The sequence below is a fragment of the Lonchura striata genome, chromosome W (assembly GCF_050655825.1).
Source record: "Lonchura striata isolate lonStrDom1 chromosome W, ASM5065582v1, whole genome shotgun sequence".
Lineage (NCBI taxonomy): Eukaryota > Metazoa > Chordata > Aves > Passeriformes > Estrildidae > Lonchura > Lonchura striata.
The window spans coordinates 24,061,293-24,130,087 of record NC_140743.1 but is presented as its reverse complement, the minus strand read 5'-3'; positions in this window follow the sequence as shown (position 1 = coordinate 24,130,087).

The following is a 68,795-nucleotide window of genomic DNA, read 5'->3' as shown; positions in this document are numbered from 1 at the left end:
GTGTAAGGCTTGGCAGGACATTCGACCTTACCTCGGCAGTGAGACCAAGCTTCATAAGCCTCGTAGGAGTGTCAGGGGAAGGGACTCGGCCGGAGTTCGAGTGTGAGGCTCGGCAGGATGTTCGATGTTACCTCGGCAGGGAGACAAATCTTCCTAAGCCTAGGAGGAGAGTTAGGAGAGGGGACTTGGCCGGAGTTCGAGTGTAAGGCTCGGCAGGACGTTCGACCTTACCTCGGCAGGGAGACCAAGCTTCCTAAGCTTAGTAGGTGTCATGCAAAGGGACTTGGCCGGAGTTCGAGTGTAAGGCTCGGCAGGACGTTTGACCTTTCCTCGGCAGGGAGACCAAGCTTCCTAAGCCTTGTAGGACAGTTAGGCGAGGGGACTTGGCCGGAGTTTGATTGTAAGGCTTGGCAGGACATTCGACCTTACCTCGGCAGTGAGACCAAGCTTCCTAAGCCTCGTAGGAGTGTCAGGGGAAGGGACTCGGCCGGAGTTCGAGTGTGAGGCTCGGCAGGACGTTCGATGTTACCTCGGCAGGGAGACAAATCTTCCTAAGCCTAGGAGGAGACTTAGGAGAGGGGACTTGGCCGGAGTTCGAGTGTAAGGCTCGGCAGGACGTTTGACCTTTCCTCGGCAGGGAGACCAAGCTTCCTAAGCCTACTAGGAGAGTCAGGCGAAGAGACTTGGCCGGAGATCGAGTGTAAGGCTCGGCAGGACGTTCGACCTTACCTCGGCAGGGAGACCAAGCTTCCTAAGCTTAGTAGGTGTCATGCAAAGGGACTTGGCCGGAGTTCGAGCGTAAGGCTCGGCAGGACGTCTGACCCTACCTCGGCAGGGAGACCATACTTCCTAAGCCTTGTAGGAGACAGGCAAAGGGACTTGGCCGGTGTTCGAGTGTAAGGCTCGGCAGGATGTTCAACCTTACCTCGGCAAGGAGACAAAGCTTCCTAAGCCTAGTTGGAGTCAGGCGAAAAAACTTGGCCGAAGCTTGAGACTAAGGCTCGGCAGGACGTTGGACGTTACCTCGGCAGGGAGACCAAGCTATCTAAGCTTAGTAGGAGTCATGCAAAATGACTTGGCCGGAGTTCGAGTGTAAGGCTCGGCAGGACGTTCGACTTTCCTCGGCAGGGAGACCAAGCTTCCTAAGCCTAGTAGGAGACAGGCAAATGGACTGGCCGGTGTTTGAGTTCAAGGCTCGGCAGGACGTTCGACCTTACCTCGGCAGGGAGTCCAAGCTTCCTAAGCCTAGTAGGAGTGTCAAGGGAAGGGACTTGGCCGGAGTTCGAGTGTGAGGCTCGGCAGGACGTTCGATGTTACCCGGGCAGGGAGACAAATCTTCCTAAGCCGAGTAGGAGAGTCAGGCGAGGGGACTTGGCCGGAGTTCAAGTCTAAGGCTCAGCAGGACGTTCGACCCTACCTCGGCTGGGAGACAAAGCTTCCTAAGCCTAGTTGGAGTCAGGCGAGGGGACTTGGCCAGAGTTCGAGTGTAAGTCTCGGCAGGACGTTCGACCTTAACTCGGCAGGGAGACCAAGCTATCTAAGCTTAGTAGGAGTCATGCAAAAGGACTTGGCCGGAGTTCGAGTGTAAGGCTCGGCAGGACGTTCGACCTTACCTCGGCAGGGAGACCAAGCTTTCTAAGCCTAGTAGGAGACAGGCAAAGGGACTGGCCGGTGTTTGAGTGTAAGGCTAGGCAGGACGTTTGACCTTACCTCGGCAGGGAGTCCAAGCTTCCTAAGCCTAGTAGGAGACAGGCAAAATGAACTTGGCTGGAGTTCGATTGTAAGGCTCGGCAGAAGTTTCGACCTTACCTCGTCAGGGGGACCAAGCTTCCTAAGCCTAGAAGGAGTCAAACAAGGGGACTTGACCGGAGTTCGAGTCTAAGGCTCGGAAGGACGTTCTACCTTACCTCGGCCGGGAGACCAAGCTTCCTAAGCCTCGTAGGAGTGTCCGGGGAAGGGACTCGGCCGGAGTTCGAGTGTGAGGCTCGGCAGGACGTTCGATGTTACCTCGGCAGGGAGACAAATCTTCCTAAGCCTAGGAGGAGACTTAGGAGAGGGGACGTGGCCGGAGTTCGAGTGTAAGGCTAGGCAGGACGTTTGACCTTAACTCGGCAGGGAGACCAAGCTTCCTAAGCCTACTAGGAGAGTCAGGGGAAGGGACTTGGCCGGAGTTCGAGCGTAAGGCTCGGCAGGACGTTCGATGTTACCTCGGCAGGGAGACAAATCTTCCTAAGCCTAGGAGGAGAGTTAGGAGAGGGGACTTGGCCGGAGTTCGAGTGTAAGGCTCGGCAGGACGTTCGACCTTACCTCGGCAGGGAGACCAAGCATCCTAAGCTTAGTAGGTGTCATGCAAAGGGACTTGGCCGGAGTTCGAGTGTAAGGCTCGGCAGGACGTTTGACCTTTCCTCGGCAGGGAGACCAAGCTTCCTAAGCCTAGTAGGAGACAGGAAAAGGGACTGGCCGGTGTTTGAGTTCAAGGCTCGGCAGGACGTTCGACCTTACCTCGGCAGGGAGTCCATGCTTCCTAAGCCTAGTAGGAGAGTCAGGCGAGAGGACTTGGCCGGAGTTCAAGTCTAAGGCTCAGCAGGACGTTCGACCTTACCTCGGCTGGGAGACAAAGCTTCCTAAGCCTAGTTGGAGTAAGGCGAAGGAACTTGGCCGAAGTTTGAGACTAAGGCTCGGCAGGATGTTCGACGTTACCTCGGCAGGGAGACCATGCTTCCTAAGCCTAGTAGGAGTCAGACACGGGGACTTGGCCAGAGTTCTAGTGTAAGTCTCGGCAGGACGTTCGACCTTAACTCGGCAGGGAGACCAAGCTTCCTAAGCCTAGTAGGAGTCATGCAAAATGACTTGGCCGGAGTTCGAGTGTAAGGCTCGGAAGGATGCTCGACCTTACATCGGTAGGGAGACCAAGCTTCCTAAGCCTAGTAGGAGTGTCAGGGGAAGGGACTTGACCGGACTTCGAGTGCAAGGCTCGGAAGGACGTTCTACCTTACCTCGGCAGGGAGACCAAGCTTCCTAAGCCTTGTAGGACAGTTACGCGAGGGGACTTGGCCGAAGTTTGAGTGTAAGGCTTGGCAGGACATTCGACCTTACCTCGGCAGTGAGACCAAGCTTCATAAGCCTCGTAGGAGTGTCAGGGGAAGGGACTCGGCCGGAGTTCGAGTGTGAGGCTCGGCAGGATGTTCGATGTTACCTCGGCAGGGAGACAAATCTTCCTAAGCCTAGGAGGAGAGTTAGGAGAGGGGACTTGGCCGGAGTTCGAGTGTAAGGCTCGGCAGGACGTTCGACCTTACCTCGGCAGGGAGACCAAGCTTCCTAAGCTTAGTAGGTGTCATGCAAAGGGACTTGGCCGGAGTTCGAGTGTAAGGCTCGGCAGGACGTTTGACCTTTCCTCGGCAGGGAGACCAAGCTTCCTAAGCCTTGTAGGACAGTTAGGCGAGGGGACTTGGCCGGAGTTTGATTGTAAGGCTTGGCAGGACATTCGACCTTACCTCGGCAGGGAGACCAAGCTTCCTAAGCTTAGTAGGTGTCATGCAAAGGGACTTGGCCGGAGTTCGAGCGTAAGGCTCGGCAGGACGTCTGACCCTACCTCGGCAGGGAGACCATACTTCCTAAGCCTTGTAGGAGACAGGCAAAGGGACTTGGCCGGTGTTCGAGTGTAAGGCTCGGCAGGATGTTCAACCTTACCTCGGCAAGGAGACAAAGCTTCCTAAGCCTAGTTGGAGTCAGGCGAAAAAACTTGGCCGAAGCTTGAGACTAAGGCTCGGCAGGACGTTGGACGTTACCTCGGCAGGGAGACCAAGCTATCTAAGCTTAGTAGGAGTCATGCAAAATGACTTGGCCGGAGTTCGAGTGTAAGGCTCGGCAGGACGTTCGACTTTCCTCGGCAGGGAGACCAAGCTTCCTAAGCCTAGTAGGAGACAGGCAAATGGACTGGCCGGTGTTTGAGTTCAAGGCTCGGCAGGACGTTCGACCTTACCTCGGCAGGGAGTCCAAGCTTCCTAAGCCTAGTAGGAGTGTCAAGGGAAGGGACTTGGCCGGAGTTCGAGTGTGAGGCTCGGCAGGACGTTCGATGTTACCCGGGCAGGGAGACAAATCTTCCTAAGCCGAGTAGGAGAGTCAGGCGAGGGGACTTGGCCGGAGTTCAAGTCTAAGGCTCAGCAGGACGTTCGACCCTACCTCGGCTGGGAGACAAAGCTTCCTAAGCCTAGTTGGAGTCAGGCGAGGGGACTTGGCCAGAGTTCGAGTGTAAGTCTCGGCAGGACGTTCGACCTTAACTCGGCAGGGAGACCAAGCTATCTAAGCTTAGTAGGAGTCATGCAAAAGGACTTGGCCGGAGTTCGAGTGTAAGGCTCGGCAGGACGTTCGACCTTACCTCGGCAGGGAGACCAAGCTTTCTAAGCCTAGTAGGAGACAGGCAAAGGGACTGGCCGGTGTTTGAGTGTAAGGCTAGGCAGGACGTTTGACCTTACCTCGGCAGGGAGTCCAAGCTTCCTAAGCCTAGTAGGAGACAGGCAAAATGAACTTGGCTGGAGTTCGATTGTAAGGCTCGGCAGAAGTTTCGACCTTACCTCGTCAGGGGGACCAAGCTTCCTAAGCCTAGAAGGAGTCAAACAAGGGGACTTGACCGGAGTTCAAGTCTAAGGCTCGGAAGGACGTTCTACCTTACCTCGGCCGGGAGACCAAGCTTCCTAAGCCTCGTAGGAGTGTCCGGGGAAGGGACTCGGCCGGAGTTCGAGTGTGAGGCTCGGCAGGACGTTCGATGTTACCTCGGCAGGGAGACAAATCTTCCTAAGCCTAGGAGGAGACTTAGGAGAGGGGACTTGGCCGGAGTTCGAGTGTAAGGCTAGGCAGGACGTTTGACCTTAACTCGGCAGGGAGACCAAGCTTCCTAAGCCTACTAGGAGAGTCAGGGGAAGGGACTTGGCCGGAGTTCGAGCGTAAGGCTCGGCAGGACGTTCGATGTTACCTCGGCAGGGAGACAAATCTTCCTAAGCCTAGGAGGAGAGTTAGGAGAGGGGACTTGGCCGGAGTTCGAGTGTAAGGCTCGGCAGGACGTTCGACCTTACCTCGGCAGGGAGACCAAGCATCCTAAGCTTAGTAGGTGTCATGCAAAGGGACTTGGCCGGAGTTCGAGTGTAAGGCTCGGCAGGACGTTTGACCTTTCCTCGGCAGGGAGACCAAGCTTCCTAAGCCTAGTAGGAGACAGGAAAAGGGACTGGCCGGTGTTTGAGTTCAAGGCTCGGCAGGACGTTCGACCTTACCTCGGCAGGGAGTCCATGCTTCCTAAGCCTAGTAGGAGAGTCAGGCGAGAGGACTTGGCCGGAGTTCAAGTCTAAGGCTCAGCAGGACGTTCGACCTTACCTCGGCTGGGAGACAAAGCTTCCTAAGCCTAGTTGGAGTAAGGCGAAGGAACTTGGCCGAAGTTTGAGACTAAGGCTCGGCAGGACGTTCGACGTTACCTCGGCAGGGAGACCATGCTTCCTAAGCCTAGTAGGAGTCAGACACGGGGACTTGGCCAGAGTTCTAGTGTAAGTCTCGGCAGGACGTTCGACCTTAACTCGGCAGGGAGACCAAGCTTCCTAAGCCTAGTAGGAGTCATGCAAAATGACTTGGCCGGAGTTCGAGTGTAAGGCTCGGAAGGACGCTCGACCTTACATCGGTAGGGAGACCAAGCTTCCTAAGCCTAGTAGGAGTGTCAGGGGAAGGGACTTGACCGGACTTCGAGTGCAAGGCTCGGAAGGACGTTCTACCTTACCTCGGCAGGGAGACCAAGCTTCCTAAGCCTTGTAGGACAGTTACGCGAGGGGACTTGGCCGAAGTTTGAGTGTAAGGCTTGGCAGGACATTCGACCTTACCTCGGCAGTGAGACCAAGCTTCATAAGCCTCGTAGGAGTGTCAGGGGAAGGGACTCGGCCGGAGTTCCAGTGTGAGGCTCGGAGGGATGTTCGATGTTACCTCGGCAGGGAGACAAATCTTCCTAAGCCTAGGAGGAGAGTTAGGAGAGGGGACTTGGCCGGAGTTCGAGTGTAAGGCTCGGCAGGATGTTCGACCTTACCTCGGCAGGGAGACCAAGCTTCCTAAGCTTAGTAGGTGTCATGCAAAGGGACTTGGCAGGTGTTCGAGTGTAAGGCTCGGCAGGATGTTCGACCTTACCTCGGCAGGGAGACAAAGCTTCCTAAGCCTAGTTGGAGTCAGGCGAAGGGACTTGGCCGAAGTTTGAGATTAAGGCTCGGCAGGACGTTCGACGTTACTTCGGCAGGGAGACCAAGCTATCTAAGCTTAGTAGGAGTCATGCAAAATGACTTGGCCAGAGTTCGAGTGTAAGGCTCGGCACGATGTTCGACCTTACCTCGGCAGGGAGACCAAGCTTCCTAAGCCTAGTAGGAGACAGGAAAAGGGACTGGCCGGTGTTTGAGTTCAAGGCTCGGCAGGACGTTCGACCTTACCTCGGCAGGGAGTCCAAGCTTCCTAAGCCTAGTAGGAGAGTCAGGCGAGAGGACTTGGCCGGAGTTCAAGTCTAAGGCTCAGCAGGACGTTCGACCTTACCTCGGCTGGGAGACAAAGCTTCCTAAGCCTAGTTGGAGTAAGGCGAAGGAACTTGGCCGAAGTTTGAGACTAAGGCTCGGCAGGACGTTCGACGTTACCTCGGCAGGGAGACCATGCTTCCTAAGCCTAGTAGGAGTCAGACACGGGGACTTGGCCGGAGTTCGAGTGTAAGTCTCGGCAGGACGTTCGACCTTAACTCGGCAGGGAGACCAAGCTATCTAAGCTTAGTAGGAGTCATGCAAAATGACTTGGCCGGAGTTCGAGTGTAAGTCTCGGCAGGACGTTCGACCTTACCTCGGCAGGGAGACCAAGCTTCCTAAGCCTAGTAGGAGACAGGAAAAGGGACTGGCCGGTGTTTGAGTTCAAGGCTCGGAAGGACGCTCGACCTTACATCGGTAGGGAGACCAAGCTTCCTAAGCCTAGTAGGAGTGTCAGGGGAAGGGACTTGACCGGACTTCGAGTACAAGGCTCGGAAGGACGTTCTACCTTACCTCGGCAGGGAGACCAAGCTTCCTAAGCCTTGTAGGACAGTTACGCGAGGGGACTTGGCCGAAGTTTGAGTGTAAGGCTTGGCAGGACATTCGACCTTACCTCGGCAGTGAGACCAAGCTTCATAAGCCTCGTAGGAGTGTCAGGGGAAGGGACTCGGCCGGAGTTCGAGTGTGAGGCTCGGCAGGATGTTCGATGTTACCTCAGCAGGGAGACAAATCTTCCTAAGCCTAGGAGGAGAGTTAGGAGAGGGGACTTGGCCGGAGTTCGAGTGTAAGGCTCGGCAGGACGTTCGACCTTACCTCGGCAGGGAGACCAAGCTTCCTAAGCTTAGTAGGTGTCATGCAAAAGGACTTGGCCGGAGTTCGAGTGTAAGTCTCGGCAGGACGTTCGACCTTACCTCGGCAGGGAGACCAAGCTTCCTAAGCCTCGTAGGAGTGTCAGGGGAAGGGACTCGACCGGAGTTCGAGTGTGAGGCTCGGCAGGATGTTCAATGTTACCTCGGCAGGGAGACAAATCTTCCTAAGCCTAGGAGGAGATTTAGGAGAGGGGACTTGGCCGAAGTTCGAGTGTAAGGCTCGGAAGGACGTTCTACCTTACCTCGGCAGGGAGACCAAACTTCCTAAGCCTTGTAGGAGAGTTAGGCGAGGGGACTTGGCCGGAGTTTTAGTGTAAGGCTTCGCAGGACGTTCGACCTTACTTCGGCAGGGAGACCAAGCTTCCTAAGCCTAGTAGGAGTGTCAGGGGAAGGGACTTGGCCGGAGTTCGAGCGTAAGGCTCGGCAGGACGTTCGATGTTACCTCGGCAGGGAGACAAATCTTCCTAAGCCTAGGAGGAGAGTTAGGAGAGGGGACTTGGCCGGAGTTCGAGTGTAAGGCTCGGCAGGACGTTCGACCTTACCTCGGCAGGGAGACCAAGCATCCTAAGCTTAGTAGGTGTCATGCAAAGGGACTTGGCCGGAGTTCGAGTGTAAGGCTCGGCAGGACGTTTGACCTTTCCTCGGCAGGGAGACCAAGCTTCCTAAGCCTAGTAGGAGACAGGAAAAGGGACTGGCCGGTGTTTGAGTTCAAGGCTCGGCAGGACGTTCGACCTTACCTCGGCAGGGAGTCCATGCTTCCTAAGCCTAGTAGGAGAGTCAGGCGAGAGGACTTGGCCGGAGTTCAAGTCTAAGGCTCAGCAGGACGTTCGACCTTACCTCGGCTGGGAGACAAAGCTTCCTAAGCCTAGTTGGAGTAAGGCGAAGGAACTTGGCCGAAGTTTGAGACTAAGGCTCGGCAGGATGTTCGACGTTACCTCGGCAGGGAGACCATGCTTCCTAAGCCTAGTAGGAGTCAGACACGGGGACTTGGCCAGAGTTCTAGTGTAAGTCTCGGCAGGACGTTCGACCTTAACTCGGCAGAGAGACCAAGCTTCCTAAGCCTAGTAGGAGTCATGCAAAATGACTTGGCCGGAGTTCGAGTGTAAGGCTCGGAAGGACGCTCGACCTTACATCGGTAGGGAGACCAAGCTTCCTAAGCCTAGTAGGAGTGTCAGGGGAAGGGACTTGACCGGACTTCGAGTGCAAGGCTCGGAAGGACGTTCTACCTTACCTCGGCAGGGAGACCATGCTTCCTAAGCCTAGTAGGAGTCAGACACGGGGACTTGGCCAGAGTTCTAGTGTAAGTCTCGGCAGGACGTTCGACCTTAACTCGGCAGGGAGACCAAGCTTCCTAAGCCTAGTAGGAGTCATGCAAAATGACTTGGCCGGAGTTCGAGTGTAAGGCTCGGAAGGATGCTCGACCTTACATCGGTAGGGAGACCAAGCTTCCTAAGCCTAGTAGGAGTGTCAGGGGAAGGGACTTGACCGGACTTCGAGTGCAAGGCTCGGAAGGACGTTCTACCTTACCTCGGCAGGGAGACCAAGCTTCCTAAGCCTTGTAGGACAGTTACGCGAGGGGACTTGGCCGAAGTTTGAGTGTAAGGCTTGGCAGGACATTCGACCTTACCTCGGCAGTGAGACCAAGCTTCATAAGCCTCGTAGAAGTGTCAGGGAAAGGGACTCGGCCGGAGTTCGAGTGTGAGGCTCGGCAGGATGTTCGATGTTACCTCGGCAGGGAGACAAATCTTCCTAAGCCTAGGAGGAGAGTTAGGAGAGGGGACTTGGCCGGAGTTCGAGTGTAAGGCTCGGCAGGACGTTCGACCTTACCTCGGCAGGGAGACCAAGCTTCCTAAGCTTAGTAGGTGTCATGCAAAGGGACTTGGCCGGAGTTCGAGTGTAAGGCTCGGCAGGACGTTTGACCTTTCCTCGGCAGGGAGACCAAGCTTCCTAAGCCTTGTAGGACAGTTAGGCGAGGGGACTTGGCCGGAGTTTGATTGTAAGGCTTGGCAGGACATTCGACCTTACCTCGGCAGGGAGACCAAGCTTCCTAAGCTTAGTAGGTGTCATGCAAAGGGACTTGGCCGGAGTTCGAGCGTAAGGCTCGGCAGGACGTCTGACCCTACCTCGGCAGGGAGACCATACTTCCTAAGCCTTGTAGGAGACAGGCAAAGGGACTTGGCCGGTGTTCGAGTGTAAGGCTCGGCAGGATGTTCAACCTTACCTCGGCAAGGAGACAAAGCTTCCTAAGCCTAGTTGGAGTCAGGCGAAAAAACTTGGCCGAAGCTTGAGACTAAGGCTCGGCAGGACGTTGGACGTTACCTCGGCAGGGAGACCAAGCTATCTAAGCTTAGTAGGAGTCATGCAAAATGACTTGGCCGGAGTTCGAGTGTAAGGCTCGGCAGGACGTTCGACTTTCCTCGGCAGGGAGACCAAGCTTCCTAAGCCTAGTAGGAGACAGGCAAATGGACTGGCCGGTGTTTGAGTTCAAGGCTCGGCAGGACGTTCGACCTTACCTCGGCAGGGAGTCCAAGCTTCCTAAGCCTAGTAGGAGTGTCAAGGGAAGGGACTTGGCCGGAGTTCGAGTGTGAGGCTCGGCAGGACGTTCGATGTTACCCGGGCAGGGAGACAAATCTTCCTAAGCCGAGTAGGAGAGTCAGGCGAGGGGACTTGGCCGGAGTTCAAGTCTAAGGCTCAGCAGGACGTTCGACCCTACCTCGGCTGGGAGACAAAGCTTCCTAAGCCTAGTTGGAGTCAGGCGAGGGGACTTGGCCAGAGTTCGAGTGTAAGTCTCGGCAGGACGTTCGACCTTAACTCGGCAGGGAGACCAAGCTATCTAAGCTTAGTAGGAGTCATGCAAAAGGACTTGGCCGGAGTTCGAGTGTAAGGCTCGGCAGGACGTTCGACCTTACCTCGGCAGGGAGACCAAGCTTTCTAAGCCTAGTAGGAGACAGGCAAAGGGACTGGCCGGTGTTTGAGTGTAAGGCTAGGCAGGACGTTTGACCTTACCTCGGCAGGGAGTCCAAGCTTCCTAAGCCTAGTAGGAGACAGGCAAAATGAACTTGGCTGGAGTTCGATTGTAAGGCTCGGCAGAAGTTTCGACCTTACCTCGTCAGGGGGACCAAGCTTCCTAAGCCTAGAAGGAGTCAAACAAGGGGACTTGACCGGAGTTCGAGTCTAAGGCTCGGAAGGACGTTCTACCTTACCTCGGCCGGGAGACCAAGCTTCCTAAGCCTCGTAGGAGTGTCCGGGGAAGGGACTCGGCCGGAGTTCGAGTGTGAGGCTCGGCAGGACGTTCGATGTTACCTCGGCAGGGAGACAAATCTTCCTAAGCCTAGGAGGAGACTTAGGAGAGGGGACTTGGCCGGAGTTCGAGTGTAAGGCTAGGCAGGACGTTTGACCTTAACTCGGCAGGGAGACCAAGCTTCCTAAGCCTACTAGGAGAGTCAGGGGAAGGGGACTTGGCCGGAGTTCGAGCGTAAGGCTCGGCAGGACGTTCGATGTTACCTCGGCAGGGAGACAAATCTTCCTAAGCCTAGGAGGAGAGTTAGGAGAGGGGACTTGGCCGGAGTTCGAGTGTAAGGCTCGGCAGGACGTTCGACCTTACCTCGGCAGGGAGACCAAGCATCCTAAGCTTAGTAGGTGTCATGCAAAGGGACTTGGCCGGAGTTCGAGTGTAAGGCTCGGCAGGACGTTTGACCTTTCCTCGGCAGGGAGACCAAGCTTCCTAAGCCTAGTAGGAGACAGGAAAAGGGACTGGCCGGTGTTTGAGTTCAAGGCTCGGCAGGACGTTCGACCTTACCTCGGCAGGGAGTCCATGCTTCCTAAGCCTAGTAGGAGAGTCAGGCGAGAGGACTTGGCCGGAGTTCAAGTCTAAGGCTCAGCAGGACGTTCGACCTTACCTCGGCTGGGAGACAAAGCTTCCTAAGCCTAGTTGGAGTAAGGCGAAGGAACTTGGCCGAAGTTTGAGACTAAGGCTCGGCAGGACGTTCGACGTTACCTCGGCAGGGAGACCATGCTTCCTAAGCCTAGTAGGAGTCAGACACGGGGACTTGGCCAGAGTTCTAGTGTAAGTCTCGGCAGGACGTTCGACCTTAACTCGGCAGGGAGACCAAGCTCTCTAGGCTTAGTAGGAGTCATGCAAAATGACTTGGCCGGAGTTCGAGTGTAAGGCTCGGAAGGACGCTCGACCTTACATCGGTAGGGAGACCAAGCTTCCTAAGCCTAGTAGGAGTGTCAGGGGAAGGGACTTGACCGGAGTTCGAGTGCAAGGCTCGGAAGGACGTTCTACCTTACCTCGGCAGGGAGACCAAGCTTCCTAAGCCTTGTAGGACAGTTACGCGAGGGGACTTGGCCGAAGTTTGAGTGTAAGGCTTGGCAGGACATTCGACCTTACCTCGGCAGTGAGACCAAGCTTCATAAGCCTCGTAGGAGTGTCAGGGGAAGGGACTCGGCCGGAGTTCCAGTGTGAGGCTCGGAGGGATGTTCGATGTTACCTCGGCAGGGAGACAAATCTTCCTAAGCCTAGGAGGAGAGTTAGGAGAGGGGACTTGGCCGGAGTTCGAGTGTAAGGCTCGGCAGGATGTTCGACCTTACCTCGGCAGGGAGACCAAGCTTCCTAAGCTTAGTAGGTGTCATGCAAAGGGACTTGGCAGGTGTTCGAGTGTAAGGCTCGGCAGGATGTTCGACCTTACCTCGGCAGGGAGACAAAGCTTCCTAAGCCTAGTTGGAGTCAGGCGAAGGGACTTGGCCGAAGTTTGAGATTAAGGCTCGGCAGGACGTTCGACGTTACTTCGGCAGGGAGACCAAGCTATCTAAGCTTAGTAGGAGTCATGCAAAATGACTTGGCCGGAGTTCGAGTGTAAGGCTCGGCAGGATGTTCGACCTTACCTCGGCAGGGAGACCAAGCTTCCTAAGCCTAGTAGGAGACAGGAAAAGGGACTGGCCGGTGTTTGAGTTCAAGGCTCGGCAGGACGTTCGACCTTACCTCGGCAGGGAGTCCAAGCTTCCTAAGCCTAGTAGGAGAGTCAGGCGAGAGGACTTGGCCGGAGTTCAATTCTAAGGCTCAGCAGGACGTTCGACCTTACCTCGGCTGGGAGACAAAGCTTCCTAAGCCTAGTTGGAGTAAGGCGAAGGAACTTGGCCGAAGTTTGAGACTAAGGCTCGGCAGGACGTTCGACGTTACCTCGGCAGGGAGACCATGCTTCCTAAGCCTAGTAGGAGTCAGACACGGGGACTTGGCCGGAGTTCGAGTGTAAGTCTCGGCAGGACGTTCGACCTTAACTCGGCAGGGAGACCAAGCTATCTAAGCTTAGTAGGAGTCATGCAAAATGACTTGGCCGGAGTTCGAGTGTAAGTCTCGGCAGGACGTTCGACCTTACCTCGGCAGGGAGACCAAGCTTCCTAAGCCTAGTAGGAGACAGGAAAAGGGACTGGCCGGTGTTTGAGTTCAAGGCTCGGAAGGACGCTCGACCTTACATCGGTAGGGAGACCAAGCTTCCTAAGCCTAGTAGGAGTGTCAGGGGAAGGGACTTGACCGGACTTCGAGTACAAGGCTCGGAAGGACGTTCTACCTTACCTCGGCAGGGAGACCAAGCTTCCTAAGCCTTGTAGGACAGTTACGCGAGGGGACTTGGCCGAAGTTTGAGTGTAAGGCTTGGCAGGACATTCGACCTTACCTCGGCAGTGAGACCAAGCTTCATAAGCCTCGTAGGAGTGTCAGGGAAAGGGACTCGACCGGAGTTCGAGTGTGAGGCTCGGCAGGATGTTCGATGTTACCTCGGCAGGGAGACAAATCTTCCTAAGCCTAGGAGGAGAGGTAGGAGAGGGGACTTGGCCGGAGTTCGAGTGTAAGGCTCGGCAGGACGTTCGACCTTACCTCGGGAGGGAGACCAAGCTTCCTAAGCTTAGTAGGTGTCATGCAAAGGGACTGGGCCGGAGTTCGAGTGTAAGGCTCGGCAGGACGTTTGACCTTTCCTCGGCAGGGAGACCAAGCTTCCTAAGCCTTGTAGGACAGTTAGGCGAGGGGACTTGGCCGGAGTTTGAGTGTAAGGCTTGGCAGGACATTCGACCTTACCTCGGCAGTGAGACCAAGCTTCCTAAGCCTCGTAGGAGTGTCAGGGGAAGGGACTCGGCCGGAGTTCGAGTGTGAGGCTCGGCAGGATGTTCGATGTTACCTCAGCAGGGAGACAAATCTTCCTAAGCCTAGGAGGAGAGTTAGGAGAGGGGACTTGGCCGGAGTTCGAGTGTAAGGCTCGGCAGGACGTTCGACCTTACCTCGGCAGGGAGACCAAGCTTCCTAAGCTTAGTAGGTGTCATGCAAAAGGACTTGGCCGGAGTTCGAGTGTAAGTCTCGGCAGGACGTTCGACCTTACCTCGGCAGGGAGACCAAGCTTCCTAAGCCTCGTAGGAGTGTCAGGGGAAGGGACTCGACCGGAGTTCGAGTGTGAGGCTCGGCAGGATGTTCAATGTTACCTCGGCAGGGAGACAAATCTTCCTAAGCCTAGGAGGAGATTTAGGAGAGGGGACTTGGCCGAAGTTCGAGTGTAAGGCTCGGAAGGACGTTCTACCTTACCTCGGCAGGGAGACCAAACTTCCTAAGCCTTGTAGGAGAGTTAGGCGAGGGGACTTGGCCGGAGTTTTAGTGTAAGGCTTCGCAGGACGTTCGACCTTACTTCGGCAGGGAGACCAAGCTTCCTAAGCCTAGTAGGAGTGTCAGGGGAAGGGACTTGGCCGGAGTTCGAGCGTAAGGCTCGGCAGGACGTTCGATGTTACCTCGGCAGGGAGACAAATCTTCCTAAGCCTAGGAGGAGAGTTAGGAGAGGGGACTTGGCCGGAGTTCGAGTGTAAGGCTCGGCAGGACGTTCGACCTTACCTCGGCAGGGAGACCAAGCATCCTAAGCTTAGTAGGTGTCATGCAAAGGGACTTGGCCGGAGTTCGAGTGTAAGGCTCGGCAGGACGTTTGACCTTTCCTCGGCAGGGAGACCAAGCTTCCTAAGCCTAGTAGGAGACAGGAAAAGGGACTGGCCGGTGTTTGAGTTCAAGGCTCGGCAGGACGTTCGACCTTACCTCGGCAGGGAGTCCATGCTTCCTAAGCCTAGTAGGAGAGTCAGGCGAGAGGACTTGGCCGGAGTTCAAGTCTAAGGCTCAGCAGGACGTTCGACCTTACCTCGGCTGGGAGACAAAGCTTCCTAAGCCTAGTTGGAGTAAGGCGAAGGAACTTGGCCGAAGTTTGAGACTAAGGCTCGGCAGGATGTTCGACGTTACCTCGGCAGGGAGACCATGCTTCCTAAGCCTAGTAGGAGTCAGACACGGGGACTTGGCCAGAGTTCTAGTGTAAGTCTCGGCAGGACGTTCGACCTTAACTCGGCAGGGAGACCAAGCTTCCTAAGCCTAGTAGGAGTCATGCAAAATGACTTGGCCGGAGTTCGAGTGTAAGGCTCGGAAGGACGCTCGACCTTACATCGGTAGGGAGACCAAGCTTCCTAAGCCTAGTAGGAGTGTCAGGGGAAGGGACTTGACCGGACTTCGAGTGCAAGGCTCGGAAGGACGTTCTACCTTACCTCGGCAGGGAGACCAAGCTTCCTAAGCCTTGTAGGACAGTTACGCGAGGGGACTTGGCCGAAGTTTGAGTGTAAGGCTTGGCAGGACATTCGACCTTACCTCGGCAGTGAGACCAAGCTTCATAAGCCTCGTAGGAGTGTCAGGGGAAGGGACTCGGCCGGAGTTCGAGTGTGAGGCTCGGCAGGATGTTCGATGTTACCTCGGCAGGGAGACAAATCTTCCTAAGCCTAGGAGGAGAGTTAGGAGAGGGGACTTGGCCGGAGTTCGAGTGTAAGGCTCAGCAGGACGTTCGACCTTACCTCGGCAGGGAGACCAAGCTTCCTAAGCTTAGTAGGTGTCATGCAAAGGGACTTGGCCGGAGTTCGAGTGTAAGGCTCGGCAGGACGTTTGACCTTTCCTCGGCAGGGAGACCAAGCTTCCTAAGCCTTGTAGGACAGTTAGGTGAGGGGACTTGGCCGGAGTTTGATTGTAAGGCTTGGCAGGACATTCGACCTTACCTCGGCAGGGAGACCAAGCTTCCTAAGCTTAGTAGGTGTCATGCAAAGGGACTTGGCCGGAGTTCGAGCGTAAGGCTCGGCAGGACGTCTGACCCTACCTCGGCAGGGAGACCATACTTCCTAAGCCTTGTAGGAGACAGGCAAAGGGACTTGGCCGGTGTTCGAGTGTAAGGCTCGGCAGGATGTTCAACCTTACCTCGGCAAGGAGACAAAGCTTCCTAAGCCTAGTTGGAGTCAGGCGAAAAAACTTGGCCGAAGCTTGAGACTAAGGCTCGGCAGGACGTTGGACGTTACCTCGGCAGGGAGACCAAGCTATCTAAGCTTAGTAGGAGTCATGCAAAATGACTTGGCCGGAGTTCGAGTGTAAGGCTCGGCAGGACGTTCGACTTTCCTCGGCAGGGAGACCAAGCTTCCTAAGCCTAGTAGGAGACAGGCAAATGGACTGGCCGGTGTTTGAGTTCAAGGCTCGGCAGGATGTTCGACCTTACCTCTGCAGGGAGTCCAAGCTTCCTAAGCCTAGTAGGAGTGTCAAGGGAAGGGACTTGGCCGGAGTTCGAGTGTGAGGCTCGGCAGGACGTTCGATGTTACCCGGGCAGGGAGACAAATCTTCCTAAGCCTAGTAGGAGAGTCAGGCGAGGGGACTTGGCCGGAGTTCAAGTCTAAGGCTCAGCAGGACGTTCGACCCTACCTCGGCTGGGAGACAAAGCTTCCTAAGCCTAGTTGGAGTCAGGCGAGGGGACTTGGCCAGAGTTCGAGTGTAAGTCTCGGCAGGACGTTCGACCTTAACTCGGCAGGGAGACCAAGCTATCTAAGCTTAGTAGGAGTCATGCAAAAGGACTTGGCCGGAGTTCGAGTGTAAGGCTCGGCAGGACGTTCGACCTTACCTCGGCAGGGAGACCAAGCTTTCTAAGCCTAGTAGGAGACAGGCAAAGGGACTGGCCGGTGTTTGAGTGTAAGGCTAGGCAGGACATTTGACCTTACCTCGGCAGGGAGTCCAAGCTTCCTAAGCCTAGTAGGAGACAGGCAAAATGAACTTGGCTGGAGTTCGATTGTAAGGCTCGGCAGAAGTTTCGACCTTACCTCGTCAGGGGGACCAAGCTTCCTAAGCCTAGAAGGAGTCAAACAAGGGGACTTGACCGGAGTTCGAGTCTAAGGCTCGGAAGGACGTTCTACCTTACCTCGGCCGGGAGACCAAGCTTCCTAAGCCTCGTAGGAGTGTCCGAGGAAGGGACTCGGCCGGAGTTCGAGTGTGAGGCTCGGCAGGACGTTCGATGTTACCTCGGCAGGGAGACAAATCTTCCTAAGCCTAGGAGGAGACTTAGGAGAGGGGACTTGGCCGGAGTTCGAGTGTAAGGCTAGGCAGGACGTTTGACCTTAACTCGGCAGGGAGACCAAGCTTCCTAAGCCTACTAGGAGAGTCAGGGGAAGGGACTTGGCCGGAGTTCGAGCGTAAGGCTCGGCAGGACGTTCGATGTTACCTCGGCAGGGAGACAAATCTTCCTAAGCCTAGGAGGAGAGTTAGGAGAGGGGACTTGGACAGAGTTCGAGTGTAAGGCTCGGCAGGACGTTCGACCTTACCTCGGCAGGGAGACCAAGCATCCTAAGCTTAGTAGGTGTCATGCAAAGGGACTTGGCCGGAGTTCGAGTGTAAGGCTCGGCAGGACGTTTGACCTTTCCTCGGCAGGGAGACCAAGCTTCCTAAGCCTAGTAGGAGACAGGAAAAGGGACTGGCCGGTGTTTGAGTTCAAGGCTCGGCAGGACGTTCGACCTTACCTCGGCAGGGAGTCCATGCTTCCTAAGCCTAGTAGGAGAGTCAGGCGAGAGGACTTGGCCGGATTTCAAGTCTAAGGCTCAGCAGGACGTTCGACCTTACCTCGGCTGGGAGACAAAGCTTCCTAAGCCTAGTTGGAGTAAGGCGAAGGAACTTGGCCGAAGTTTGAGACTAAGGCTCGGCAGGACGTTCGACGTTACCTCGGCAGGGAGACCATGCTTCCTAAGCCTAGTAGGAGTCAGACACGGGGACTTGGCCAGAGTTCTAGTGTAAGTCTCGGCAGGACGTTCGACCTTAACTCGGCAGGGAGACCAAGCTCTCTAGGCTTAGTAGGAGTCATGCAAAATGACTTGGCCGGAGTTCGAGTGTAAGGCTCGGAAGGACGCTCGACCTTACATCGGTAGGGAGACCAAGCTTCCTAAGCCTAGTAGGAGTGTCAGGGGAAGGGACTTGACCGGACTTCGAGTGCAAGGCTCGGAAGGACGTTCTACCTTACCTCGGCAGGGAGACCAAGCTTCCTAAGCCTTGTAGGACAGTTACGCGAGGGGACTTGGCCGAAGTTTGAGTGTAAGGCTTGGCAGGACATTCGACCTTACCTCGGCAGTGAGACCAAGCTTCATAAGCCTCGTAGGAGTGTCAGGGAAAGGGACTCGGCCGGAGTTCCAGTGTGAGGCTCGGAGGGATGATCGATGTTACCTCGGCAGGGAGACAAATCTTCCTAAGCCTAGGAGGAGAGTTAGGAGAGGGGACTTGGCCGGAGTTCGAGTGTAAGGCTCGGCAGGATGTTCGACCTTACCTCGGCAGGGAGACCAAGCTTCCTAAGCTTAGTAGGTGTCATGCAAAGGGACTTGGCAGGTGTTCGAGTGTAAGGCTCGGCAGGATGTTCGACCTTACCTCGGCAGGGAGACAAAGCTTCCTAAGCCTAGTTGGAGTCAGGCGAAGGGACTTGGCCGAAGTTTGAGATTAAGGCTCGGCAGGACGTTCGACGTTACTTCGGCAGGGAGACCAAGCTATCTAAGCTTAGTAGGAGTCATGCAAAATGACTTGGCCGGAGTTCGAGTGTAAGGCTCGGCAGGATGTTCGACCTTACCTCGGCAGGGAGACCAAGCTTCCTAAGCCTAGTAGGAGACAGGAAAAGGGACTGGCCGGTGTTTGAGTTCAAGGCTCGGCAGGACGTTCGACCTTACCTCGGCAGGGAGTCCAAGCTTCCTAAGCCTAGTAGGAGAGTCAGGCGAGAGGACTTGGCCGGAGTTCAAGTCTAAGGCTCAGCAGGACGTTCGACCTTACCTCGGCTGGGAGACAAAGCTTCCTAAGCCTAGTTGGAGTAAGGCGAAGGAACTTGGCCGAAGTTTGAGACTAAGGCTCGGCAGGACGTTCGACGTTACCTCGGCAGGGAGACCATGCTTCCTAAGCCTAGTAGGAGTCAGACACGGGGACTTGGCCGGAGTTCGAGTGTAAGTCTCGGCAGGACGTTCGACCTTAACTCGGCAGGGAGACCAAGCTATCTAAGCTTAGTAGGAGTCATGCAAAATGACTTGGCCGGAGTTCGAGTGTAAGTCTCGGCAGGACGTTCGACCTTACCTCGGCAGGGAGACCAAGCTTCCTAAGCCTAGTAGGAGACAGGAAAAGGGACTGGCCGGTGTTTGAGTTCAAGGCTCGGAAGGACGCTCGACCTTACATCGGTAGGGAGACCAAGCTTCCTAAGCCTAGTAGGAGTGTCAGGGGAAGGGACTTGACCGGACTTCGAGTACAAGGCTCGGAAGGACGTTCTACCTTACCTCGGCAGGGAGACCAAGCTTCCTAAGCCTTGTAGGACAGTTACGCGAGGGGACTTGGCCGAAGTTTGAGTGTAAGGCTTGGCAGGACATTCGACCTTACCTCGGCAGTGAGACCAAGCTTCATAAGCCTCGTAGGAGTGTCAGGGAAAGGGACTCGACCGGAGTTCGAGTGTGAGGCTCGGCAGGATGTTCGATGTTACCTCGGCAGGGAGACAAATCTTCCTAAGCCTAGGAGGAGAGGTAGGAGAGGGGACTTGGCCGGAGTTCGAGTGTAAGGCTCGGCAGGACGTTCGACCTTACCTCGGGAGGGAGACCAAGCTTCCTAAGCTTAGTAGGTGTCATGCAAAGGGACTTGGCCGGAGTTCGAGTGTAAGGCTCGGCAGGACGTTTGACCTTTCCTCGGCAGGGAGACCAAGCTTCCTAAGCCTTGTAGGACAGTTAGGCGAGGGGACTTGGCCGGAGTTTGAGTGTAAGGCTTGGCAGGACATTCGACCTTACCTCGGCAGTGAGACCAAGCTTCCTAAGCCTCGTAGGAGTGTCAGGGGAAGGGACTCGGCCGGAGTTCGAGTGTGAGGCTCGGCAGGATGTTCGATGTTACCTCAGCAGGGAGACAAATCTTAATAAGCCTAGGAGGAGAGTTAGGAGAGGGGACTTGGCCGGAGTTCGAGTGTAAGGCTCGGCAGGACGTTCGACCTTACCTCGGCAGGGAGACCAAGCTTCCTAAGCTTAGTAGGTGTCATGCAAAAGGACTTGGCCGGAGTTCGAGTGTAAGTCTCGGCAGGACGTTCGACCTTACCTCGGCAGGGAGACCAAGCTTCCTAAGCCTCGTAGGAGTGTCAGGGGAAGGGACTCGACCGGAGTTCGAGTGTGAGGCTCGGCAGGATGTTCAATGTTACCTCGGCAGGGAGACAAATCTTCCTAAGCCTAGGAGGAGATTTAGGAGAGGGGACTTGGCCGAAGTTCGAGTGTAAGGCTCGGAAGGACGTTCTACCTTACCTCGTCAGGGAGACCAAACTTCCTAAGCCTTGTAGGAGAGTTAGGCGAGGGGACTTGGCCGGAGTTTTAGTGTAAGGCTTCGCAGGACGTTCGACCTTACTTCGGCAGGGAGACCAAGCTTCCTAAGCCTAGTAGGAGTGTCAGGGGAAGGGACTTGGCCGGAGTTCGAGCGTAAGGCTCGGCAGGACGTTCGATGTTACCTCGGCAGGGAGACAAATCTTCCTAAGCCTAGGAGGAGAGTTAGGAGAGGGGACTTGGCCGGAGTTCGAGTGTAAGGCTCGGCAGGACGTTCGACCTTACCTCGGCAGGGAGACCAAGCATCCTAAGCTTAGTAGGTGTCATGCAAAGGGACTTGGCCGGAGTTCGAGTGTAAGGCTCGGCAGGACGTTTGACCTTTCCTCGGCAGGGAGACCAAGCTTCCTAAGCCTAGTAGGAGACAGGAAAAGGGACTGGCCGGTGTTTGAGTTCAAGGCTCGGCAGGACGTTCGACCTTACCTCGGCAGGGAGTCCATGCTTCCTAAGCCTAGTAGGAGAGTCAGGCGAGAGGACTTGGCCGGAGTTCAAGTCTAAGGCTCAGCAGGACGTTCGACCTTACCTCGGCTGGGAGACAAAGCTTCCTAAGCCTAGTTGGAGTAAGGCGAAGGAACTTGGCCGAAGTTTGAGACTAAGGCTCGGCAGGATGTTCGACGTTACCTCGGCAGGGAGACCATGCTTCCTAAGCCTAGTAGGAGTCAGACACGGGGACTTGGCCAGAGTTCTAGTGTGAGTCTCGGCAGGACGTTCGACCTTAACTCGGCAGGGAGACCAAGCTTCCTAAGCCTAGTAGGAGTCATGCAAAATGACCTGGCCGGAGTTCGAGTGTAAGGCTCGGAAGGACGCTCGACCTTACATCGGTAGGGAGACCAAGCTTCCTAAGCCTAGTAGGAGTGTCAGGCGAAGGGACTTGACCGGACTTCGAGTGCAAGGCTCGGAAGGACGTTCTACCTTACCTCGGCAGGGAGACCAAGCTTCCTAAGCCTTGTAGGACAGTTACGCGAGGGGACTTGGCCGAAGTTTGAGTGTAAGGCTTGGCAGGACATTCGACCTTACCTCGGCAGTGAGACCAAGCTTCATAAGCCTCGTAGGAGTGTCAGGGGAAGGGACTCGGCCGGAGTTCGAGTGTGAGGCTCGGCAGGATGTTCGATGTTACCTCGGCAGGGAGACAAATCTTCCTAAGCCTAGGAGGAGAGTTAGGAGAGGGGACTTGGCCGGAGTTCGAGTGTAAGGCTCGGCAGGACGTTCGACCTTACCTCGGCAGGGAGACCAAGCTTCCTAAGCTTAGTAGGTGTCATGCAAAGGGACTTGGCCGGAGTTCGAGTGTAAGGCTCGGCAGGACGTTTGACCTTTCCTCGGCAGGGAGACCAAGCTTCCTAAGCCTTGTAGGACAGTTAGGCGAGGGGACTTGGCCGGAGTTTGATTGTAAGGCTTGGCAGGACATTCGACCTTACCTCGGCAGTGAGACCAAGCTTCCTAAGCCTCGTAGGAGTGTCAGGGGAAGGGACTCGGCCGGAGTTCGAGTGTGAGGCTCGGCAGGACGTTCGATGTTACCTCGGCAGGGAGACAAATCTTCCTAAGCCTAGGAGGAGACTTAGGAGAGGGGACTTGGCCGGAGTTCGAGTGTAAGGCTCGGCAGGACGTTTGACCTTACCTCGGCAGGGAGACCAAGCTTCCTAAGCCTACTAGGAGAGTCAGGCGAAGAGACTTGGCCGGAGATCGAGTGTAAGGCTCGGCAGGACGTTCGACCTTACCTCGGCAGGGAGACCAAGCTTCCTAAGCTTAGTAGGTGTCATGCAAAGGGACTTGGCCGGAGTTCGAGCGTAAGGCTCGGCAGGACGTCTGACCCTACCTCGGCAGGGAGACCATACTTCCTAAGCCTTGTAGGAGACAGGCAAAGGGACTTGGCCGGTGTTCGAGTGTAAGGCTCGGCAGGATGTTCAACCTTACCTCGGCAAGGAGACAAAGCTTCCTAAGCCTAGTTGGAGTCAGGCGAAAAAACTTGGCCGAAGCTTGAGACTAAGGCTCGGCAGGACGTTGGACGTTACCTCGGCAGGGAGACCAAGCTATCTAAGCTTAGTAGGAGTCATGCAAAATGACTTGGCCGGAGTTCGAGTGTAAGGCTCGGCAGGACGTTCGACTTTCCTCGGCAGGGAGACCAAGCTTCCTAAGCCTAGTAGGAGACAGGCAAATGGACTGGCCGGTGTTTGAGTTCAAGGCTCGGCAGGACGTTCGACCTTACCTCGGCAGGGAGTCCAAGCTTCCTAAGCCTAGTAGGAGTGTCAAGGGAAGGGACTTGGCCGGAGTTCGAGTGTGAGGCTCGGCAGGACGTTCGATGTTACCCGGGCAGGGAGACAAATCTTCCTAAGCCGAGTAGGAGAGTCAGGCGAGGGGACTTGGCCGGAGTTCAAGTCTAAGGCTCAGCAGGACGTTCGACCCTACCTCGGCTAGGAGACAAAGCTTCCTAAGCCTAGTTGGAGTCAGGCGAGGGGACTTGGCCAGAGTTCGAGTGTAAGTCTCGGCAGGACGTTCGACCTTAACTCGGCAGGGAGACCAAGCTATCTAAGCTTAGTAGGAGTCATGCAAAAGGACTTGGCCGGAGTTCGAGTGTAAGGCTCGGCAGGACGTTCGACCTTACCTCGGCAGGGAGACCAAGCTTTCTAAGCCTAGTAGGAGACAGGCAAAGGGACTGGCCGGTGTTTGAGTGTAAGGCTAGGCAGGACGTTTGACCTTACCTCGGCAGGGAGTCCAAGCTTCCTAAGCCTAGTAGGAGACAGGCAAAATGAACTTGGCTGGAGTTCGATTGTAAGGCTCGGCAGAAGTTTCGACCTTACCTCGTCAGGGGGACCAAGCTTCCTAAGCCTAGAAGGAGTCAAACAAGGGGACTTGACCGGAGTTCGAGTCTAAGGCTCGGAAGGACGTTCTACCTTACCTCGGCCGGGAGACCAAGCTTCCTAAGCCTCGTAGGAGTGTCCGGGGAAGGGACTCGGCCGGAGTTCGAGTGTGAGGCTCGGCAAGACGTTCGATGTTACCTCGGCAGGGAGACAAATCTTCCTAAGCCTAGGAGGAGACTTAGGAGAGGGGACTTGGCCGGAGTTCGAGTGTAAGGCTAGGCAGGACGTTTGACCTTAACTCGGCAGGGAGACCAAGCTTCCTAAGCCTACTAGGAGAGTCAGGCGAAGGGACTTGGACTGAGATCGAGTGTAAGGCTCGGCAGGACGTTGGACGTTACCTCGGCAGGGAGACCATGCTTCCTAAGCCTAGTTAGAGTAAGGCGAAGGAACTTGGCCGAAGTTTGAGACTAAGGTTCTGCAGGACGTTCGACGTTACCTCGGCAAAGAGACCAAGCTATCTAAGCTTAGTAGGAGTCATGCAAAATGACTTGGCCGGAGTTCGAGTGTAAGGCTCGGCAGGACGTTCGACTTTCCTCGGCAGGGACACCAAGCTTCCTAAGCCTAGTAGGAGACAGGCAAAGGGACTGGCCGGTGTTTGAGTTCAAGGCTCGGCAGGACGTTCGACCTTACCTCGGCAGGGAGTCCAAGCTTCCTAAGCCTAGTAGAAGAGTCAGGCGAGAGGACTTGGCCGGAGTTCAAGTCTAAGGCTCAGCAGGACGTTCGACCTTACCTCGGCTGGGAGACAAAGCTTCCTGAGCCTAGTTGGAGTCAGTCGAAGGAACTTGGCCGAAGTTTGAGACTAAGGCTCGGCAGGACGTTCGACGTTACCTCGGCAGGGAGACCATGCTTCCGAAGCCTAGTAGGAGTCCGGCGAAGGGACTTGGCCGGAGTTCGAGCGTAAGGCTCGGCAGGACGTTCGACCTTACCTCGGCAGGGAGACCAAGCTTCCTAAGCCTAGTATCAGTCAGGCGAGGGGACTTGGCCAGAGTTCGAGTGTAAGTCTTGGCAAGACGTTCGACCTTACCTCGGTAGGGAGACCAAGCTTCCTAAGCCTAGTAGGAGTGTCAGGGGAAGGGGCTTGACCGGACTTCGAGAGCAAGGCTCAGAAGGACGTTCGACCTTACCTCGGCAGGGAGACCAAGCTTCCTAAGCCTTGTAGGACAGTTACGCGAGGGGACTTGGCCGGAGTTTGAGTGTGAGGCTCGGCAGGATGTTCGATGTTACCTCGTCAGGGAGACAAATCTTCCTAAGCCTAGGAGGAGAGTTAGGAGAGGGGACTTGGCCGGAGTTCGAGTGTAAGGCTCGGCAGGACGTTCAACCTTACCTCGGCAGGGAGACCAAGCATCCTAAGCTTAGTAGGTGTCATGCAAAGGGACTTGGCCGGAGTTCGAGTGTAAGGCTCGGCAGGACGTTTGACCTTTCCTCGGCAGGGAGACCAAGCTTCCTAAGCCTAGTAGGAGACAGGAAAAGGGACTGGCCGGTGTTTGAGTTCAAGGCTCGGCAGGACGTTCGACCTTACCTCGGCAGGGAGTCCAAGCTTCCTAAGCCTAGTAGGAGAGTCAGGCGACAGGATTTGGCCGGAGTTCAAGTCTACGGCTCAGCAGGACGTTCGACCTTACCTCGGCTGGGAGACAAAGCTTCCTAAGCCTAGTTGGAGTAAGGCGAAGGAACTTGGCTGAAGTTTGAGACTAAGGCTCGGCAGGACGTTCGACGTTACCTCGGCAGGGAGACCATGCTTCCTAAGCCTAGTAGGAGTCAGACACGGGGACTTGGCCGGAGTTCGAGTGTAAGGCTCGGAAGGACGCTCGACCTTACATCAGTAGGGAGACCAAGCTTCCTAAGCCTTGTAGTACAGTTACGCGAGGGGACTTGGCCGAAGTTTGAGTGTAAGGCTTGGCAGGAGATTCGACCTTACCTCGGCAGTGAGACCAAGCTTCATAAGCCTCGTAGGAGTGTCAGGGGAAGGGACTCGGCCGGAGTTCGAGTGTGAGGCTCGGCAGGATGTTCGATGTTACCTCGGCAGGGAGACAAATCTTCCTAAGCCTAGGAGGAGAGTTAGGAGAGGGGACTTGGCCGGAGTTCGAGTGTAAGGCTCGTCAGGACGTTCGACCTTACCTCGGCAGGGAGACCAAGCTTCCTAAGCTTAGTAGGTGTCATGCAAAGGGACTTGGCCGGAGTTCGAGTGTAAGTCTCGGCAGGACGTTTGACCTTTCCTCGGCAGGGAGATCAAGCTTCCTAAGCCTTGTAGGACAGTTAGGCGAGGGGACTTGGCCGGAGTTTGAGTGTAAGGCTTGGCAGGACATTCGACCTTACCTCGGCAGTGAGACCAAGCTTCCTAAGCCTCGTAGGAGTGTCAGGGAAAGGGACTCGGCCGGAGTTCGAGTGTGAGGCTCGGCAGGACGTTCGATGTTACCTCGGCAGGGAGACAAATCTTCCTAAGCCTAGGAGGAGACTTAGGAGAGGGGACTTGGCCGGAGTTCGAGTGTAAGGCTAGGCAGGACGTTTGACCTTAACTCGGCAGGGAGACCAAGCTTCCTAAGCCTAGTTGGAGTCAGGCGAAGGAACTTGGCCGAAGTTTGAGACTAAGGCTCGGCAGGACGTTGGACGTTACCTCGGCAGGGAGACCATGCTTCCTAAGCCTAGTAGGAGAGTCAGGCGAAGGGACTTGGCCGGAGATCGAGTGTAAGGCTCGGCAGGACGTTCGACTTTCCTCGGCAGGGAGACCAAGCTTCCTAAGCCTAGTAGGAGACAGGCAAATGGACTGGCCGGTGTTTGAGTTCAAGGCTCGGCAGGACGTTCGACCTTACCTCGGCAGGGAGTCCAAGCTTCTTAACCCTAGTAGGAGAGTCAGGCGCGAGGACTTGGCCGGAGTTCAAGTCTAAGCCTCAGCCGGACGTTCGACCTTACCTCGGCTGGGAGACAAAGCTTCCTAAGCCTAGTTGGAGTCAATCGAAGGAACTTGGCCGAAGTTTGAGACTAAGGCTCGGCAGGACGTTCGACGTTACCTCGGCAGGGAGACCATGCTTCCTAAGCCTATTTGGAGTAAGGCGAAGGAACTTGGCCGACGTTTGAGACTAAGGTTCTGCAGGACGTTCGACGTTACCTCGGCAGGGAGACCATGCTTCCTAAGCCTAGTAGGAGTCAGGTGAAGGGACTTGGCCGAAGTTTGAGACTAAGGTTCTGCAGGACGTTCGACGTTACCTCGGCAGGGAGACCAAGCTATCTAAGCTTAGTAGGAGTCATGCAAAATGACTTGGCCGGAGTTCGAGTGTAAGTCTCGGCAGGACGTTCGACTTTCCTCGGCAGGGAGACCAAGCTTCCTAAGCCTAGTAGGAGACAGGCAAAGGGACTGGCCGGTGTTTGAGTTCAAGGCTCGGCAGGACGTTCGACCTTACCTCGGCAGGGAGTCCAAGCTTCCTAAGCCTAGTAGGAGAGTCAGGCGAGAGGACTTGGCCGGAGTTCAAGTCTACGGCTCAGCAGGACGTTCGACCTTACCTCGGCTGGGAGACAAAGCTTCCTAAGCCTAGTTGGAGTCAATCGAAGGAACTTGGCCGAAGTTTGAGACTAAGGCTCGGCAGGACGTTCGACGTTACCTCGGCAGGGAGACCATGCTTCCTAAGCTTTTTTGGAGTAAGGCGAAGGAACTTGGCCGAAGTTTGAGACTAAGGTTCTGCAGGACGTTCGACGTTACCTCGGCAGGGAGACCATGCTTCCTAAGCCTAGTAGGAGTCAGGTGAAGGGACTTGGCCGGAGTTCGAGCGAAAGGCTCGGCAGGACGTTCGACCTTACCTCGGCAGGGAGACCAAGCTTCCTAAGCCAAGTAGGAGTCAGGCGAGGGGACTTGGCCGAAGTTTGAGACTAAGGTTCTGCAGGACGTTCGAAGTTACCTCGGCAGGGAGACCAAGCTATCTAAGCTTAGTAGGTGTCATGCAAAGGGACTTGGCCGGAGTTCGAGTGTAAGGCTCGGCAGGACGTTTGACCTTTCCTCGGCAGGGAGACCAAGCTTCCTAAGCCTTGTAGGACAGTTAGGCGAGGGGACTTGGCCGGAGTTTGATTGTAAGGCTTGGCAGGACATTCGACCTTACCTCGGCAGTGAGACCAAGCTTCCTAAGCCTCGTAGGAGTGTCAGGGGAAGGGACTCGGCCGGAGTTCGAGTGTGAGGCTCGGCAGGACGTTCGATGTTACCTCGGCAGGGAGACCATGCTTCCGAAGCCTAGTAGGAGTCCGGCGAAGGGACTTGGCCGGAGTTCGAGCGTAAGGCTCGGCAGGACGTTCGACCTTACCTCGGCAGGGAGACCAAGCTTCCTAAGCCTAGTATCAGTCAGGCGAGGGGACTTGGCCAGAGTTCGAGTGTAAGTCTTGGCAAGACGTTCGACCTTACCTCGGTAGGGAGACCAAGCTTCCTAAGCCTAGTAGGAGTGTCAGGGGAAGGGACTTGACCGGACTTCGAGAGTAAGGCTCAGAAGGACGTTCGACCTTACCTCGGCAGGGAGACCAAGCTTCCTAAGCCTTGTAGGACAGTTACGCGAGGGGACTTGGCCGGAGTTTGAGTGTGAGGCTCGGCAGGATGTTCGATGTTACCTCGGCAGGGAGACAAATCTTCCTAAGCCTAGGAGGAGAGTTAGGAGAGGGGACTTGGCCGGAGTTCGAGTGTAAGGCTCGGCAGGACGTTCAACCTTACCTCGGCAGGGAGACCAAGCATCCTAAGCTTAGTAGGTGTCATGCAAAGGGACTTGGCCGGAGTTCGAGTGTAAGGCTCGGCAGGATGTTCGATGTTACCTCGGCAGGGAGACCAAGCTTCCTAAGCCTAGTAGGAGACAGGAAAAGGGACTGGCCGGTGTTTGAGTTCAAGGCTCGGCAGGACGTTCGACCTTACCTCGGCAGGGAGTCCAAGCTTCTTAAGCCTAGTAGGAGAGTCAGGCGCGAGGACTTGGCCGGAGTTCAAGTCTAAGCCTCAGCCGGACGTTCGACCTTACCTCGGCTGGGAGACAAAGCTTCCTAAGCCTAGTTGGAGTCAATCGAAGGAACTTGGCCGAAGTTTGAGACTAAGGCTCGGCAGGACGTTCGACGTTACCTCGGCAGGGAGACCATGCTTCCTAAGCCTATTTGGAGTAAGGCGAAGGAACTTGGCCGACGTTTGAGACTAAGGTTCTGCAGGACGTTCGACGTTACCTCGGCAGGGAGACCATGCTTCCTAAGCCTAGTAGGAGTCAGGTGAAGGGACTTGGCCGAAGTTTGAGACTAAGGTTCTGCAGGACGTTCGACGTTACCTCGGCAGGGAGACCAAGCTATCTAAGCTTAGTAGGAGTCATGCAAAATGACTTGGCCGGAGTTCGAGTGTAAGTCTCGGCAGGACGTTCGACTTTCCTCGGCAGGGAGACCAAGCTTCCTAAGCCTAGTAGGAGACAGGCAAAGGGACTGGCCGGTGTTTGAGTTCAAGGCTCGGCAGGACGTTCGACCTTACCTCGGCAGGGAGTCCAAGCTTCCTAAGCCTAGTAGGAGAGTCAGGCGAGAGGACTTGGCCGGAGTTCAAGTCTACGGCTCAGCAGGACGTTCGACCTTACCTCGGCTGGGAGACAAAGCTTCCTAAGCCTAGTTGGAGTCAATCGAAGGAACTTGGCCGAAGTTTGAGACTAAGGCTCGGCAGGACGTTCGACGTTACCTCGGCAGGGAGACCATGCTTCCTAAGCTTTTTTGGAGTAAGGCGAAGGAACTTGGCCGAAGTTTGAGACTAAGGTTCTGCAGGACGTTCGACGTTACCTCGGCAGGGAGACCATGCTTCCTAAGCCTAGTAGGAGTCAGGTGAAGGGACTTGGCCGGAGTTCGAGCGAAAGGCTCGGCAGGACGTTCGACCTTACCTCGGCAGGGAGACCAAGCTTCCTAAGCCAAGTAGGAGTCAGGCGAGGGGACTTGGCCGAAGTTTGAGACTAAGGTTCTGCAGGACGTTCGAAGTTACCTCGGCAGGGAGACCAAGCTATCTAAGCTTAGTAGGAGTCATGCAAAATGACTTGGCCGGAGTTCGAGTGTAAGTCTCGGCAGGACGTTCGACTTTCCTCGGCAGGGAGACCAAGCTTCCTAAGCCTAGTAGGAGACAGGCAAAGGGACTGGCCGGTGTTTGAGTTCAAGGCTCGGCAGGACGTTCGACCTTACCTCGGCAGGGAGTCCGAGCTTCCTAAGCCTAGTAGAAGAGTCAGGCGAGAGGACTTGGCCGGAGTTCAAGTCTAAGGCTCAGCAGGACGTTCGACCTTACCTCGGCTGGGAGACAAAGCTTCCTAAGCCTAGTTGGAGTCAGTCGAAGGAACTTGGCCAAAGTTTGAGACTAAGGCTCGGCAGGACGTTCGACGTTACCTCGGCAGGGAGACCATGCTTCCGAAGCCTAGTAGGAGTCCGGCGAAGGGACTTGGCCGGAGTTCGAGCGTAAGGCTCGGCAGGACGTTCGACCTTACCTCGGCAGGGAGACCAAGCTTCCTAAGCCTAGTATCAGTCAGGCGAGGGGACTTGGCCAGAGTTCGAGTGTAAGTCTTGGCAAGACGTTCGACCTTACCTCGGCAAGGAGACCAAGCTTCCTAAGCCTAGTAGGAGTCATGCAAAATGGCTTGGCCAGAGTTTGATTGTAAGGCTCGGCAGGACGCTCGACCTTACCTCGGCAGGGAGACCAAGCTTCCTAAGCCTAGTAGGAGTCATGCAAAATGGCTTGGCCAGAGTTTGATTGTAAGGCTCGGAAGGACGTTCGACCTTACCTCGGCAGGGAGACCAAGCTTCCTAAGCCTTGTAGGACAGTTACGCGAGGGGACTTGGCCGGAGTTTGAGTGTAAGGCTTGGCAGGACATTCGACCTTACCTCGGCAGTGAGACCAAGCTTCCTAAGCCTCGTAGGAGTGTCAGGGGAAGGGACTCGGCCGGAGTTCGAGTGTGAGGCTCGGCAGGATGTTCGATGTTACCTCGGCAGGGAGACAAATCTTCCTAAGCCTAGGAGGAGAGTTAGGAGAGGGGACTTGGCCGGAGTTCGAGTGTAAGGCTCGGCAGGACGTTCGACCTTACCTCGGCAGGGAGACCAAGCATCCTAAGCTTAGTAGGTGTCATGCAAAGGGACTTGGCCGGAGTTCGAGTGTAAGGCTCGGCAGGACGTTTGACCTTTCCTCGGCAGGGAGACCAAGCTTCCTAAGCCTAGTAGGAGACAGGAAAAGGGACTGGCCGGTGTTTGAGTTCAAGGCTCGGCAGGACGTTCGACCTTACCTCGGCAGGGAGTCCAAGCTTCCTAAGCCTAGTAGGAGAGTCAGGCGAGAGGACTTGGCCGGAGTTCAAGTCTAAGGCTCAGCAGGACGTTCGACCTTACCTCGGCTGGGAGACAAAGCTTCCTAAGCCTAGTTGGAGTCAGTCGAAGGAACTTGGCTGAAGTTTGAGACTAAGGCTCAGCAGGACGTTCGACGTTACCTCGGCAGGAAGACCATGCTTCCTAAGCCTAGAAGGAGTCAGACACCGGGACTTGGCCGGAGTTCGAGTGTAAGGCTCGGAAGGACGCTCGACCTTACATCAGTAGGGAGACCAAGCTTCCTAAGCCTAGTAGGAGTGTCAGGGGAAGGGACTTGACCGGACTTCGAGTGCAAGGCTCGGAAGGACGTTCTACCTTACCTCGGCAGGGAGACCAAGCTTCCTAAGCCTTGTAGTACAGTTACGCGAGGGGACTTGGCCGAAGTTTGAGTGTAAGGCTTGGCAGGAGATTCGACCTTACCTCGGCAGTGAGACCAAGCTTCATAAGACTCATAGGAGTGTCAGGGGAAGGGACTCGGCCGGAGTTCGAGTGTGAGGCTCAGCAGGATGTTCGATGTTACCTCGGCAGGGAGACAAATCTTCCTAAGCCTAGGAGGAGAGTTAGGAGAGGGGACTTGGCCGGAGTTCGAGTGTAAGGCTCGGCAGGACGTTCGACCTTACCTCGGCAGGGAGACCAAGCTTCCTAAGCTTAGTAGGTGTCATGCAAAGGGACTTGGCCGGAGTTCGAGTGTAAGTCTCGGCAGGACGTTCGACCTTACCTCGGCAGGGAGTCCAAGCTTCCTAAGCCTAGTAGGAGAGTCAGGCGAGAGGACTTGGCCGGAGTTCAAGTCTAAGGCTCAGCAGGACGTTCGACCTTACCTCGGCTGGGAGACAAAGCTTCCTAAGCCTAGTTGGAGTAAGGCGAAGGAACTTGGCTGAAGTTTGAGACTAAGGCTCGGCAGGACGTTCGACGTTACCTCGGCAGGGAGACCATGCTTCCTAAGCCTAGTAGGAGTCAGACACGGGGACTTGGCCGGAGTTCGAGTGTAAGGCTCGGAAGGACGCTCGACCTTACATCAGTAGGGAGACCAAGCTTCCTAAGCCTAGTAGGAGTGTCAGGGGAAGGGACTTGACCGGACTTCGAGTGCAAGGCTCGGAAGGACGTTCTACCTTACCTCGGCAGGGAGACCAAGCTTCCTAAGCCTTGTAGTACAGTTACGCGAGGGGACTTGGCCGAAGTTTGAGTGTAAGGCTTGGCAGGAGATTCGACCTTACCTCGGCAGTGAGACCAAGCTTCATAAGCCTCGTAGGAGTGTCAGGGGAAGGGACTCGGCCGGAGTTCGAGTGTGAGGCTCGGCAGGATGTTCGATGTTACCTCGGCAGGGAGACAAATCTTCCTAAGCCTAGGAGGAGAGTTAGGAGAGGGGACTTGGCCGGAGTTCGAGTGTAAGGCTCGGCAGGACGTTCGACCTTACCTCGGCAGGGAGACCAAGCTTCCTAAGCTTAGTAGGTGTCATGCAAAGGGACTTGGCCGGAGTTCGAGTGTAAGTCTCGGCAGGACGTTTGACCTTTCCTCGGCAGGGAGACCAAGCTTCCTAAGCCTTGTAGGACAGTTAGGCGAGGGGACTTGGCCGGAGTTTGAGTGTAAGGCTTGGCAGGACATTCGACCTTACCTCGGCAGTGAGACCAAGCTTCCTAAGCCTCGTAGGAGTGTCAGGGAAAGGGACTCGGCCGGAGTTCGAGTGTGAGGCTCGGCAGGACGTTCGATGTTACCTCGGCAGGGAGACAAATCTTCCTAAGCCTAGGATAAGACTTAGGAGAGGGGACTTGGCCGGAGTTCGAGTGTAAGGCTAGGCAGGACGTTTGACCTTAACTCGGCAGGGAGACCAAGCTTCCTAAGCCTAGTAGAAGAGTCAGGCGAGAGGACTTGGCCGGAGTTCAAGTCTAAGGCTCAGCAGGACGTTCGACCTTACCTCGGCTGGGAGACAAAGCTTCCTAAGCCTAGTTGGAGTCAGTCGAAGGAACTTGGCCGAAGTTTGAGACTAAGGCTCGGCAGGACGTTCGACGTTACCTCGGCAGGGAGACCATGCTTCCGAAGCCTAGTAGGAGTCCGGCGAAGGGACTTGGCCGGAGTTCGAGCGTAAGGCTCGGCAGGACGTTCGACCTTACCTCGGCAGGGAGACCAAGCTTCCTAAGCCTAGTATCAGTCAGGCGAGGGGACTTGGCCAGAGTTCGAGTGTAAGTCTTGGCAAGACGTTCGACCTTACCTCGGCAGGGAGACCAAGCTTCCTAAGCCTAGTAGGAGTCATGCAAAATGGCTTGGCCAGAGTTTGATTGTAAGGCTCGGCAGGACGCTCGACCTTACCTCGGCAGGGAGACCAAGCTTCCTAAGCCTAGTAGGAGTCATGCAAAATGGCTTGGCCAGAATTTGATTGTAAGGCTCGGAAGGACGTTCGACCTTACCTCAGCAGGGAGACCAAGCTTCCAAAGCCTTGTAGGACAGTTACGCGAGGGGACTTGGCCGGAGTTTGAGTGTAAGGCTTGGCAGGACACTCGACCTTACCTCGGCAGTGAGACCAAGCTTCCTAAGCCTCGTAGGAGTGTCAGGGGAAGGGACTCGGCCGGAGTTCGAGTGTGAGGCTCGGCAGGATGTTCGATGTTACCTCGGCAGGGAGACAAATCTTCCTAAGCCTAGGAGGAGAGTTAGGAGAGGGGACTTGGCCGGAGTTCGAGTGTAAGGCTCGGCAGGACGTTCGACCTTACCTCGGCAGGGAGACCAAGCATCCTAAGCTTAGTAGGTGTCATGCAAAGGGACTTGGCCGGAGTTCGAGTGTAAGGCTCGGCAGGACGTTTGACCTTTCCTCGGCAGGGAGACCAAGCTTCCTAAGCCTAGTAGGAGACAGGAAAAGGGACTGGCCGGTGTTTGAGTTCAAGGCTCGGCAGGACGTTCGACCTTACCTCGGCAGGGAGTCCAAGCTTCCTAAGCCTAGTAGGAGAGTCAGGCGAGAGGACTTGGCCGGAGTTCAAGTCTAAGGCTCAGCAGGACGTTCGACGTTACCTCGGCTGGGAGACAAAGCTTCCTAAGCCTAGTTGGAGTAAGGCGAAGGAACTTGGCCGAAGTTTGAGACTAAGGCTCGGCAGGACGTTCGACGTTACCTCGGCAGGGAGACCATGCTTCCTAAGCCTAGTAGGAGTCAGACACGGGGACTTGGCCGGAGTTCGAGTGTAAGGCTCGGAAGGACGCTCGACCTTACATCGGTAGGGAGACCAAGCTTCCTAAGCCTAGTAGGAGTGTCAGGGGAAGGGACTTGACCGGACTTCGAGTGCAAGGCTCGGAAGGACGTTCTACCTTACCTCGGTAGGGAGACCAAGCTTCCTAAGCCTACTAGGAGAGTCAGGCGAAGGGACTTGGCCGGAGATCGAGTGTAAGGCTCGGCAGGACGTTCGACCTTACCTCGGCAGGGAGACCATGCTTCCTAAGCCTAGTAGGAGTCAGGCGAAGGGACTTGGCCGGAGTTCGAGGGTAAGGCTCGGCAGGACGTTCGACCTTACCTCGGCAGGGAGACCAAGCTATCTAAGCTTAGTAGGAGTCATGCAAAATGACTTGGCCGGAGTTCGAGTGTAAGGCTCGGAAGGACGCTCGACCTTACCTCGGCAGGGAGACCAAGCTTCCTAAGCCTCGTAGGAGTGTCAGGGGAAGGGACTCGGCCGGAGTTCGAGTGTGAGGCTCGGCAGGATGTTCAATGTTACCTCGGCAGTGAGACAAATCTTCCTAAGCCTAGGAGGAGAGTTAAGAGAGGGGACTTGGCCGAAGTTCGAGTGTAAGGCTCGGAAGGACGTTCTACCTTACCTCGGCAGGGAGACCAAACTTCCTAAGCCTTGTAGGAGAGTTAGGCGAGGGGACTTGGCCGGAGTTTTAGTGTAAGGCTTCGCAGGACGTTCGACCTTACTTCGGCAGGGAGACCACGCTTCCTAAGCCTAGTAGGAGTGTCAGGGGAAGGGACTTGGCCGGAGTTCGAGCGTAAGGCTCGGCAGGACGTTCGATGTTACCTCGGCAGGGAGACAAAGCTTCCTAAGCCTAGGAGGAGAGTTAGGAGAGGGGACTTGGCCGGAGTTCGAGTGTAAGGCTCGGCAGGACGTTCGACCTTACCTCGGCAGGGAGACCAAGCTTCGTAATCTTAGTAGGTGTCATGCAAAGGGACTTGGCCGGAGTTCGAGTGTAAGGCTCAGCAGGACGTCTGACCTTACCTCGGCAGGGAGACCATACTTCCTAAGCCTAGTAAGAGACAGGCAAAGGGACTTGGCCGGTGTTCGAGTGTAAGGCTCGGCAGGACGTTCGACCTTTCCTCGGCAGGGAGACCAAGCTTCCTAAGCTTAGTAGGTGTCATGCAAAGGGACTTGGCCGGAGTTCGAGTGTAAGGCTCGGCAGGACGTTTGACCTTTCCTCGGCAGGGAGACCAAGCTTCCTAAGCCTAGTAGGAGACAGGAAAAGGGACTGGCCGGTGTTTGAGTTCAAGGCTCGGCAGGACGTTCGATGTTACCGCGGCAGGGAGTTCAAGCTTCCTAAGCCTAGTAGGAGAGTCAGGCGAGAGGACTTGGCCGGAGTTCAAGTCTAAGGCTCAGCAGGACGTTCGACCTTACCTCGGCTGGGAGACAAAGGTTCCTAAGCCTAGTTGGAGTAAGGCGAAGGAACTTGGCCGAAGTTTGAGACTAAGGCTCAGCAGGACGTTCGACGTTACCTCGGCAGGGAGACCAAGCTTCCTAAGCCTAGTAGGAGTCCGGCGAGGGGACTTGGCCAGAGTTCGAGTGTAAGTCTCGGCAGGACGTTCGACCTTACCTCGGCAGGGAGTCCAAGCTTCCTAAGCCTAGTAGGAGAGTCAGGCGAGAGGACTTGGCCGGAGTTCAAGTCTAAGGCTCAGCAGGACGTTCGACCTTACCTCGGCTGGGAGACAAAGCTTCCTAAGCCTAGTAGGAGTCAGGCGAAGGAACTTGGCCGAAGTTCGAGACTAAGGCTTGGCAGGACGTTCGACGTTACCTCGGCAGGGAGACCATGCTTCCTAAGCCTAGTAGGAGTCAGGCGAAGGGACTTGGCCGGAGTTCAAGCGTAAGGCTCGGCAGGACGTTCGACCTTACCTCGGCAGGGAGACCAAGCTTCCTAAGCCTAGTAGAAGTCAGGCGAGGGGACTTGGCCAGAGTTCGAGTGTAAGTCTCGGCAGGACGTTCGACCTTACCTCGGCAGGGAGACCAAGCTATCTAAGCTTAGTAGGAGTCATGCAAAATGACTTGGCCGGAGTTCGAGTGCAAGGCTCGGAAGGACGTTCTACCTTACCTCGGCAGGGAGACCAAGCTTCCTAAGCCTTGTAGGACAGTTAGGCGAGGGGACTTGGCCGGAGTTTGAGTGTAAGGCTTGGCAGGACATTCGACCTTACCTCGGCAGTGAGACCAAGCTTCCTAAGCCTCGTAGGAGTGTCAGGGGAAGGGACTCGGCCGGAGTTCGAGTGTGAGGCTCGGCAGGATGTTCGATATTACCTCGGCAGGGGGACAAATCTTCCTAAGCCTAGGAGGAGAGTTAGGAGAGGGGACTTGGCCGGAGTTCGAGTGTAAGGCTCGGCAGGACGTTCGACCTTACCTCGGCAGGGAGACCATACTTCCTAAGCCTAGTAGGAGAGAGGCAAAGGAACTTGGCTGGTGCTCGAGTGTAAGGCTCGGCAGGACATTCGACCGTACCTCGGCAGGGACACCAAGCCTCCTAAGCCTAGTAGGAGTCAGGCAAAGGTACTTGGCCGGAGTTCGAGTGTAAAACTCGGCAGGTCGTTCGACCTTAACTCGGCAGGGAGACCAAGATTCCTAAGCCTTGTAGGACAGTTAGGCGAGGGGACTTGGCCGGAGTTTGAGTGTAAGGCTTGGCAGGACATTCGACCTTACCTCAGCAGTGAGACCAAGCTTCCTAAGCCTCGTAGGAGTGTCAGGGGATGGGACTCGGCCGGAGTTCGAGTGTAAGGCTCGGCAGGATGTTCGACCTTACCTCGGCAGGGAGACCAAGCTTCCTAAGCCTAGTTGGAGAGTCAGGCGAAGGGACTTCGCCGGAGATCGAGTGTAAGGCTCGGCAGGACGTTCGAACTTACCTCGGCGGGGAGACCAAGCTTCCTAATCCTAGTAGGAGACCCGCAAAGGGACTTGGCCGGAGTTCGAGTGTAAGGCTCGGCAGGACATTCGACCGTACCTCGGCAGGGACACCAAGCCTCCTAAGCCTAGTAGGAGTCAGGCAAAGGTACTTGGCCGGAGTTTGAGTGTAAAACTCGGCAGGTCGTTCGACCTTAATTCGGCAGGGAGACCAAGCTTCCTAAGCCTAGAAGGAGTCAAACAAGGGGACTTGGCCGGAGTTCGAGTGCAAGGCTCGGCAGGACGTTCTACCTTACCTCGGCAGGGAGACCAAGATTCCTAAGCCTTGTAGGACAGTTAGGCGAGGGGACTTGGCCAGAGTTTTAGTGTAAGGATTGGCAGGACATTCGACCTTACCTCGGCAGTGAGACCAAGCTTCCTAAGCCTCGTAGGAGTGTCAGGGGATGGGACTCGGCCGGAGTTCGAGTGTGAGGCTCGGCAGGATGTTCGATATTACCTCGGCAGGGAGACAAATCTTCCTAAGCCTAGGAGGAGAGTTAGGAGAGGGGACTTGGCCAAAGTTCGAGTGTAAGGCTCGGAAGGACGTTCTACCTTACCTCGGCAGGGAGACCAAACTTTCTAAGCCTTGTAGGAGAGTTAGGCGAGGGGACTTGGCCGGAGTTTTAGTGTAAGGCTTCGCAGGACGTTCGACCTTACCTCGGCAGGGAGACCACGCTTCCCAAGCCTAGTAGGAGTGTCAGGGGAAGGGACTTGGCCGGTGTTCGAGTGTAAGGCTCGGCAGGACGTTCGACCTTACCTCGGCCGGGAGACCATGCTTCCTAAGCCTAGTAGGAGTCAGACACGGGGACTTGGCCGGAGTTCGAGTGTAAGGCTCGGCAGGACGTTCGACCGTACCTTGGCAGGGATACCAAGCTCCCTACACCTAGTAGGAGAGTCACGCGAGGCGACTTGGCCGGTGCTCGAGTGTAAGGCTCGGCAGGACGTTCGACCTTACCTCGGCAGGGAGACAAAGCTTCCTAAGCCTAGTAGGAGATTTAGGCGAAGGGAGTTGGCCGAAGTTCGAGTGTAAGGTTCGGCAGGACGTTCGACCTTACCTCTGCAGGGAGACCAAGCTTCCTAATCCTAGTAGGAGACAGGCAAAGGGACTTGGCCGGAGTTCGAGTGTAAAACTCGGCAGGTCGTTCGACCTTAACTCGGCAGGGAGACCAAGCTTCCTAAGCCTAGTTGGAGAGTCAGGCGAAGGGACTTCGCGGGAGATCGAGTGTAAGGCTCGGCAGGACGTTCGAACTTACCTCGGCAGGGAGACCAAGCTTCCTAATCCTAGTAGGAGACCCGCAAATGGACTTGGCCGGAGTTCGAGTGTAAGGCTCGGCAGGACATTCGACCGTACCTCGGCAGGGACACCAAGCCTCCTAAGCCTAGTAGGAGTCAGGCAAAGGGACTTGGCCAGAGTTCGAGTGTAAAACTCGGCAGGTCGTTCGACCTTAACTCGGCAGGGAGACCAAGCTTCCTAAGCCTAGAAGCAGTCAAACAAGGGGACTTGGCCGGAGTTCGAGTGTAAGGCTCGGAAGGACGCTCGACCTTACCTCGGTAGGGAGACCAAGCTTCCTAAGCCTAGTAGGAGTGTCAGGGGAAGGGACTTGGCCGGACTTCCAGTGCAAGGCTCGGAAGGACGTTCTACCTTACCTCGGCAGGGAGACCAAGATTCCTAAGCTTTGTAGGACAGTTAGGCGAGGGGACTTGGCCAGAGTTTGAGTGTAAGGCTTGGCAGGACATTCGACCTTACCTCGGCAGTGAGACCAAGCTTCCTAAGCCTCGTAGGAGTGTCAGGGGAAGGGACTCGGCCGGAGTTCGAGTGTGAGGCTCGGCAGGATGTTCGATGTTACCTCGGCAGGGAGACAAATCTTCCTAAGCCTAGGAGGAGAGTTAGGAGAGGGGACTTGGCCGGAGATCGAGTGTAAGGCTCGGCAGGATGTTCGACCTTACCTAGGCAGGGAGACCAAGCTTCCTAAGCTTAGTAGGTGTCAAGCAAAGGGACTTGGCAGGTGTTCGAGTGTAAGGCTCGGCAGGATGTTCGACCTTACCTCGGCAGTGAGACAAAGCTTCCTAAGCCTAGTTGGAGTCAGGCGAAGGGAATTGGCCGATGTTTGAGACTAAGGCTCGGCAGGACGTTCGACGTTACCTCGGCAGGGAGACCAAGCTATCTAAGCTTAGTAGGAGTCATGCAAAATGACTTGGCCGGAGTTCGAGTGTAAGGCTCGGCAGGACGTTCGACCTTACCTAGGCTGGGAGACAAAGCTTCCTAAGCCTAGTTGGAGTCAGGCGAAGGAACTTGGCCGAAGTTCGAGTGTAAGGTTCGGCAGGACGTTCGACCTTACCTCTGCAGGGAGACCAAGCTTCCTAATCCTAGTAGGAGACAGGCAAAGGGACTTGGCCGGAGTTCGAGTGTAAAACTCGGCAGGTCGTTCGACCTTAACTCGGCAGGGAGACCAAGCTTCCTAAGTCTAGTTGGAGAGTCAGGCGAAGGGACTTCGCGGGAGATCGAGTGTAAGGCTCGGCAGGACGTTCGAACTTACCTCGGCAGGGAGACCAAGCTTCCTAATCCTAGTAGGAGACCCGCAAAGGGACTTGGCCGGAGTTCGAGTGTAAGGCTCGGCAGGACATTCGACCGTACCTCGGCAGGGACACCAAGCCTCCTAAGCCTAGTAGGAGTCAAACAAAGGGACTTGGCCAGAGTTCGAGTGTAAAACTCGGCAGGTCGTTCGACCTTAACTCGGCAGGGAGACCAAGCTTCCTAAGCCTAGAAGCAGTCAAACAAGGGGACTTGGCCGGAGTTCGAGTGTAAGGCTCGGAAGGACGCTCGACCTTACCTCGGTAGGGAGACCAAGCTTCCTAAGCCTAGTAGGAGTGTCAGGGGAAGGGACTTGGCCGGACTTCGAGTGCAAGGCTCGGAAGGACGTTCTACCTTACCTCGGCAGGGAGACCAAGATTCCTAAGCTTTGTAGGACAGTTAGGCGAGGGGACTTGTCCGGAGTTTGAGTGTAAGGCTTGGCAGGACATTCGACCTTACCTCGGCAGTGAGACCAAGCTTCCTAAGCCTCGTAGGAGTGTCAGGGGAAGGGACTCGGCCGGAGTTCGAGTGTGAGGCTCGGCAGGATGTTCGATGTTACCTCGGCAGGGAGACAAATCTTCCTAAGCCTAGGAGGAGAGTTAGGAGAGGGGACTTGGCCGGAGTTCGAGTGTAAGGCTCGGCAGGATGTTCGACCTTACCTCGGCAGGGAGACCAAGCTTCCTAAGCTTAGTAGGTGTCATGCAATGTGTCTTGGCAGGTGTTCGAGTGTAAGGCTCGGCAGGATGTTCGACCTTACCTCGGCAGTGAGACAAAGCTTCCTAAGCCTAGTTGGAGTCAGGCGAAGGGAATTGGCCGATGTTTGAGACTAAGGCTCGGCAGGACGTTCGACGTTACCTCGGCAGGGAGACCAAGCTATCTAAGCTTAGTAGGAGTCATGCAAAATTACTTGGCCGGAGTTCGAGTGTAAGGCTCGGCAGGACGTTCGACCTTACCTAGGCTGGGAGACAAAGCTTCCTAAGCCTAGTTGGAGTCAGGCGAAGGAACTTGGCCGAAGTTCGAGACTAAGGCTCGGCAGGACGTTCGACGTTACCTCGGCAGGGAGACCATGCTTCCTAAGCCTAGTAGGAGTCAGGCGAAGGGACTTGGCCGGAGTTCGAGCGTAAGGCTCGGCAGGACGTTCGACCTTACCTCGGCAGGGAGACCAAGCTATCTAAGCTTAGTAGGAGTCATGCAAAATGACTTGGCCGGAGTTCGAGTGTAAAGCTCGGAAGGACGCTCGACCTTACCTCGGCAGGGAGACCAAGCTTCCTAAGCCTTGTAGGACAGTTAGGCGAGGGGACTTGGCCGGAGTTCGAGTGTAAGGCTCGGCAGGACGTTCGACCTTACCTCGGCAGGGAGACCAAGCTTCCTAAGCTTAGTAGGTGTCATGCAAAGGGACTTGGCCGGAGTTCGAGTGTAAGTCTCGGCAGGACTTTCGACCTTACCTCGGCAGGGAGACCAAGCTTCCTAAGCCTCGTAGGAGTGTCAGGGGAAGGGACTCGGCCGGAGTTCGAGTGTGAGGCTCGGCAGGATGTTCAATGTTACCTCGGCAGGGAGACAAATATTCCTAAGCCTAGGAGGAGAGTTAGGAGAGGGGACTTGGCCGAAGTTCTAGTGTAAGGCTCGGAAGGACGTTCTACCTTACCTCGGCAGGGAGACCAAACTTCCTAAGCCTTGTAGGAGAGTTAGGCGAGGGGACTTGGCCAGAGTTTTAGTGTAAGGCTTCGCAGGACGTTCGACCTTACCTCGGCAGGGAGACCACGCTTCCTAAGCCTAGTAGGAGTGTCAGGGGAAGGGACTTGGCCGGAGTTCGAGCGTAAGGCTCGGCAGGACGTTCGATGTTACCTCGGCAGGGAGACAAGTCTTCCTAAGCCTAGGAGGAGAGTTAGGAGAGGGGACTTGGCCGGAGTTCGAGTGTAAGGCTCGGCAGGACGTTCGACCTTACCAAGACAGGGAGACCAAGCTTCCTAATCTTAGTAGGTGTCATGCAGAGGGACTTGGCCGGAGTTCGAGTGTAAGGCTCGGCAGGACGTCTGACCTTACCTCGGCAGGGAGACCATACTTCCTAAGCCTAGTAGGAGACAGGCAAAGGGACTTGGCCTGAGTTTGAGTGTAAGGCTCGGCAGGACGTTCGACGTTACCTCGGCAGGGAGACCAAGCCATCTAAGCTTAGTAGGAGTCATGCAAAATGACTTGGCCGGAGTTCGAGTGTAAGGCTCAGCAAGACGTTCGACCTTTCCTCGGCAGGGAGACCAAGCTTCCTAAGCCTAGTAGGAGACAGGCAAAAGGACTGGCCGGTGTTTGAGTTCAAGGCTCGGCAGGACGTTCGACCTTACCTCGGCAGGGAGACCAAGCTTCCTAAGACTAGTAGGAGAGTCAGGTGAGAGGACTTGGCCGGACTTCAAGTGTAAGGCTCAGCAGGACGTTCGACCTTACCTCGGCTGGGAGACAAAGCTTCCTAAGCCTAGTTGGAGTCAGGCGAAGGAACTTGGCCGAAGTTTGAGACTAAGGCTCGGCAGGACGTTCGATGTTACCTCGGCAGGGAGACCATGCTTCCTAAGCCTAGTAGGACTCAGACAAGGGGACTTGGCCGGAGTTCGAGTGTAAGGCTTGGCAGGACGTTCGACGTTACCTCGGCAGGGAGACCATGCTTCCTAAGCCTAGTAGGAGTCAGGCGAAGGGACTTGGCCGGAGTTCGAGTGTAAGGCTCGGCAGGACGTTCGACCTTACCTCGGCAGGGAGACCAAGCTTCCTAGGCCTAGTTGGAGACAGGCGAGGGGACTTGGCCGGAGTTCGAGTGTAAGGCTCGGCAGGATGTTCGACCTTACCTCGGCAGGGAGACCAAGCTATCTAAGATTAGTAGGAGACAGGCAAAAGGAACTTGGCTGGAGTTCGATTGTAAGGCTCGGCAGGACGTTCGACCTTACCTCGGCAGGGAGACCAAGCTTCCTAAGCCTAGTAGGAGAGTCAGGCGAAGGGACACGGACAGAGTTCGAGTGTAAGGCTCGGCAGGACGTTTGACCTTACCTCGGCAGGGAGACCAAGCTCCCTAAGGCTAGTAGGAGAGTCAGGCGAGGGGACTTGGACGGAGTTCGAGTGTAAGGCTCGGCAGGACGTTTGACCTTACCTCGGCAGGGAGACCAAGCTTCCTAATCCTAGTAGGAGACAGGCAAAGGGACTTGGCTGGTGTTCGAGTGTAAGGCTCGGCAGGACGTTCGACCGTACCTCGGCAGGGACACCAAGCTTCCTAAGCCTAGTAGGAGAGTCAGGCGAAGGGACTCGGACGGAGTTCGAGTGTAAGGCTCGGCAGGACGTTCGACCTTACCTCGGCAGGGAGACAAAGCTTCCTAAGCCTAGTAGGAGAGTTAGGCGAAGGGACTCGGACGGAGTTCGAGTGTAAGGCTCGGCAGGACGTTCGACCTTACCTCGGCAGGGAGACCAAGCTTCTTAAGCCTAGTATGAGTCAGGCAAAGCGACTTGGCCGGAGTTCGAGTGCAGGGATCGGCAGGACGTTCTACCTTACCTTGGCAGGGAGACCAAGCTTCCTAAGCCTAGAAGGTATCAGGCAAAGGGACTTGGCCGGAGTTCTAGTGTAAGGCTCGGAAGGACGCTCGACCTTGCCTCGGCAGGGAGACAAAGGTTCCTAAGCCTAGTAGGAGTGTCAGGGGAAGGGACCTGGCCGGACTTCGAGTGCAGGGCTCGGAAGGAGGTTCTACCTTACCTCGGCAGGGAGACCAAGATTCCTAAGCCTAGTAGGAGAGTTAGTCGAAGGGAGTTGGCCGGAGTTCGAGTGTAAGGTTCGACAGGACGTTCGACCTTAACTCGGCAGGGAGACCAAGATTCCTAAGCCTAGTAGGAGTCAGGCAAAGGGACTTGCCCGGAGTTCGAGTGCAAAGCTCGGCAGGTCGTTCAACATTACCTCGGCTGGGAGACAAAGCTTCCTAAGCCTAGAAGGAGTCAGGCGAGGGGACTTGGCCAGAGTTCGAGTGTAAGTCTCGGCAGGACGTTCGACCTTACCTCGGCAGGGAGACCAAGCTATCTAAGCTTAGTAGGAGTCATGCCAAATGACTCGGACGGAGTTTGAGTGTAAGGCTCGGCAGGACGTTCGACCTTGCCTCGGCAGGGAGACCAAGATTCCTAAGCCTAGTAGGAGAGTTAGTCGAAGGGAGTCGGCCGGAGTTCGAGTGTAAGGTTCGGCAGGTCGTTCGACCTTAACTCGGCAGGGAGACCAAGCTTCCTAAGCCTAGTTGGAGTCAGGCAAAGGGACTTGGCCAGCGTTCGTGTGTAAGGCTCGGCAGGACGTTCGACCTTACCTCGGCAGGGAGACCAAGCTTCCTAAGCCTAGTAGGAGTCAGCCGAGGGGACTTGGCCAGAGTTCGAGTGTAAGTCTCGGCAGGACGTTCGACCTTACCTCGGCAGGGAGACCAAGCTATCTAAGCTTAGTAGGAGTCATGCAAAATGACTTGGCCGGAGTTCAATTGTAAGGCTCGGAAGGACGCTCGACCTGACCTCGGCTGGGAGATAAAGCTTCCTAAGCCTAGTAGGAGTGTCAGAGGAAGGGACTTGGCCGGTGTTCGAGTGTAAGGCTCGGCAGGACGTTCGACCTTACCTTGGCAGGGAGACCAAGCTCCCTAAGGCTAGTAGGAGAGTCAGGCGAGGGGACTTGGACGGAGTTCGAGTGTAAGGCTCGGCAGGACGTTTGACCTTACCTCGGCAGGGAGACCAAGCTTCCTAATCCTAGTAGGAGACAGGCAAAGGGACTTGGCTGGTGTTCGAGTGTAAGGCTCGGCAGGACGTTAGACCGTACCTCGGCAGGGACACCAAGCTTCCTAAGCCTAGTAGGAGAGTCAGGCGAAGGGACTCGGACGGAGTTCGAGTGTAAGGCTCGGCAGGACGTTCGACCTTACCTCTGCAGGGAGACCAAGCTTCCTAATCCTAGTAGGAGACAGGCAAAGGGACTTGGCCGGAGTTCGAGTGTAAAACTCGGCAGGTCGTTCGACCTTAACTCGGCAGGGAGACCAAGCTTCCTAAGTCTAGTTGGAGAGTCAGGCGAAGGGACTTCGCGGGAGATCGAGTGTAAGGCTCGGCAGGACGTTCGAACTTACCTCGGCAGGGAGACCAAGCTTCCTAATCCTAGTAGGAGACCCGCAAAGGGACTTGGCCGGAGTTCGAGTGTAAGGCTCGGCAGGACATTCGACCGTACCTCGGCAGGGACACCAAGCCTCCTAAGCCTAGTAGGAGTCAAACAAAGGGACTTGGCCAGAGTTCGAGTGTAAAACTCGGCAGGTCGTTCGACCTTAACTCGGCAGGGAGACCAAGCTTCCTAAGCCTAGAAGCAGTCAAACAAGGGGACTTGGCCGGAGTTCGAGTGTAAGGCTCGGAAGGACGCTCGACCTTACCTCGGTAGGGAGACCAAGCTTCCTAAGCCTAGTAGGAGTGTCAGGGGAAGGGACTTGGCCGGACTTCGAGTGCAAGGCTCGGAAGGACGTTCTACCTTACCTCGGCAGGGAGACCAAGATTCCTAAGCTTTGTAGGACAGTTAGGCGAGGGGACTTGTCCGGAGTTTGAGTGTAAGGCTTGGCAGGACATTCGACCTTACCTCGGCAGTGAGACCAAGCTTCCTAAGCCTCGTAGGAGTGTCAGGGGAAGGGACTCGGCCGGAGTTCGAGTGTGAGGCTCGGCAGGATGTTCGATGTTACCTCGGCAGGGAGACAAATCTTCCTAAGCCTAGGAGGAGAGTTAGGAGAGGGGACTTGGCCGGAGTTCGAGTGTAAGGCTCGGCAGGATGTTCGACCTTACCTCGGCAGGGAGACCAAGCTTCCTAAGCTTAGTAGGTGTCATGCAATGTGTCTTGGCAGGTGTTCGAGTGTAAGGCTCGGCAGGATGTTCGACCTTACCTCGGCAGTGAGACAAAGCTTCCTAAGCCTAGTTGGAGTCAGGCGAAGGGAATTGGCCGATGTTTGAGACTAAGGCTCGGCAGGACGTTCGACGTTACCTCGGCAGGGAGACCAAGCTATCTAAGCTTAGTAGGAGTCATGCAAAATGACTTGGCCGGAGTTCGAGTGTAAGGCTCGGCAGGACGTTCGACCTTACCTAGGCTGGGAGACAAAGCTTCCTAAGCCTAGTTGGAGTCAGGCGAAGGAACTTGGCCGAAGTTCGAGACTAAGGCTCGGCAGGACGTTCGACGTTACCTCGGCAGGGAGACCATGCTTCCTAAGCCTAGTAGGAGTCAGGCGAAGGGACTTGGCCGGAGTTCGAGCGTAAGGCTCGGCAGGACGTTCGACCTTACCTCGGCAGGGAGACCAAGCTATCTAAGCTTAGTAGGAGTCATGCAAAATGACTTGGCCGGAGTTCGAGTGTAAAGCTCGGAAGGACGCTCGACCTTACCTCGGCAGGGAGACCAAGCTTCCTAAGCTTAGTAGGTGTCATGCAAAGGGACTTGGCCGGAGTTCGAGTGTAAGTCTCGGCAGGACTTTCGACCTTACCTCGGCAGGGAGACCAAGCTTCCTAAGCCTCGTAGGAGTGTCAAGGGAAGGGACTCGGCCGGAGTTCGAGTGTGAGGCTCGGCAGGATGTTCAATGTTACCTCGGCACGGAGACAAATATTCCTAAGCCTAGGAGGAGAGTTAGGAGAGGGGACTTGGCCGAAGTTCTAGTGTAAGGCTCGGAAGGACGTTCTACCTTACCTCGGCAGGGAGACCAAACTTCCTAAGCCTTGTAGGAGAGTTAGGCGAGGGGACTTGGCCGGAGTTTTAGTGTAAGGCTTCGCAGGACGTTCGACCTTACCTCGGCAGGGAGACCACGCTTCCTAAGCCTAGTAGGAGTGTCAGGGGAAGGGACTTGGCCGGAGTTCGAGCGTAAGGCTCGGCAGGACGTTCGATGTTACCTCGGCAGGGAGACAAGTCTTCCTAAGCCTAGGAGGAGAGTTAGGAGAGGGGACTTGGCCGGAGTTCGAGTGTAAGGCTCGGCAGGACGTTCGACCTTACCAAGACAGGGAGACCAAGCTTCCTAATCTTAGTAGGTGTCATGCAAAGGGACTTGGCCGGAGTTCGAGTGTAAGGCTCGGCAGGACGTCTGACCTTACCTCGGCAGGGAGACCATACTTCCTAAGCCTAGTAGGAGACAGGCAAAGGGACTTGGCCTGAGTTTGAGTGTAAGGCTCGGCAGGACGTTCGACGTTACCTCGGCAGGGAGACCAAGCTATCTAAGCTTAGTAGGAGTCATGCAAAATGACTTGGCCGGAGTTCGAGTGTAAGGCTCGGCAAGACGTTCGACCTTTCCTCGGCAGGGAGACCAAGCTTCCTAAGCCTAGTAGGAGACAGGCAAAAGGACTGGCCGGTGTTTGAGTTCAAGGCTCGGCAGGACGTTCGACCTTACCTCGGCAGGGAGACCAAGCTTCCTAAGACTAGTAGGAGAGTCAGGTGAGAGGACTTGGCCGGAGTTCAAGTGTAAGGCTCAGCAGGACGTTCGACCTTACCTCGGCTGGGAGACAAAGCTTCCTAAGCCTAGTTGGAGTCAGGCGAAGGAACTTGGCCGAAGTTTGAGACTAAGGCTCGGCAGGACGTTCGATGTTACCTCGGCAGGGAGACCATGCTTCCTAAGCCTAGTAGGACTCAGACAAGGGGACTTGGCCGGAGTTCGAGTGTAAGGCTTGGCAGGACGTTCGACGTTACCTCGGCAGGGAGACCATGCTTCCTAAGCCTAGTAGGAGTCAGGCGAAGGGACTTGGCCGGAGTTCGAGTGTAAGGCTCGGCAGGACGTTCGACCTTACCTCGGCAGGGAGACCAAGCTTCCTAGGCCTAGTTGGAGACAGGCGAGGGGACTTGGCCGGAGTTCGAGTGTAAGGCTCGGCAGGATGTTCGACCTTACCTCGGCAGGGAGACCAAGCTATCTAAGATTAGTAGGAGACAGGCAAAAGGAACTTGGCTGGAGTTCGATTGTAAGGCTCGGCAGGACGTTCGACCTTACCTCGGCAGGGAGACCAAGCTTCCTAAGCCTAGTAGGAGAGTCAGGCGAAGGGACACGGACAGAGTTCGAGTGTAAGGCTCGGCAGGACGTTTGACCTTACCTCGGCAGGGAGACCAAGCTCCCTAAGGCTAGTAGGAGAGTCAGGCGAGGGGACTTGGACGGAGTTCGAGTGTAAGGCTCGGCAGGACATTTGACCTTACCTCGGCAGGGAGACCAAGCTTCCTAATCCTAGTAGGAGACAGGCAAAGGGACTTGGCTGGTGTTCGAGTGTAAGGCTCGGCAGGACGTTCGACCGTACCTCGGCAGGGACACCAAGCTTCCTAAGCCTAGTAGGAGAGTCAGGCGAAGGGACTCGGACGGAGTTCGAGTGTAAGGCTCGGCAGGACGTTCGACCTTACCTCGGCAGGGAGACAAAGCTTCCTAAGCCTAGTAGGAGAGTTAGGCGAAGGGACTCGGACGGAGTTCGAGTGTAAGGCTCGGCAGGACGTTCGACCTTACCTCGGCAGGGAGACCAAGCTTCTTAAGCCTAGTATGAGTCAGGCAAAGCGACTTGGCCGGAGTTCGAGTGCAGGGATCGGCAGGACGTTCTACCTTACCTTGGCAGGGAGACCAAGCTTCCTAAGCCTAGAAGGAGTCAGGCGAGGGGACTTGGCCAGAGTTCGAGTGTAAGTCTCGGCAGGACGTTCGACCTTACCTCGGCAGGGAGACCAAGCTATCTAAGCTTAGTAGGAGTCATGCCAAATGACTCGGACGGAGTTTGAGTGTAAGGCTCGGCAGGACGTTCGACCTTGCCTCGGCAGGGAGACAAAGGTTCCTAAGCCTAGTAGGAGTGTCAGGGGAAGGGACCTGGCCGGACTTCGAGTGCAGGGCTCGGAAGGAGGTTCTACCTTACCTCGGCAGGGAGACCAAGCTTCCTAAGCCTAGGACGAGAGTTAGGAGAGGGGACTTGGCCGGAGTTCGAGTGTACGGCTTGGCAGGACGTTTGACCTTACCTCGGCAGGGAGACCAAGATTCCTAAGCCTAGTAGGAGAGTTAGTCGAAGGGAGTTGGCCGGAGTTCGAGTGTAAGGTTCGGCAGGACGTTCGACCTTAACTCGGCAGGGAGACCAAGATTCCTAAGCCTAGTAGGAGTCAGGCAAAGGGACTTGCCCGGAGTTCGAGTGCAAAGCTCGGCAGGTCGTTCAACATTACCTCGGCTGGGAGACAAAGCTTCCTAAGCCTAGAAGGAGTCAGGCGAGGGGACTTGGCCAGAGTTCGAGTGTAAGTCTCGGCAGGACGTTCGACCTTACCTCGGCAGGGAGACCAAGCTATCTAAGCTTAGTAGGAGTCATGCCAAATGACTCGGACGGAGTTTGAGTGTAAGGCTCGGCAGGACGTTCGACCTTGCCTCGGCAGGGAGACCAAGATTCCTAAGCCTAGTAGGAGAGTTAGTCGAAGGGAGTCGGCCGGAGTTCGAGTGTAAGGTTCGGCAGGTCGTTCGACCTTAACTCGGCAGGGAGACCAAGCTTCCTAAGCCTAGTTGGAGTCAGGCAAAGGGACTTGGCCAGCGTTCGTGTGTAAGGCTCGGCAGGACGTTCGACCTTACCTCGGCAGGGAGACCAAGCTTCCTAAGCCTAGTAGGAGTCAGCCGAGGGGACTTGGCCAGAGTTCGAGTGTAAGTCTCGGCAGGACGTTCGACCTTACCTCGGCAGGGAGACCAAGCTATCTAAGCTTAGTAGGAGTCATGCAAAATGACTTGGCCGGAGTTCAATTGTAAGGCTCGGAAGGACGCTCGACCTGACCTCGGCTGGGAGATAAAGCTTCCTAAGCCTAGTAGGAGTGTCAGAGGAAGGGACTTGGCCGGTGTTCGAGTGTAAGGCTCGGCAGGACGTTCGACCTTACCTTGGCAGGGAGACCAAGCTCCCTAAGGCTAATAGGAGAGTCAGGCGAGGGGACTTGGACGGAGTTCGAGTGTAAGGCTCGGCAGGACGTTTGACCTTACCTCGGCAGGGAGACCAAGCTTCCTAATCCTAGTAGGAGACAGGCAAAGGGACTTGGCTGGTGTTCGAGTGTAAGGCTCGGCAGGACGTTAGACCGTACCTCGGCAGGGACACCAAGCTTCCTAAGCCTAGTAGGAGAGTCAGGCGAAGGGACTCGGACGGAGTTCGAGTGTAAGGCTCGGCAGGACGTTCGACCTTACCTCGGCAGGGAGACAAAGCTTCCTAAGCCTAGTAGGAAAGTTAGGCGAAGGGACTCGGACGGAGTTCGAGTGTAAGGCTCGGCAGGACGTTCGACCTTACCTCGGCAGGGAGACCAAGCTTCTTAAGCCTAGTATGAGTCAGGCAAAGCGACTTGGCCGGAGTTCGAGTGCAGGGATCGGCAGGACGTTCTACCTTACCTCGGCAGGGAGACCAAGCTTCCTAAGCCTAGAAGGTATCAGGCAAAGGGACTTGGCCGGAGTTCTAGTGTAAGGCTCGGAAGGACGCTCGACCTTGCCTCGGCAGGGAGACAAAGGTTCCTAAGCCTAGTAGGAGTGTCAGGGGAAGGGACCTGGCCGGACTTCGAGTGCAGGGCTCGGAAGGAGGTTCTACCTTACCTCGGCAGGGAGACCAAGCTTCCTAAGCCTAGGACGAGAGTTAGGAGAGGGGACTTGGCCGGAGTTCGAGTGTACGGCTTGGCAGGACGTTTGACCTTACCTCGGCAGGGAGACCAAGATTCCTAAGCCTAGTAGGAGAGTTAGTCGAAGGGAGTTGGCCGGAGTTCGAGTGTAAGGTTCGGCAGGACGTTCGACCTTAACTCGGCAGGGAGACCAAGATTCCTAAGCCTAGTAGGAGTCAGGCAAAGGGACTTGCCCGGAGTTCGAGTGCAAAGCTCGGCAGGTCGTTCAACATTACCTCGGCTGGGAGACAAAGCTTCCTAAGCCTAGAAGGAGTCAGGCGAGGGGACTTGGCCAGAGTTCGAGTGTAAGTCTCCGCAGGACGTTCGACCTTACCTCGGCAGGGAGACCAAGCTATCTAAGCTTAGTAGGAGTCATGCCAAATGACTCGGACGGAGTTTGAGTGTAAGGCTCGGCAGGACGTTTGACCTTGCCTCGGCAGGGAGACCAAGATTCCTAAGCCTAGTAGGAGAGTTAGTCGAAGGGAGTTGGCCCGAGTTCGAGTGTAAGGTTCGGCAGGACGTTCGACCTTAACTCGGCAGGGAGACCAAGATTCCTAAGCCTAGTAGGAGTCAGGCAAAGGGACTTGCCCGGAGTTCGAGTGCAAAGCTCGGCAGGGCGTTCCTCCTTACCTCGGCAGGGAGACCAAGCTTCCTAAGCCTAGAAGGTATCAGGCAAAGGGACTTGGCCGGAGTTCTAGTGTAAGTCTCGGCAGGACGTTCGACCTTACCTCGGCAGGGAGACCAAGCTATCTAAGCTTAGTAGGAGTCATGCCAAATGACTTGGCCGGAGTTCGAGTGTAAGGCTCGGCAGGACGTTCGACCTTTCCTCGGCAGGGACACCAAGCTTCCTAAGCCTAGTAGGAGTCAGGCAAATGGCCTGGCCGGTGTTTGAGTGCAAGGCTCGGCAGGACGTTCGACCTTTCCTCGGCAGGGTGTCCAAGCTTCCTAAGCCTAGTAGGAGAGTCAGGCGAGAGGACATGGCCGGAGTTCAAGTCTAAGGCTCAGCAGGACGTTCGACCTTACCTCGGCAGGGAGACAACGCTATCTAAGCTTAGTAGGAGTCATGCAAAATGACTTGGCCGGAGTTCAATTGTAAGGCTCGGAAGGACGCTCGACCTGACCTCGGCTGGGAGATAAAGCTTCCTAAGCCTAGTAGGAGTGTCAGAGGAAGGGACTTGGCCGGTGTTCGAGTGTAAGGCTCGGCAGGACGTTCGACCTTACCTTGGCAGGGAGACCAAGCTCCCTAAGGCTAGTAGGAGAGTCAGGCGAGGGGACTTGGACGGAGTTCGAGTGTAAGGCTCGGCAGGACGTTTGACCTTACCTCGGCAGGGAGACCAAGCTTCCTAATCCTAGTAGGAGACAGGCAAAGGGACTTGGCTGGTGTTCGAGTGTAAGGCTCGGCAGGACGTTCGACCGTACCTCGGCAGGGACACCAAGCTTCCTAAGCCTAGTAGGAGAGTCAGGCGAAGGGACTCGGACGGAGTTCGAGTGTAAGGCTCGGCAGGACGTTCGACCTTACCTCGGCAGGGAGACAAAGCTTCCTAAGCCTAGTAGGAGAGTTAGGCGAAGGGACTCGGACGGAGTTCGAGTGTAAGGCTCGGCAGGACGTTCGACCTTACCTCGGCAGGGAGACCAAGCTTCCTAAGCCTAGTAGGAGAGTTAGGCGAAGGGACTTGGCCGGAGTTCGAGTGTAAGGTTCGGCAGGTCGTTCGACCTTAACTTGGCAGGGAGACCAAGATTCCTAAGCCTAGTATGAGTCAGGCAAAGCGACTTGGCCGGAGTTCGAGTGCAGGGATCGGCAGGACGTTCTACCTTACCTCGGCAGGGAGACCAAGCTTCCTAAGCCTAGAAGGTATCAGGCAAAGGGACTTGGCCGGAGTTCTAGTGTAAGGCTCGGAAGGACGCTCGACCTTGCCTCGGCAGGGAGACAAAGGTTCCTAAGCCTAGTAGGAGTGTCAGGGGAAGGGACCTGGCCGGACTTCGAGTGCAGGGCTCGGAAGGAGGTTCTACCTTACCTCGGCAGGGAGACCAAGCTTCCTAAGCCTAGGACGAGAGTTAGGAGAGGGGACTTGGCCGGAGTTCGAGTGTACGGCTTGGCAGGACGTTCGACCTTACCTCGGCAGGGAGACCAAGCTTCCTAAGCCTTGTAGGAGAGTTAGGCGAGGGGACTTGGCCGGAGTTTGAGTGTAAGGCTTGGCAGGACATTCGACCTGACATCGGCAGGGAGACCAAGCTTGCTAAGCCTAGTAGGAGTGTCAGGGGAAGGGACATGGCCGGAGTTCGAGTGTAAGGCTCGGCAGGACGTTCGATGTTACATCGGCAGGGACACAAATCTTCCTAAGCCTAGGAGGAGAGTTAGGAGAGGGGATTTGGCCGGAGTTCGAGTGTAAGGCTCGGCAGGACGTTCGACCTTAACTCCGCAGGGAGACCAAGCTCCCTAAGCCTAGTAGGAGAGTCAGGCGAGAGGACTTGGCCGGAGTTCAAGTCTAAGGCTCAGCAGGACGTTCGACCTTACCTCGGGTGGGAGATAAAGCTTCCTAAGCCTAGTTGGAGTCAGGCGAAGGAACTTGGCCGAAGTTTGAGACTAAGGCTCGGCAGGACGTTCGACCTTAACTCGGCAAAGAGACCATGCTTCCTAAGCCTAGTAAGAGAGTCAGGGGAAGGGACTAGGCTGGAGTTCGAGTGTAAGGCTCGGCAGGACGTTCGACCTTACCTCGGCAGGGAGACCAAGCTTCCTACGCCTAGTTGGAGACAGGCGAGGGGACTTGGCCGGAGTTCGAGTGTAAGGGTCGTCAGGATGTTCGACCTTACCTCGGCAGGGAGACCAAGCTATATAAGATTAGTAGGAGACAGGCAAAAGGAACTTGGCTGGAGTTCGATTGTAAGGCTCGGCAGGACATTCGACCTTACCTCGGCAGGGAGACCAAGCTTCCTAAGCCTAGTAGGAGAGTCAGGCGAAGGGACTCGGACGGAGTTCGAGTGTAAGGCTCGGCAGGACGTTCGACCTTGCCTCGGCAGGGAGACCAAGATTCCTAAGCCTAGTAGGAGAGTTAGTCGAAGGGAGTTGGCCGGAGTTCGAGTGTAAGGTTCGGCAGGACGTTTGACCTTAACTCGGCAGGGAGACCAAGATTCCTAAGCCTAGTAGGAGTCAGGCAAAGGGACTTGCCCGGAGTTCGAGTGCAAAGCTCGGCAGGGCGTTCTACCTTACCTCGGCAGGGAGACCAAGCTTCCTAAGCCTAGAAGGTATCGGGCAAAGGGACTTGGCCGGAGTTCTAGTGTAAGTCTCGGCAGGACGTTCAACATTACCTCGGCTGGGAGACAAAGCTTCCTAAGCCTAGTTGGAATCAGGCGAAGGAACTTGGCCGAAGTTTGAGACTAAGGTTCGGCAGGACGTTCGACGTTACCTCGGCAGGGAGACCAAGCTATCTAAGCTTAGTAGGAGTCATGCAAAATGACTTGGCCGGAGTTCGAGTGTAAGGCTCGGCAGGACGTTCGACCTTTCCTTGGCAGGGACACCAAGCTTCCTAAGCCTAGTAGGAGTCAGGCAAATGGCCTGGCCGGTGTTTGAGTGCAAGGCTCGGCAGGACGTTCGACCTTTCCTCGGCAGGGTGTCCAAGCTTCCTAAGCCTAGTAGGGGAGTCAGGCGAGAGGACATGGCCGGAGTTCAAGTCTAAGGCTCAGAAGGACGTTCGACCTTACCTCGGCTGGGAGACAAAGCTTCCTAAGCCTAGTTGGAGTCAGGCGAAGGAACTTGGCCGAAGTTTGAGACTAAGGCTCGGCAGGACGTTCGACATTACCTCGGCCGGGAGACCATGCTTCCTAAGCCTAGTAGGAGTCAGGCGAGGGGACTTGGCCAGTGTTCGAGTGTAAGTCTCGGCAGGACGTTCGACCTTACCTCGGCAGGGAGACCAAGCTATCTAAGCTTAGTAGGAGTCATGCAAAATGACTTGGCCGGAGTTCGAGTGTAAGGCTCGGCAGGACGTTCGACCTTTCCTCGGCAGGGACACCAAGCTTCCTAAGCCTAGTAGGAGTCAGGCAAATGGCCTGGCCAGTGTTTGAGTGCAAGGCTCGGCAGGACGTTCGACCTTTCCTCGGCAGGGTGTCCAAGCTTCCTAAGCCTAGTAGGAGAGTCAGGCGAGAGGACATGGCCGGAGTTCAAGTCTAAGGCTCAGCAGGACGTTCGACCTTACCTCGGCTGGGAGACAAAGCTTCCTAAGCCTAGTTGGAGTCAGGCGAAGGAACTTGGCCGAAGTTTGAGACTAAGGCTCGGCAGGACGTTCGACGTTACCTCTGCCGGGAGACCATGCTTCCTAAGCCTAGTAGGAGTCAGGCGAGGGGACTTGGCCAGTGTTCGAGTGTAAGTCTCGGCAGGACGTTCTACCTTACCTCGGCAGGGTGACCAAGGTATCTAAGCTTAATAGGAGTCATGCAAAATGACTTGGCAGGAGTTTGAGTGTAAGGCTCGGCAGGACGTTCGACCTTTCCTCGGCAGGGAGACCAAGCTTCCTAAGACTAGTAGGAGACAGGAAAAGGGACTGGCCGGTGTTTGAGTGTAAGGCTCGGCAGGACGTTCGACCTTACCTCGGCAGGGAGACCAAGCTTCCTAAGCCTAGTAGGAGAGTTAGGCGAAGGGAGTTGGCCGGAGTTCGAGTGTAAGGTTCGGCAGGTCGTTCGACCTTAACTCGGCAGGGAGACCAAGATTCCTAAGCCTAGTAGGAGTCTTGCAAAGGGACTTGGCCGGAGTTCGAGTGCATGGCTCGGCAGGACGCTCGAACTTACCTTGGCAGGGAGACCAAGGTTCCTAAGCCTAGTAGGAGTGTCAGGGGATGGGACTTGGCCGGAGTTCGAGTGTAAGGCTCGGCAGGACGTTCGATGTATCCTCGGCAGGGAGACAAATCTTCCTAAGGCTAGGAGGAGAGTTAGGAGAGGGGACCTGGCCAGAGTTCGAGTGTAAGGCTCGGCAGGACGTTTGACCTGACCTCGGCAGGGTGACCAAGCTTCGTAAGTCTAGTAGGAGTAAGGCGAGGGGACTTGGCCGAAGTTTGAGACTAAGGCTTGACAGGACGTTCGACCTTAACTCGGCAGGGAGACCAAGCTTCCTAAGCCTAGTAGGAGACAGGCAAATGGCCGGTGTTTGAGTGCAAGGCTTGGCAGGACGTTCGACCTTACCTTGGCAGGCAGTCCAAGCTTCCTAAGCCTAGTAGGAGAGTCAGGCGAGAGGACTTGTCCGGAGTTCAAGTCTAAGGCTCAGCAGGACGTTCGACCTTACCTCGGCTGGGAGACAAAGCTTCCTAAGCCTAGTTGGAGTCAGGCAAAGGAACTTGGCCGAAGTTTGAGACTAAGGCTCGGCAGGACGTTCAACGTTACCTCGGCAGGGAGACCATGCTTCCTAAGCCTAGTAGGAGTCAGGCGAGGGGACTTGGCCAGAGTTCGAGTGTAAGTCTCGGCAGGACTTTCGACCTTACCTCGGCAGGGAGACCAAGAAATCTAAGCTTAGTAGGAGACAGGCAAAAGGAACTTGGCTGGAGTTTGATTGTAAGGCTCCGCAGGACTTTCGACCTTACATCGGCAGGGGGACCAAGCTTCCTAAGCCTAGTAGGAGTCAGGCAAAGGGACTTGGCCGGAGTTCGAGTGTAAGGCTCGGCAGGACGTTCGACCTTACCTCGGCAGGGAGACCAAGCTTCCTAAGCCTAGTAGGAGTCAAGCGAGGGGACTTGGCCAGAGTTCGAGTGTAAGTCTCGGCAGGACGTTCGACCTTACCTCGGCAGGGAGACCAAGCTATCTAAGCTTAGTAGGAGTCATGCAAAATGACTTGGCCGGAGTTCAAGTGTAAGGCTCGGAAGGATGCTCGACCTGACCTCGGCAGGGAGACCAAGCTCCCTAAGGCTAGTAGGAGAGTCAGGCGAGGGGACTTGGCCGGAGTTCGAGTGTAAGGCTTGGCAGGAGGTTCGACCTTACCCCGGCAGGGAGACCAAGCTTCTAAGCCTAGTAGGAGTCAGGCGAGGGGACTTGGCCGAAGTTTGAGTGTAAGGCTCGGCAGGACGTCTGACCTTACCTCGGCAGGGAGACCATACTTCCTAAGCCTAGTAGGAGACAGGCTAAGGGACTTGGCCGGAGTTCGAGACTAAGGCTCGGCAGGACGTTCGACCTTAACTCGGCAAAGAGACCATGCTTCCTAAGCCTAGTAGGAGTCAGACAAGGGGACTTGGCCAGAGTTCGAGTGTAAGGCTCGGCAGGACGTTCGACCTTACCTCGGCAGGGAGACCAAGCTTCCTAGGCCTAGTTGGAGACAGGCGAGGGGACTTGGCCGGAGTTCGAGTGTAAGGCTCGGCAGGACGTTCGACCTTACCTCGGCAGGGAGACCAAGCTTCCTAAGCCTAGTAGGGGAGTCAGGCGAAGGGAGTTGGCCGGAGTTCGAGTGTAAGGCTCGGCAGGACGTTCGACCTTGCCTCGGCAGGGAGACCAAGCTTCCTAAGCCTAGTAGGAGAGTTAGTCGAAGGGAGTTGGCCGGAGTTCGAGTGTAAGGTTCGGCAGGACGTTCGACCTTACCTCGGCAGGGAGACCAAGCTTCCTAAGCCTAGTAGGAGACAGGCAAATGGCCTGGCCGGTGTTTGAGAGCAAGGCTCGGCAGGACGTTCGACCGTACCTCGGCAGGGAGACCAAAATATCTAAGCCTAGTAGGAGTCAGGCGAAGGAACTTGGCCGAAGTTTGAGACTAAGGCTCGGCAGGACGTTCGACGTTACCTCGGCCGGGAGACCATGCTTCCTAAGCCTAGTAGGAGTCAGGCGAGGGGACTTGGCCAGAGTTCGAGTATAAGTCTCGGCAGGACGTTCGACCTTACCTCGGCAGGGAGACCAAGGTATCTAAGCTTAGTAGGAGTCATGCAAAATGACTTGGCAGGAGTTTGAGTGTAAGGCTCGGCAGGACGTTCGACCTTTCCTCGGCCGGGAGACCAAGCTTCCTAAGACTAGTAGGAGACAGGAAAAGGGACTGGCCGGTGTTTGAGTGTAAGGCTCGGCAGGACGTTCGACCTTACCTCGGCAGGGAGTCCAAGCTTCCTAAGCATAGTAGGAGACAGGCAAAAGGAACTTGGCTGGTGTTCGAGTGTAAGGCTCGGCAGGACGTTCGACCGTACCTCGGCAGGGACACCAAGCTTCCTAAGCCTAGTAGGAGAGTCAGGCGAAGGGACTCGGACGGAGTTCGAGTGTAAGGCTCAGCAGGACGTTCGACCTTACCTCGGCAGGGAGACCAAGCTTCCTAAGCCTAGTAGGAGAGTTAGGCGAAGGGACTCGGACGGAGTTCGAGTGTAAGGCTCGGCAGGACGTTCGACCTTACCTCAGCAGGGAGACCAAGCTTCCTAAGCCTAGTAGGAGAGCTAGGCGAAGGGACTTAGCCGGAGTTCGAGTGCAAGGCTCGGCAGGACGTTCTACCTTACCTCGGCAGGGAGACCATGCTTCCTAAGCCTAGTAGGAGTCAGACAAGGGGACTTGGCCGGAATTCGAGTGTAAGGCTCGGCAGGACCTTCGACCTTACCTCGGCAGGGAGACCAAGCTTCCTAATCCTAGTAGGAGTCAGGCGAAGGGACTTGGCCGGAGTTCGAGTGTAGAGCTCGGCAGGACGTTCGACCTTATCTCGGCAGGGAGACCAAGCTTCCTACGCCTAGTTGGAGTCAGGCGAGGGGACTTGGCCGGAGTTCGAGTGTAAGGTTCGGAAGGACGTTCGACCTTACCTCGGCAGGGAGACCAAGCTATCTAAGATTAGTAGGAGACAGGCAAAAGGAACTTGGCTGGAGTTCGATTGTAAGGCTCGGCAGGACGTTCGACCTTACCTCGGCAGGGAGACCAAGCTTCCTAAGCCTAGTAGGAGAGTTAGGCGAAGGGAGTTGGCCGGAGTTCGAGTGCAAGGCTCGGCAGGACGCTCGACCTTACCTTGGCAGGGAGACCAAGGTTCCTAAGCCTAGTAGGAGTGTCAGGGGAAGGGACTGGGCCAGACGTCGAGTGTAAGGCTCGGCAGGACGTTCGACCTTTCCTCGGCCGGGAGACCAAGCTTCCTAAGACTAGTAGGAGACAGGAAAAGGGACTGGCCGGTGTTTGAGTGTAAGGCTCGGCAGGACGTTCGACCTTACCTCGGCAGGGAGTCCAAGCTTCCTAAGCATAGTAGGAGACAGGCAAAAGGAACTTGGCCGGAGTTCGAGTGTAAGGCTCGGCAGGACGTTTGACCTTAACAGGGCAGGGAGACCAAGCTTCCTAAGCCTACTAGGAGAGTCAGGCGAAGGGACTTGGCCGGATATCGAGTGTAAGGCTCGGCAGGACGTTCGACCTTACCTCGGCAGGGAGACCAAGATTCCTAAGCTTAGTAGGTGTCATGCAAAGGGACTTGGCCGGAGTTCGAGTGTAAGGCTCGGCAGGATGTTCAACCTTACCTCGGCAGGGAGACAAAGCTTCCTATGCCTAGTTGGAGTAAGGCGAAGGAACTTGGCCGAAGTTTGAGACTAAGGCTCGGCAGGACGTTGGACGTTACCTCGGCAGGGAGACCATGCTTCCTAAGCCTAGTTGGAGTAAGGCGAAGGAACTTGGCCGAAGTTTGTAACTAAGGTTCTGCAGGACGTTCGACGTTACCTCGGCAGGGAGATCAAGCTATCTAAGCTTAGTAGGAGTCATGCAAAATGACTTGGCCGGAGTTCGAGTGTAAGGCTCGGCAGGACGTTCGACTTTCCTCGGCAGGGAGACCAAGCTTCCTAAGCCTAGTAGGAGACAGGCAAATGGACTCGCCGGTGTTTGAGATTAAGGCTCGGCAGGACGTTCGACCTTACCTCGGCAGGGAGTCCAAGCTTCTTAAGCCTAGTAGGAGAGTCAGGCGTGAGGACTTGGCCGGAGTTCAAGTCTAAGCCTCAGCAGGACGTTCGACCTTACCTCGGCTGGGAGACAAAGCTTCCTAAGCCTAGTTGGAGTCAATCGAAGGAACTTGGCCGAAGTTTGAGACTAAGGCTCGGCAGGACGTTCGACCTTAACTCGGCAGGGAGACCAAGCTTCCTAAGCCTAGTAGGAGTCAGGCGAGGGGACTTTGCCAGAGTTCGAGTGTAAGCCTCGGCAGGACATTCGACCTTACCTCGGCAGGGAGACCAAGCTTCCTAAGCCTAGTATCAGTCAGGCGAGGGGACTTGGCCAGAGTTCGAGTGTAAGTCTCGGCAGGACGTTTGACCTTTCCTCGGCAGGGAGACCAAGCTTCCTAAGCCTAGTAGGAGACAGGAAAAGGGATTGGCCGGTGTTTGACTTCAAGGCTTGGCAGGACGTTCGACCTTACCGCGGCAGGGAGTCCAAGCATCCTAAGCCTAGTAGGAGAGTCAGGCGAGAGGACTTGGCCGGAGTTCAAGTCTAAGGCTCAGCAGGACGTTCGACCTTACCTCGGCTGGGAGACAAAGCTTCCTAAGCCTAGTAGGAGTCAGACACGGGGACTTGGCCGGAGTTCGAGTGTAAGGCTCGGCAGGACGTTCGACCTTTCCTCGGCAGGGAGACCAAGCTTCCTAAGCTTAGTAGGTGTCATGCAAAGGGACTTGGCCGGAGTTCGAGTGTAAGGCTCGGCAGGACGTTGGACCTTACCTCGGCAGGGAGACCATGCTTCCTAAGCCTAGTTGGAGTAAGGCGAAGGAACTTGGCCGAAGTTTGAAACTAAGGTTCTGCAGGACGTTCGACGTTACCTCGGCAGGGAGACCAAGCTTCCTAAGCCTAGTAGGAGTCAGGCAAATGGCCTGGCCGGTGTTTGAGTGCAAGGCTCGGCAGGACGTTCGACCTTTCCTCGGCAGGGTGTCCAAGCTTCCTAAGCCTAGTAGGGGAGTCAGGCGAGAGGACATGGCCGGAGTTCAAGTCTAAGGCTCAGCAGGACGTTCGACCTTCCCTCGGCTGGGAGACAAAGCTTCCTAAGCCTAGTTGGAGTCAGGCGAAGGAACTTGGCCGAAGTTTGAGACTAAGGCTCGGCAGGACGTTCGACGTTACCTCGGCCGGGAGACCATGCTTCCTAAGCCTAGTAGGAGTCAGGCGAGGGGAGTTGGCCAGTGTTCGAGTGTAAGTCTCGGCAGGACGTTCGACCTTACCTCGGCAGGGAGACCAAGCTATCTAAGCTTAGTAGGAGTCATGCAAAATGACTTGGCCGGAGTTCGAGTGTAAGGCTCGGCAGGACGTTCGACCTTTCCTCGGCAGGGACACCAAGCTTCCTAAGCCTAGTAGGAGTCAGGCAAATGGCCTGGCCGGTGTTTGAGTGCAAGGCTCGGCAGGACGTTCGACCTTTCCTCGGCAGGGTGTCCAAGCTTCCTAAGCCTAGTAGGAGAGTCAGGCGAGAGGACATGGCCGGAGTTCAAGTCTAAGGCTCAGCAGGACGTTCGACCTTACCTCGGCTGGGAGACAAAGCTTCCTAAGCCTAGTTGGAGTCAGGCGAAGGAACTTGGCCGAAGTTTGAGACTAAGGCTCGGCAGGACGTTCGACGTTACCTCGGCCGGGAGACCATGCTTCCTAAGCCTAGTAGGAGTCAGGCGAGGGGACTTGGCCAGTGTTCGAGTGTAAGTCTCGGCAGGACGTTCGACCTTACCTCGGCAGGGTGACCAAGGTATCTAAGCTTAGTAGGAGTCATGCAAAATGACTTGGCAGGAGTTTGAGTGTAAGGCTCGGCAGGACGTTCGACCTTTCCTCGGCAGGGAGACCAAGCTTCCTAAGACTAGTAGGAGACAGGAAAAGGGACTGGCCGGTGTTTGAGTGTAAGGCTCGGCAGGACGTTCGACCTTACCTCGGCAGGGAGACCAAGCTTCCTAAGCCTAGTAGGAGAGTTAGGCGAAGGGAGTTGGCCGGAGTTCGAGTGTAAGGTTCGGCAGGTCGTTCGACCTTAACTCGGCAGGGAGACCAAGATTCCTAAGCCTAGTAGGAGTCTTGCAAAGGGACTTGGCCGGAGTTCGAGTGCATGGCTCGGCAGGACGCTCGAACTTACCTTGGCAGGGAGACCAAGGTTCCTAAGCCTAGTAGGAGTGTCAGGGGCTGGGACTTGGCCGGAGTTCGAGTGTAAGGCTCGGCAGGACGTTCGATGTATCCTCGGCAGGGAGACAAATCTTCCTAAGGCTAGGAGGAGAGTTAGGAGAGGGGACCTGGCCAGAGTTCGAGTGTAAGGCTCGGCAGGACGTTTGACCTTACCTCGGCAGGGTGACCAAGCTTCGTAAGTCTAGTAGGAGTAAGGCGAGGGGACTTGGCCGAAGTTTGAGACTAAGGCTTGGCAGGACGTTCGACCTTAACTCGGCAGGGAGACCAAGCTTCCTAAGCCTAGTAGGAGTCAGACAAGGGGACTTGGCCGGAGTTCGAGTGTAAGGCTCGGCAGGACCTTCGACCTTACCTCGGCCGGGACACCAAGCTTCATAAGCCTAGTAGGAGTCAGGCGAAGGGACTTGGCCGGAGTTCGAGTGTAAGGCTTGGCAGGACGTTCGACCTTTCCTCGGCAGGGACACCAAGCTTCCTAAGCCTAGTAGGAGACAGGCAAATGGCCGGTGTTTGAGTGCAAGGCTTGGCAGGACGTTCGACCTTACCTTGGCAGGCAGTCCAAGCTTCCTAAGCCTAGTAGGAGAGTCAGGCGAGAGGACTTGTCCGGAGTTCAAGTCTAAGGCTCAGCAGGACGTTCGACCTTACCTCGGCAGGGAGACCAAGCTTCCTAAGCCTAGTAGGAGTCAAGCGAGGGGACTTGGCCAGAGTTCGAGTGTAAGTCTCGGCAGGACGTTCGACCTTACCTCGGCAGGGAGACCAAGCTATCTAAGCTTAGTAGGAGTCATGCAAAATGACTTGGCCGGAGTTCAAGTGTAAGGCTCGGAAGGATGCTCGACCTGACCTCGGCAGGGAGACCAAGCTCCCTAAGGCTAGTAGGAGAGTCAGGCGAGGGGACTTGGCCGGAGTTCGAGTGTAAGGCTTGGCAGGAGGTTCGACCTTACCCCGGCAGGGAGACCAAGCTTCTAAGCCTAGTAGAAGTCAGGCGAGGGGACTTGGCCAGAGTTCGAGTGTAAGTCTCGGCAGGACGTTCAACATTACCTCGGCTGGGAGACAAAGCTTCCTAAGCCTAGTTGGAGTCAGGCGAAGGAACTTGGCCGAAGTTTGAGACTAAGGTTCGGCAGGACGTTCGACGTTACCTCGGCAGGGAGACCAAGCTATCTAAGCTTATTAGGAGCCATGAAAATGACTTGGCCGGAGTTCGAGTGTAAGGCTTAGCAGGACGTTCGACCTTAATTCGGCAGGGAGACCAAGCTTCCAAAGCCTAGTAGGAGAGTCAGGCGAAGGGACTTGGCCGGAGTTCGAGTGTAAGGCTCGGCAGGACGTTTGACCTTACCTCGGCAGGGAGACCAAGCTTCCTAATCCTAGTAGGAGACAGGCAAAGGGACTTGGCTGGTGTTCGAGTGTAAGGCTCGGCAGGACGTTCGACCGTACCTCGGCAGGGACACCAAGCTTCCTAAGCCTAGTAGGAGAGTCAGGCGAAGGGACTCGGACGGAGTTCGAGTGTAAGGCTCGGCAGGACGTTCGACCGTACCTCGGCAGGGACACCAAGCTTCCTAAGCCTAGTAGGAGAGTTAGGCGAAGGGACTCGGACGGAGTTCGAGTGTAAGGCTCGGCAGGACGTTCGACCTTACCTCGGCAGGGAGACCAAGCTTCTTAAGCCTAGTATGAGTCAGGCAAAGCGACTTGGCCGGAGTTCGAGTGCAGGGATCGGCAGGACGTTCTACCTTACCTTGGCAGGGAGACCAAGCTTCCTAAGCCTAGAAGGTATCAGGCAAAGGGACTTGGCCGGAGTTCTAGTGTAAGGCTCGGAAGGACGCTCGACCTTGCCTCGGCAGGGAGACAAAGGTTCCTAAGCCTAGTAGGAGTGTCAGGGGAAGGGACCTGGCCGGACTTCGAGTGCAGGGCTCGGAAGGAGGTTCTACCTTACCTCGGCAGGGAGACCAAGCTTCCTAAGCCTAGGACGAGAGTTAGGAGAGGGGACTTGGCCGGAGTTCGAGTGTACGGCTTGGCAGGACGTTTGACCTTACCTCGGCAGGGAGACCAAGATTCCTAAGCCTAGTAGGAGAGTTAGTCGAAGGGAGTTGGCCGGAGTTCGAGTGTAAGGTTCGGCAGGACGTTCGACCTTAACTCGGCAGGGAGACCAAGATTCCTAAGCCTAGTAGGAGTCAGGCAAAGGGACTTGCCCGGAGTTCGAGTGCAAAGCTCGGCAGGTCGTTCAACATTACCTCGGCTGGGAGACCATGCTTCCTAAGCCTAGAAGGAGTCAGGCGAGGGGACTTGGCCAGAGTTCGAGTGTAAGTCTCGGCAGGACGTTCGACCTTACCTCGGCAGGGAGACCAAGCTATCTAAGCTTAGTAGGAGTCATGCCAAATGACTCGGACGGAGTTTGAGTGTAAGGCTCGGCAGGACGTTCGACCTTGCCTCGGCAGGGAGACCAAGATTCCTAAGCCTAGTAGGAGAGTTAGTCGAAGGGAGTCGGCCGGAGTTCGAGTGTAAGGTTTGGCAGGTCGTTCGACCTTAACTCGGCAGGGAGACCAAGCTTCCTAAGCCTAGTTGGAGTCAGGCAAAGGGACTTGGCCAGCGTTCGTGTGTAAGGCTCGGCAGGACGTTCGACCTTACCTCGGCAGGGAGACCAAGCTTCCTAAGCCTAGTAGGAGTCAGCCGAGGGGACTTGGCCAGAGTTCGAGTGTAAGTCTCGGCAGGACGTTCGACCTTACCTCGGCAGGGAGACCAAGCTATCTAAGCTTAGTAGGAGTCATGCAAAATGACTTGGCCGGAGTTCAATTGTAAGGCTCGGAAGGACGCTCGACCTGACCTCGGCTGGGAGATAAAGCTTCCTAAGCCTAGTAGGAGTGTCAGAGGAAGGGACTTGGCCGGTGTTCGAGTGTAAGGCTCGGCAGGACGTTCGACCTTACCTTGGCAGGGAGACCAAGCTCCCTAAGGCTAGTAGGAGAGTCAGGCGAGGGGACTTGGACGGAGTTCGAGTGTAAGGCTCGGCAGGACGTTTGACCTTACCTCGGCAGGGAGACCAAGCTTCCTAATCCTAGTAGGAGACAGGCAAAGGGACTTGGCTGGTGTTCGAGTGTAAGGCTCGGCAGGACGTTCGACCGTACCTCGGCAGGGACACCAAGCTTCCTAAGCCTAGTAGGAGAGTTAGGCGAAGGGACTCGGACGGAGTTCGAGTGTAAGGCTCGGCAGGACGTTCGACCTTACCTCGGCAGGGAGACCAAGCTTCTTAAGCCTAGTATGAGTCAGGCAAAGCGACTTGGCCGGAGTTCGAGTGCAGGGATCGGCAGGACGTTCTACCTTACGTTGGCAGGGAGACCAAGCTTCCTAAGCCTAGAAGGTATCAGGCAAAGGGACTTGGCCGGAGTTCTAGTGTAAGGCTCGGAAGGACGCTCGACCTTGCCTCGGCAGGGAGACAAAGGTTCCTAAGCCTAGTAGGAGTGTCAGGGGAAGGGACCTGGCCGGACTTCGAGTGCAGGGCTCGGAAGGAGGTTCTACCTTACCTCGGCAGGGAGACCAAGCTTCCTAAGCCTAGGACGAGAGTTAGGAGAGGGGACTTGGCCGGAGTTCGAGTGTACGGCTTGGCAGGACGTTTGACCTTACCTCGGCAGGGAGACCAAGATTCCTAAGCCTAGTAGGAGAGTTAGTCGAAGGGAGTTGGCCGGAGTTCGAGTGTAAGGTTCGGCAGGACGTTCGACCTTAACTCGGCAGGGAGACCAAGATTCCTAAGCCTAGTAGGAGTCAGGCAAAGGGACTTGCCCGGAGTTCGAGTGCAAAGCTCGGCAGGTCGTTCAACATTACCTCGGCTGGGAGACCATGCTTCCTAAGCCTAGAAGGAGTCAGGCGAGGGGACTTGGCCAGAGTTCGAGTGTAAGTCTCGGCAGGACGTTCGACCTTACCTCGGCAGGGAGACCAAGCTATCTAAGCTTAGTAGGAGTCATGCCAAATGACTCGGACGGAGTTTGAGTGTAAGGCTCGGCAGGACGTTCGACCTTGCCTCGGCAGGGAGACCAAGATTCCTAAGCCTAGTAGGAGAGTTAGTCGAAGGGAGTTGGCCGGAGTTCGAGTGTAAGGTTCGGCAGGACGTTCGACCTTAACTCGGCAGGGAGACCAAGATTCCTAAGCCTAGTAGGAGTCAGGCAAAGGGACTTGCCCGGAGTTCGAGTGTAAAGCTCGGCAGGGCGTTCTACCTTACCTCGGCAGGGAGACCAAGCTTCCTAAGCCTAGAAGGTATCAGGCAAAGGGACTTGGCCGGAGTTCTAGTGTAAGTCTCGGCAGGACGTTCGACCTTACCTCGGCAGGGAGACCAAGCTATCTAAGCTTAGTAGGAGTCATGCCAAATGACTTGGCCGGAGTTCGAGTGTAAGGCTCGGCAGGACGTTCGACCTTTCCTCGGCAGGGACACCAAGCTTCCTAAGCCTAGTAGGAGTCAGGCAAATGGCCTGGCCGGTGTTTGAGTGCAAGGCTCGGCAGGACGTTCGACCTTTCCTCGGCAGGGTGTCCAAGCTTCCTAAGCCTAGTAGGAGAGTCAGGCGAGAGGACATGGCCGGAGTTCAAGTCTAAGGCTCAGCAGGACGTTCGACCTTACCTCGGCTGGGAGACAAAGCTATCTAAGCTTAGTAGGAGTCATGCAAAATGACTTGGCCGGAGTTCAATTGTAAGGCTCGGAAGGACGCTCGACCTGACCTCGGCTGGGAGATAAAGCTTCCTAAGCCTAGTAGGAGTGTCAGAGGAAGGGACTTGGCCGGTGTTCGAGTGTAAGGCTCGGCAGGACGTTCGACCTTACCTTGGCAGGGAGACCAAGCTCCCTAAGGCTAGTAGGAGAGTCAGGCGAGGGGACTTGGACGGAGTTCGAGTGTAAGGCTCGGCAGGACGTTTGACCTTACCTCGGCAGGGAGACCAAGCTTCCTAATCCTAGTAGGAGACAGGCAAAGGGACTTGGCTGGTGTTCGAGTGTAAGGCTCGGCAGGACGTTCGACCGTACCTCGGCAGGGACACCAAGCTTCCTAAGCCTAGTAGGAGAGTCAGGCGAAGGGACTCGGACGGAGTTCGAGTGTAAGGCTCGGCAGGACGTTCGACCTTACCTCGGCAGGGAGACAAAGCTTCCTAAGCCTAGTAGGAGAGTTAGGCGAAGGGACTCGGACGGAGTTCGAGTGTAAGGCTCGGCAGGACGTTCTACCTTACCTCGGCAGGGAGACCAAGCTTCCTAAGCCTAGTAGGAGAGTTAGGCGAAGGGACTTGGCCGGAGTTCGAGTGTAAGGTTCGGCAGGTCGTTCGACCTTAACTCGGCAGGGAGACCAAGATTCCTAAGCCTAGTATGAGTCAGGCAAAGCGACTTGGCCGGAGTTCGAGTGCAGGGATCGGCAGGACGTTCTACCTTACCTCGGCAGGGAGACCAAGCTTCCTAAGCCTAGAAGGTATCAGGCAAAGGGACTTGGCCGGAGTTCTAGTGTAAGGCTCGGAAGGACGCTCGACCTTGCCTCGGCAGGGAGACAAAGGTTCCTAAGCCTAGTAGGAGTGTCAGGGGAAGGGACCTGGCCGGACTTCGAGTGCAGGGCTCGGAAGGAGGTTCTACCTTACCTCGGCAGGGAGACCAAGCTTCCTAAGCCTAGGACGAGAGTTAGGAGAGGGGACTTGGCCGGAGTTCGAGTGTAAGGCTTGGCAGGACATTCGACCTGACATCGACAGGGAGACCAAGCTTGCTAAGCCTAGTAGGAGTGTCAGGGGAAGGGACATGGCCGGAGTTCGAGTGTAAGGCTCGGCAGGACGTTCGATGTTACATCGGCAGGGACACAAATCTTCCTAAGCCTAGGAGGAGAGTTAGGAGAGGGGATTTGGCCGGAGTTCGAGTGTAAGGCTCGGCAGGACGTTCGACCTTAACTCCGCAGGGAGACCAAGCTCCCTAAGCCTAGTAGGAGAGTCAGGCGAGAGGACTTGGCCGGAGTTCAAGTCTAAGGCTCAGCAGGACGTTCGACCTTACCTCGGGTGGGAGATAAAGCTTCCTAAGCCTAGTTGGAGTCAGGCGAAGGAACTTGGCCGAAGTTTGAGACTAAGGCTCGGCAGGACGTTCGACCTTAACTCGGCAAAGAGACCATGCTTCCTAAGCCTAGTAAGAGAGTCAGGGGAAGGGACTAGGCTGGAGTTCGAGTGTAAGGCTCGGCAGGACGTTCGACCTTACCTCGGCAGGGAGACCAAGCTTCCTACGCCTAGTTGGAGACAGGCGAGGGGACTTGGCCGGAGTTCGAGTGTAAGGGTCGTCAGGATGTTCGACCTTACCTCGGCAGGGAGACCAAGCTATATAAGATTAGTAGGAGACAGGCAAAAGGAACTTGGCTGGAGTTCGATTGTAAGGCTCGGCAGGACATTCGACCTTACCTCGGCAGGGAGACCAAGCTTCCTAAGCCTAGTAGGAGAGTCAGGCGAAGGGACTCGGACGGAGTTCGAGTGTAAGGCTCGGCAGGACGTTCGACCTTACCTCGGCCGGGAGACCAAGATTCCTAAGCCTAGTAGGAGAGTTAGTCGAAGGGAGTTGGCCGGAGTTCGAGTGTAAGGTTCGGCAGGACGTTTGACCTTAACTCGGCAGGGAGACCAAGATTCCTAAGCCTAGTAGGAGTCAGGCAAAGGGACTTGCCCGGAGTTCGAGTGCAAAGCTCGGCAGGGCGTTCTACCTTACCTCGGCAGGGAGACCAAGCTTCCTAAGCCTAGAAGGTATCAGGCAAAGGGACTTGGCCGGAGTTCTAGTGTAAGTCTCGGCAGGACGTTCAACATTACCTCGGCTGGGACACAAAGCTTCCTAAGCCTAGTTGGAATCAGGCGAAGGAACTTGGCCGAAGTTTGAGACTAAGGTTCGGCAGGACGTTCGACGTTACCTCGGCAGGGAGACCAAGCTATCTAAGCTTAGTAGGAGTCATGCAAAATGACTTGGCCGGAGTTCGAGTGTAAGGCTCGGCAGGACGTTCGACCTTTCCTCGGCAGGGACACCAAGCTTCCTAAGCCTAGTAGGAGTCAGGCAAATGGCCTGGCCGGTGTTTGAGTGCAAGGCTCGGCAGGACGTTCGACCTTTCCTCGGCAGGGTGTCCAAGCTTCCTAAGCCTAGTAGGGGAGTCAGGCGAGAGGACATGGCCGGAGTTCAAGTCTAAGGCTCAGAAGGACGTTCGACCTTACCTCGGCTGGGAGACAAAGCTTCCTAAGCCTAGTTGGAGTCAGGCGAAGGAACTTGGCCGAAGTTTGAGACTAAGGCTCGGCAGGACGTTCGACGTTACCTCGGCCGGGAGACCATGCTTCCTAAGCCTAGTAGGAGTCAGGCGAGGGGACTTGGCCAGTGTTCGAGTGTAAGTCTCGGCAGGACGTTCGACCTTACCTCGGCAGGGAGACCAAACTATCTAAGCTTAGTAGGAGTCATGCAAAATGACTTGGCCGGAGTTCGAGTGTAAGGCTCGGCAGGACGTTCGACCTTTCCTCGGCAGGGACACCAAGCTTCCTAAGCCTAGTAGGAGTCAGGCAAATGGCCTGGCCGGTGTTTGAGTGCAAGGCTCGGCAGGACGTTCGACCTTTCCTCGGCAGGGTGTCCAAGCTTCCTAAGCCTAGTAGGGGAGTCAGACGAGAGGACATGGCCGGAGTTCAAGTCTAAGGCTCAGCAGGACGTTCGACCTTACCTCGGCTGGGAGACAAAGCTTCCTAAGCCTAGTTGGAGTCAGGCGAAGGAACTTGGCCGAAGTTTGAGACTAAGGCTCGGCAGGACGTTCGACGTTACCTCGGCCGGGAGACCATGCTTCCTAAGCCTAGTAGGAGTCAGGCGAGGGGACTTGGCCAGTGTTCGAGTGTAAGTCTCGGCAGGACGTTCGACCTTACCTCGGCAGGGAGACCAAGCTATCTAAGCTTAGTAGGAGTCATGCAAAATGACTTGGCCGGAGTTCGAGTGTAAGGCTCGGCAGGACGTTCGACCTTTCCTCGGCAGGGACACCAAGCTTCCTAAGCCTAGTAGGAGTCAGGCAAATGGCCTGGCCGGTGTTTGAGTGCAAGGCTCGGCAGGACGTTCGACCTTTCCTCGGCAGGGTGTCCAAGCTTCCTAAGCCTAGTAGGGGAGTCAGGCGAGAGGACATGGCCGGAGTTCAAGTCTAAGGCTCAGCAGGACGTTCGACCTTACCTCGGCTGGGAGACAAAGCTTCCTAAGCCTAGTTGGAGTCAGGCGAAGGAACTTGGCCGAAGTTTGAGACTAAGGCTCGGCAGGACGTTCGACGTTACCTCGGCCGGGAGA